The sequence below is a fragment of the Lagopus leucura genome, unplaced genomic scaffold, assembly GCF_019238085.1.
Source record: "Lagopus leucura isolate 7727_CA_CO unplaced genomic scaffold, USGS_WTPT01 Super-Scaffold_100004, whole genome shotgun sequence".
Taxonomy (NCBI): Eukaryota; Metazoa; Chordata; class Aves; order Galliformes; family Phasianidae; genus Lagopus; species Lagopus leucura.
The window spans coordinates 46,518,401-46,590,489 of record NW_024962264.1 but is presented as its reverse complement, the minus strand read 5'-3'; the positions used below and the strand labels follow the sequence as shown (position 1 = coordinate 46,590,489).

At 35.5% G+C, this 72,089-nt stretch overlaps 1 protein-coding gene across 3 annotated transcripts; it reads right to left on the bottom strand.

The window, feature by feature from the left end:
- Window positions 1-12,873: 12,873 nt before the first annotated feature.
- On the bottom strand, window positions 12,874-64,521 carry GABRA2 (gamma-aminobutyric acid type A receptor subunit alpha2). 3 transcript variants are annotated; one of them, XM_042871690.1, is made up of 9 exons: window positions 64,436-64,521; window positions 61,823-61,938; window positions 40,235-40,302; window positions 33,165-33,385; window positions 30,298-30,380; window positions 27,216-27,359; window positions 26,287-26,439; window positions 18,726-18,928; window positions 12,874-15,086 (listed from the first exon to the last, which is right to left on the bottom strand). In XM_042871690.1, the coding sequence occupies exons 1-9, from the start codon at window positions 64,504-64,506 to the stop codon at window positions 14,778-14,780; spliced, it is 1,368 nt and encodes a 455-aa protein (XP_042727624.1). In that variant the 5' UTR covers window positions 64,507-64,521; the 3' UTR covers window positions 12,874-14,777. The 3 variants fall into 3 exon arrangements, with proteins under 3 accessions (XP_042727624.1, XP_042727622.1, XP_042727623.1); XM_042871688.1 differs by lacking the exons at window positions 61,823-61,938; window positions 64,436-64,521 and adding an exon at window positions 52,242-52,295; XM_042871689.1 differs by lacking the exons at window positions 12,874-15,086; window positions 18,726-18,928 and adding an exon at window positions 26,130-26,180 and having other exon boundaries at window positions 64,436-64,506.
- Between the last annotated feature and the right edge of the window lie 7,568 nt (window positions 64,522-72,089).

The window sequence follows — 72,089 nt, the reverse complement described above, 5'->3', positions numbered from 1 at the left end:
CTTTTCTGCATTGGACAAAAGAATGCTGTATATCACCACAAAAGCACAGTGCAGACGCAGTTTTAGTCAGTGTCCCACCATGGGGAATGGTCCTTATTAAAGTGTTTGTATTATTGGTAAGATCTATTGGTTTTGTAGCAACTTTTAAATAAGTTCTTCCTTTATCTTACAATCTGCACTTTTTAGTTGTTTGGTTCATTATATTGTTACAATGCATAATTTCTTTTTTTTTCTTCTTCTTTTATAATTTCCTCCTTCTCATCTCCTAAGCACCATAGAGAGTGAAAAGCATGAATTTATAGCCTAGCAGAGGAAACAAAATTCTTCCTTACCCAAATTACTTAAATTATCCTAATTGGAGCACCAATTAAATGATTAACTGATTAGTCCACAGCACACTAAAATGATACTTCTCACAAGTGATCCATTGAGTCAGACTGTCTGCAGATACAATGGCTGCTGTCACTTTCAAGCTCTACTTACAGCTCAGAGATTTTCTTTAAAACTATTAGGAATTCCAACTATTGTTCTAAGGAAAATTTGAACATCAGCACATTAGGTAAGAAAAAATGAGAAACAGGATCACCTACTGCGTTGACTGTCATGTGAATGCAAGACATCCAGCTAATATTTCCTAAATTCCTTTAATGGAGGAGAAATTTTCTACAGAATTAGTAAAAAAAAAATCCTACCCACCCCAATGATATTGTTCTGCTGCATGCCCCTAATGCTGGAAAAGTTGCAGTCCTTGCAGCTCTTGAATGAGTAACGTCCCACCCACACTGTCCTAGGATCTGGGCAAATCTGGGAGAGAGAATTTCCTCATCTCTGTGTGGGTTATGGTAATAGAGAGCAGACTGCTTTTCTGGCTACCTACTGACAGACTCTAGAAGCGTACTGGTGAATATGAGGAAAACTTGGGTCAATAAAGAAACTGCTGACAGACAGAAGAGGTGCCTCCTGTGAAAACTATTATATGCGTTTAAAATACTTGTCAAAAAGCTAAACTACAGACAAAAGAATTCGCTAGTAATGTGGTGGGGGTCAACTGCTGGAGACAAAGGGAACTTCACAACATACAGGAATCAAGCAAGGATTTGATTCAAGAATTCCAACTGCAATAGAGCAAGGAAAGCTGGAAGATATGGGTACTAAGCCCTTACCTCCACTTTGGTTGCTCATTTCCCTTGCTTCATTTTGGCCAACGCTTGCCCTCTATTGTAGCTCAACCGGCCAAATCAAAGAGCTAATCCAGCCTAAATAAATGTATAAATAAATAAAATCAGCATTTATTTTCACAAATTGATTTTAGGCCAGATCACTTCCCAACTCACCACCATTTTATCACCAGGCATTATAATGCATAGCTTATAAGTGAGGTGAGGCAAAGGCAAAGTTTCTGCCGTTCTCTTGGTTTGGTATCATCTTGTATATAACATGAAAGCACAGCCTGAGAGGGATACATGTCAGCCTAGATTTGTAATTGTACTAATATTTTAACATTATGTAATATTATATCAAGCCAGATTAAGAAACTTCCTTACTGATATAATTATTTGGTTCAATCAGCATTAGTTGTTCTACTCTAGATTTTTGTAAATGTGATCCAAGCAACAGTTTTAGACATTCACAAGTTATAATACAAATATACTTTACATTAAGCAACGTCTTTGGCCTGTTTCTTAAGCAGAGAATTTCTCTAATAATGCATGGTGCATTAAAATCAAGTATAACTTATAAATTTTTTGGGTGCACCAGGTTTTTGGTTGTTGCAATTCGTTTTGCCATGACACTGTACTCATGACGTGCATAAAAGTGTAAACTTGAGTAACAAAATTTAAGCTGCATCATATTTATAAAATATGAGTATTGCTTTGATAAAACACACATGGATCAATACTGAATTACAGTGTGGCAAAGTATATTAAATTCTTGGTTTTGTGCCAGTTGACATTATATACGTTTGCTTTCAATGGGATGTGTGATCTGAAAGCAGGCACTAACCAAAGAGATGTGAAAGACTTGTAATTTGATCAGGTTTAGCAAAATGGAAAGGTGCATGTTAGCTCAAGCTGTGCTGAATCCTTTCCCTTCATTCACAGTCAGCACTCCCTTCATGTCAGGTTCCTCACGTCCTAAAGGAGAAAGTAAATCACTCAGGAGTGTAACAATCTATGTTTATTCCCTTACACGAATATATTTCTTCTGATGTGTACAGCAATGTTATTCAGTGCTTTAGAATTCAAAGATGGGAATTTATGCATTTGTATATAGTCAATACACCTTCCTACTTTTAACTGTGTGGTGCTTTTTATTTTCTAAATTTAGTTTTAATTTAGTTTGTTCATTTGTTTTGTTTATTTTAATCAATGCTATTTTTAGCTTACCATTTATATGTGACAATATATAAATATATTTATTCATTTATTTATTATGATAAAATTTCCAACAAGAAAATCCTGATTGTTTCAGATTGGCTAGGTCACACAGAGGGTGACAGAAAGCAAGACGAGTCATATCCTGCCTCAGACTTAGTTGTAAGGCTCGATATATCCTCAGGAATATAGTGAATTAAGCTCTCAGTGTGGCTTTTAAAAAGGCAGGTATTCCTTTCTTTTTGCAATAGATTTATATTCAAGTCAATCTACTTCCTGAGTTATCACTGTGACTTCCAGCTTATTCACTCTTTCATTATATAATTGTGTTTGTAGTGGGATCTGAAGAAAACCTGCTTACAATTCCTACAGATTTTGAAAGTGAAGAAGGGAAGAACATATACATTTGCAGCCATGTGTTATGAGGAATACCATTGTTGGTCCCAATATTCACCGCAGAAAACAGCCTTCAGTGGAGATGCATGATCTGCGGGGCTGAAGTTATTTCCTCTGGCCAGGAGAAAAGATCTGCAGTGCTGGAAATCACTCATTTTGTGGACTTGTATAGCTCAAATTTAACACAGAATTTGCAGTTGGCAAATTCCAAGGCAGAAAGCTGGGAAAGTCAAAAATGCACTGAGAAGAGGAAATAAGACTGAACCTAGAGCTTGTTTAGTTTTGTGCCACAAGAGACAAAGTGATTTGGTCGGCTCTTTCAAAAGATAATTAAAGCTTACAAATTCAGCTTTCTTTCTAGCATTATCTTTGACAGTTTTTGCACAGACTGAAGGTGAACAGAACTTCTGAAATTGACCTGTTTCAACTCTCCTTCTCCGTACAGGCACAGCCAGCACAGGCTGCTCACAGTCATGCCCAATCGAGTTCCCAGTGTTTCTGAGGAGATATTCATAACCTCTCAGGGCAACATGTGCCAATCGCTGCTTAATCACTCATACAGTAAAACAGGGATTTTCTATGTATAAGCAGAATAATCTGCATTTCAATCTCTTCCACTAGCCCTTTCACTGGATATCACTGAGAACAATCTAGCTTGATCTACTGTACTTCCTCCCATCAGATGCCTATCTACTTTTATAAGGTACCCCCTGCACCTTTTCCATGCTTATCTGTTCCAGTTTTACTGACCTCTCAGATTTCAGAATTCCTAGATCTTCAACATGTCAAGATTCCCCTTAAACATCAACACAGCCCTCAGGTGTATCAGCCACTCCCTCTGGTTCTGTATTGTCTAAGAATTTATTGAGGGCACTCTGTTCCTTCAAACAAGTCATATTTCAAGATTGTATACAGTATTGGCCTCAGTATCAACCCCTAGTGATTTGCCTTCAACTGGACATAGAGATCACAGCTCTCTGAGCCCAGCAGTTCAGTCAGCTTTCAGCCCACCTGGCCCGTAATTCACCAGTTTGTCTATGATGATGCTTTAGGAGACAGTGTCAAGAGACTTAATGAAACCAAAATAAACAAGTCCAGCAGTACATCTTCCCTCTCTGGCCAGTCCATCACCTGTTTGAGGAAGTTCTCATCAAGGCATTACAGAAACCTCCTGCATTGCTTCATTTTTTCCTCACTATTTTGTTTTAAGGTGTCTCTTGATGAGAAGCATGAAATATGCTCACCTTTGGTAAATGGCAGCTTGACAGGTGTTTGGTCTTTGATATTCCCAGTACCACCTGGCCACTGGCTCATCCCTGGGCACTTGTTTTAGTGTATTGATTCTGTCAGAACTTGTTTTTAAAAGACAGAAACATTGCTGTGCACAGCCCACAGTCAGTTAAAGCAGTTGAACTGTAATGCAGTATGAAGCACGGTTTTACTTCAAACTCTTGTTTAAAATCACTGTCATTACTGCAAACGATAGACTGGTGTGAGGTGGCTGTAATAGAAAGGAAGAAGAGAAAGGGATCTTGAAGGAAAGTGCGTTTCATTAAAAACATTGAACAGCAACATGCAAGGACAAACTGAGGAGAATTTCATTGCCAGTTCTGACTGTCTTGAAATATTAACAATGAATATTGGAGAGCAGCACTTAAACAAGTTGTTCAGCACAAACCAGTTATCTTCAAACTCAGACATATATTTTCATTTGCCACGGAGGTACTATATTAAAAAATATATATACATGTATGCTAGTTATTGGAAAGTAGAAAAGACATCAAATTCCTTCCTCTTAGTGATTTATACAGTCTCAAAATATCTGCAAGGAAATTTAAGGCAGAGTTGCCTTCAGTATTTAAAATGCTATGGATATTCATCCGTCACTTTCACTATTGCTCCTATCCACTACAATTAAAAAGGACAACTCTTCAAAATATTTTAAACACTATGTCTAGTTAAACACTTCTCCCATATGATTTGCAGTCTGCAAACCTTCTCAGGCCCCCTGTTTACTTTTTATATGTACATAAGCCATACTGTTTAAAAAATCCTTACTCATCAGAATCTGATTTTTGGTATAAAAATTTTCTGAAAAAATTATAACCTGTGTAATAGACAGCTTTCTTCATGGCTATTTATCTCTCAGCATTTAATCAGAACATTAAAATACTCTTTTATTTCTATAAAACGTTCAGGGAATAAAAAAATCTAACTAAAGAAAAACACCTTCCAGTGGAACAACAGCTATTTTGGGCAGCTGCTAATAAGAAAGTATTACAAGTATATTTTGCCCTCCAAGCATATTTTGTCTCCATACATTTTTGCAACCACAAAGAAGGAAATGTACAAATAGACAAGCAGAACCAAACATATCCTCACCAATAACTTCATCCTTATTTTTATCTCGGCATTAGGATGTTGCCTTGCTTTATGTTATGGTATCGTCTCTGCAGGGGAAGAAATGAAGAGGAAGTCAAATTCATCCTGTGGCTCCAGGAGGTGTTATCTGTAACGTCCTAATAAATCAGTAAATCTCTTAATAAGAAAATGCCATGAATAGATACATAAGAAATGCACTAGTCATGCAACTGAGATTGGTCCCTTTCTTTGCAGACACAAAGGGCTTTACAGATCTATGGAAAAGCAGGGAGCAGGGCAGAAATGGCAGAGATACCCATCTACCAGTGTGTTTTATCGGCCTTTTTTTGGCTTCACCCTATTGTGAATCTGATGTTTCCTGGGATCAGCAAAACTCTCAGCACGACTCCAGTTTTGGAGCACTGGAAGAAATGCCAGCCTAAGAAGTGATCAAGTATGAGCCTCACACATTGCCCTGTGTATTGCCTAATATACGTTGTGTGTGTCCTGCTCACAGACTTTTCCTTGAAATTTGTTTTTGGCAGTGTTGAGCAAGGACTGAAACTCACTGAGATCATAAAGGCTATTCTCAGGAAACCAGACAGCAGTTCTGGTGTTATCCAGACATCAGAACACATGGATGGAAGGAAGCAAAGAATAACAAACTCAGTTTATCAGCAAAATTGAATAAGTATAAGAATATAGTGAACTAATATACCATTTAGGAGTGAGAACATACTGGAGTCACTAGCTGACCCAGCAGAGAAATGCCTGCCCTCCTGCAAGCATCTGGTGATTTTATTGGCCATGCCCATGACTGAGTGGTATTCTACCTGGAGAAGTAACCCCTGTGAATAGCTGTTATGTGGCTGAGAAATGATGGAGAATTATATATTGTCTCTCCACAATCTTGCACTTCTACTTCAATCTCTAAAAAAGGTTCTTTGCAACCTATGCAAAGTGCAGCACCAAACTAACCAACCAACATGTCGAAAGGAACCCACTCCAGAAACAAACAAATAAAACCACTTTTGAGCAATCCCAAAGCAATCTAGCAGAGAGCTAGTCCATTAACAAAAAGGCAATGCCCTCACTCAGCATGCACCTATCAACAGATAGAGTATGCATCCCAGTGCAAATACAGTTAAAGACATGCTGCAAATAATATTTTGATCTGAAAGACCAGTTACTTTTATCGACATTTGTTTACTCTTCACATTTTGTTTCTCCTTTCAAATCTAGCAGACTGAGAAGACAGTTAGAAGTAGACTATATTCCCTGACAGACAGCTACAATTGCATGATTGCATGTGCTTGTTGGTAAATTTCCCACTCAGCCACCAGCCACCATGAAGTGGTATCTTTTTATCTTCCACGGGCTGTATTAGAAATGCAGTCCCCATCATCAAGTACCTACATGCATTTGAAATTAAAAAAAATAGTTATAACCTCTACCTCATGAATGGAAGTCAGAGCATAAAAGGGAGATTTTTCCTCACCTGATATAATGTGTATTTCTTAGCACCTTAGTACATGAAAAGTGACTGTCCTAAAGCAAGTGTAAAATCATCTAGTGTGACTATGCAGGAATATGTGGTAGGAAGTCTCTTCCACTCAATCACTTTGATTGACCATCCATCAGACACACACGGAGGGTACTGTACTAAGTCACAATGCAATGTATGGCTATAGCTTGGACTATATACATATAGACACTTGTCTCAGAAGTCCAAAGTGATAGAATGAGTGGCGACTCATGCAAATTGCAACCTGGGAAATTAAAAAATAATAATAAAAAGAATAAATGTGGGTTTTTTCGGTTTGTCTGTTTGTTTGTTTTTTGTTATGAGGGCGGTGACAGAGGAACATAGACCCAGAGATGTTGTGGGATCTCTATCCTTGGAGATACTCAACAAACGAATGAATGAGGTCTCATAAAACTTTATTTGGAGTAGCTGCATTTCCTGCAGGAAATTTTACAGGATACTCTGCAGAGATTCTTTCCAGTGTAAGATACTAAAACTACTACATTTATGCATTTTCAGTGTAGATTGCTCACACACTGATCTAGCATTCCCAGGTATTCCATGAGATCACTGCATAACTCCAGCCCTGATACAGGAGAGTCCCCCACCCCTGCTTATCAGCCAAGTCACTTCCATCTTCCATGAAGACCATTTATGCGCCTGTCATCTGATACTGCAGCTGTTCAGGAAAAGTATTCAGACTATCCTGAAATACCCATTTTACTGAAAGACTTGGAACGCAGAAGATTTAAAAACATAGCAGAACACCTTGCTGTCACAGAAGATCTTAAAATATGCAACAAGATAACTGCACATATCTTTTAATTTTCTACGTATATACTATTTATATTCATGAACATATATATATATATATAGTCTATATTGAGCTATGTGTATACTGCTTTTTAAAAAAGAATAAAAAGGAAGGTATAGATTTTGAGTGAAACATATATGGCAATCTCCCATTAGAGCAGAGCAACAGGCTGCTAATAGCCTGTGGTAGCTGGCAAACTAAGCTGTTTCCTGGTAAGCTTGATTACCCCCTATCTAGTCCCATTGATTAACTAAATTCTGTGCAAGGAGGTTTCTTACATTCCTCATCAGCTGGTATTCATTGTGTACCCTACAGCATTAGATTTTATAAGGTTTTGAAATCATGAAACATTGTTACGTGTCATGTGAATACATGAGGACATTCTCATTTTATAAATAGTAAAGCCTGTTAAATGCTAATGAAGCCAAGGAGCTTTTTACTTCCAAACTACTGTTTTCTTTCCCTGGGAAATTTTATCTGTAATAAAAAAGCACCTTTGCAGAGGCTGTAATGGGTTGTTTAAAAGCAAAGAAACAAACAAAAAAAAACAAACAAGAAAACCCCCATACAAATCCTGAGAGAAAAGCCATGAGAAGAATTAAATGTTTGTGCCATCAGGGCATTAAAAACAAAAATACAAAGTGTGCTATATTTAAATTAACTTTAATAGGAAGTACAAAAAGATAATGTTAAGCAATATTTTGCATGTGATTAATAAATATTCTTCAATAGCAAGCAAAGTGACACATTCAAACATAAATCCAGTTATTTCTTTTACATTTTAGAAAAGTAACAAGTTTTTCCAGTTAAAACAAGGTCACAAATTACAGAATATTATCATCGTCTTTAATTATTTGTAACTATGAAACCTACTAAATAAGTGATCTTTCACCCAGAAGTTTTTATATGACATTGATGTTCAAGGTTAAGAATACTTACATTTATCATGCAGTTTCTTATTTGTATATTTGGTGTTCAGTTTTCTTTAGAATTATTGGCTCCATTCTTCCTTTTTCTGTTATCTCTTGTTAATACACTGGAAACACGTATTTTCATACTCCCATACATTTTCACATCTAAGTGACTCACTAAAATAAATTTGTTATTCAATATATAAATGTTTTTCTGACCACAGTCCAGCTGAGAAATTGTTAATGTCTGAATCAGACTCCACAATATTTTTATTATTTTTCTTTAATCAAGATTTATTCTAATCACTTTCATTAAAATTAAAGTGCTTTTAAAGTTTTCCTAATAAAGTGACTATGCTGGAAGGTAGAGGGTGAAGGAATGCTTATGAACTCATTTTTTAACAGTTTATAGAGACGGTGAATATTGTATGTGTGTATTCGAATAGATGTAAAGTACAAGATTGCATTCCATGCTAATGCTAAGCTATATTAGCCTATAAACTGATAAATTCAGCAAAAAATGAATACCTACTAAAGAATATCAAAAGCAATTGATCAAAGCTATCTCTTGTTCCATACTCTCCATACCCAACAGAATAAATAGATGGATGAAACACTGGAAAAGAAATACACTTCAACTTGTTGAATCTTACCTCTTTGTGCATCAGATGAATGCAAGTACTCAGAGCAATCATTAAACATCTTGAATGCATAAACACATGCTCCAGGCAACTTGATCAAGTGAAGAATTCTTATATAAGGATTTTAAATTTGAAAACAGAATAATTTAAATAATACAACAATATAAATATATTCATATATATTTATGTAGACACCAACACTAGAGGAAGAGTGTACATAATCTTGCATATTTTAAAACATCCTCCAAATTCATTTTTGAGAGCGTTAGCACCCACTTCTAACTCACAGCACTTTCAAAATACTCTTAAAAGGCATTAAAATGTGCCATGGCTAAAACTGACATCAATTCTCATATTTTAGTATGGTTGGCTCCTCTAAAATTTTTCTTGGGTTAAAGAACTCTCTATCCAAACAAGGGCCCAAGTGTACTCCAAGGCGTATTGGCCTTCTGGAAAAACAACTTAGTGACTGCAGTGATATAAAGGAATATGCTTGGAATCCTAATCAGTTTCCTTTAAATTCAGCCCAAGTTTTGCTCTGATCTCATTCAAAGAGATCAAACCCTCAAAGCTTAGCCTCCCCCAGCAAGACCTGATTAGGTCTTACTGAGTACAAGAATTCACCTAGAGAGATCTAAACCTAGAAGAAGGAAAATTAAATGGAGTAGAGGAAAATAACCTTTTCTATACTTAACGTATGCCATTCAATGAAAAAAACTTTTGAGACTTTAACTTGAATTTAACTACTGAAGTTCTAAAGTGAAGACGACATGGATTTTCAGAAGGCTGGAACTAATATTAGAATTCATAATAGCAGAATTAAAAGTTCTGGTTGGTAGGGAGTTTGGGTTACCTACAGAAATGAAGTAAGGAAGGATCCCAGGACTAGAAAAAAGTATAAAAGAAGGAAATGTTAAAGGGATGCTTAAGGTTATATTGCAAATTGACAGCATTCTAGCTAAAGATATATTGTCATTTTGAAGGGGTGGTAGGAATCACGAAAATCTACTTTCTAAAAAACCACCCACTTTATTGGAGGCTGTAGTGTGACATGCCTTTTTTTTTTTTTTTTTTCTTATTTTAATGTTTCAAGGTAAATTTTACCACTTTCAGAGATTCTATTTAGATTTGTTCAGACAATTGCATTTTTATCACACTCTGCTTTTGTTTTGTTTTGATTTTTGTTTTAATGAAACCATTTAACTTTTGTGGTTCATTTTTTGAATGTTATCTTACTCTGTTTCAAAACTCACTGTATTTCCCTACTTACTTTAGCATTCTGTGTTTGCACGTAATGAGCTGACCTGTTCACGTCCATACTGAAGTTCGCTTTCATTTAAATCTACCAGGAATGGACAGAAGTATAAATTTTATTTGTTTTATAAAAAGCAAAAACAAGAACTTGTGCCCTACTGACTTTTCAGAATAGGAATGAGAAGTGTGGAGAATAAATATTGGCTATCTGTGCATAAGTGAGTCACACCACTTAAGCAAATAAAGCCTGGTATTAACAAATTTCTACTTTACTCCAGAAGCTTCTTTCCTCCTTCTGCCTTAGTTCTCAGAAATTGCAGAAAACACACAAGATTTTGCATGTTTTTCAAGCAGTCAGTAGAAGCCTCTCCATTTCAAAGGCACAAATCATTTCCCTCAAGTTCAGCAGAATTATATGTGAAGTATTTCAATTTTATGCTCTAAAAGTTACTTTCTCTTAATTCACATGTAACAATGAAAGCTGAGAACTGAACCTGAATAAAAATATACATTACCTTCTTCAATAATTTCTTCATCAATCATCTTACAATCCACAGACACAGTAACACTGCCATTTTCTTCTCTTTAACCCTTTCCTCCTCAATATATCCATACCTTCCTCCAGCTGCTGCTGGTTGTTTTCACACAGGTAAAAGTCAGCCCACTTTAAGCCTCACCACCCCATGTTATCTATAACCACAGGGAAGAGAAGGTGATTTGGTAACGTTCCTGTCTGGTGACTATTGAAGCTCTTTTGTTCTCTCTCCCATGACTATAAAGGCAGACCAGCTCCTTAATTTAGTATAATATTCAGTGGTATGAGTAGTCTCCCAAGCTAAAGCTCCTATCTCACAGCACCTACTGTAACACCTTTTTAAGATATTCAGTAATGCAGCAGTTAAGAGTTGATTTGCCCAGATATAGAAAGTAAACTTCATTGGCTACAACACGATCAAAAATTCTGGAAGCTCCTGTTTTAAAAGCAATCTGTTAGGAAGCCTCCAGCAGACAACCCTGGCTGATAAACCCTGCTGATCTCTATATTCTTCATGCTGACATATAAATTACTGTTAAATTACTGACCGCATGCATCCAGAATTACTTCCAGTACTACACTAGAAATTTATTCTATTAACCTTGTTCAGATTTAAGATAATTCCAATCCGCGTTTACTGCAATATTGTACCATTTCATTTATCTATTTTTTCCTTAAGTTACATTAAAAAAATGATATGACACTGATCCAAGAATAACAGGAAAAATAAACTAGCATGTTAATCAGAATTTCACAGGTAGATTCCATGTGCAAGTCTCGGGTACTAGTGACCTGCATTTATTCACTCATGCCCTCTAAGTATTTAATATCAGCAAGTCTTATTTGAAATAAAAGAAGATTTCATGTGATTGGCACATGCATTTCTGAAACAAGCTTTAAATTCACATACACAGAAGTTATACCATTAAATGGAAAGAAGGCCTATATTCACTGTTCCCTGCATGATGCCTACATTCACTTAGCCGGCTGTTAGTCCTACAAGATTGCAATTTATGTGTAATCAATTTACTTATTTTCAATAATTCAGTAGTGAAATAATAAAGCAGACTCTTCTCCCACATGATACTGCTTGAATGCAAACCAACTAAACTAAATGTGAAAATGAACCTTTTATGTAGTTTATACACTCTAAAACCACGCTGAAGCCCACAGGAACTGCATGTGGCTATTTAACATGGTTAACTGAGTGAATTTATATAATCAGCCTGTTTTTCTATATTAGTGTGTGAAGTAAAAGTATTTTCAGTATATGATAAATGCCTCTTCTTTTACTTGATTGTCTCTAGATATAAGACAGAGAGAAAACGGTCAGTGAATGAAGAAACAATTGTACCGAATAGAAGCAGTGGTAGCAGAGCTGGCTGATATGAGACAGCACCAGGCTTCTTGTGCAAACTGAAGAAATGCTTTTTACATGCAGCTGAAAATTACACAGATGTTATTTATCAGAAAAAAAAAAAAAAAGGACTTGTACAGGTAAAAGCATTTGAGGGTATCTGTTCTAAGAACACAAAATCCTTCCAAAATCCTTCCTTATTAGGTAACCCAACATGTGACTGAGTACAGGCATGTTTGCAGTGGGGAGAGTTTTGACTACATGGTATCATCCACAGAGAAATGCAGATTATTTGAACACTGTGAAGGGTGAAACACAAACTTCTCTTTCTCAAAGCCCAGTCAGTGAGGTTCAGAGAGTCCTTACATCTTGCTGGCATGAACTGAAGGTAAGAACTCTCACTAGGTCACAGAAAGACCTCAGCTACAGAAAACATAATCTAGCTACTCAAGTCCAAGAGCAGTTAAGCATGGGCCTCCATTAAACTATACAGTCAGAGCCCTTTGCCAAAAACAGAGTTAAAAGTGAAGGGGATTTTATACAGTTCTAATATTTACAATTATTTGTACATATGTACATATTTATATATTTATTCATACCTGGACAATGTGACAATAAAGGGATAATTAATAATTACAAATAAAACATTTTAAAAATGTATAGCTATATCATGAAAGAAACCTCTTTTATTGCTTGCCTTCCAGCCTTATGCTTATAATCACACTATTGCACACATCTCCATATTACATGGAAGATCTACATTTATATATAGATATATGAAAATAAGGATATTTTTATTTTAATGAGTAAAGTGCTCTTTAACTACTGTTGATGAAAAAGGCTTAATCTGAAAGTTTAATCAGAGGGACTTAAAGGGGTACACACCTTGTCCATAATTCTCCCTTTATTTTGCTGACTTCTTTATTTTGCTGATGTTAACTCTCTTAACTATTCATTCTATTCATAAAATGCATCTGTGACCTTGGCATCTATACAGTCACACAAAGTACAAAACAGAATCACATTAAAAGCAAAGAAAATGCAAGAAAATAAAACAACAAATAAAAGCAGTGTTTCTTTTTGTTGTTTTTAGCACATTTCCATGTCTTAAGATACTCTTTTATTTGATTTTAGAAATATTTTTACAACTTTATTAAACTCTGAACATACCTATTTTATGCACTATACTCAAGTACTGTACAAAACTGCAATAAATGACACTATACGACTACATATGTCTACTAGAAGACATCATCATAAAGGTGTATCTTTTTCTAACGGTCAACTAATAACTGCTAACGTATGTGTGAATCAAAATATTTTTGATTGGCTACATATACTAAATTCTAAATGGAGTACACGATTACTACTTACGTCATGATTTACCAGGCCTTTAGGGGCATAAAGAATCTTTGCAAAGGCTCAGATGAAAAACAATTTACTGATCAGTATTAAATGTTCATATAAAATTGCAAGTGGCAGATCCAATTCTGTTATATTCATATATATGAAATACAGGTGATACCTACTGATGATGCATGACCTTTTATTAGAAAAATAACATTCAAATCTTAGCAAAACCATTTCTAGTATACAAAGTTGTTGTAAATTTATGTCAGCGAAATGTAAATTTGCAATTTACAAAAGCAGCAGTAAATTTTATTCATATGGACAGTTTCCTGAACTTAAATCATGAATTTTTGTTTCCTGCGAAAACATTGCTTCCTGGGAAAAATGCAGGCAAATCCTTTAATGGCAGATTTTTTAATAACACTGAGCAAGGAAAAGAATGTATTATGTTACTGATATACTTAACCTTGAAAAATTTCTGAGTGCTTTTATGAAACTGACAATAATCTGACTAAGAATAAAGTCAAGAAGCAGAAAAATCAAGAAACAGAAAAATCCAACTTTGCTAAACCAGGTTGTCTGGCTCAACAACGTCAAATTAAGAAAACAGTAAAGAGTGAAAGTTGATTAATATTAGAAATCTGATCAACGCTTCTCTGTGAAATAAACTGTAGTAGTTTATTAACAACTTCAAACAGGACAGAAGTAAGAAACTTGTGGCTTTTGCAATATAGTAGCCTTTACTACCTCCTCAGCCTATGTAGTATCCAGAATTATTGTGAACAGAACTGTACGACCTCCGTACTCTTATGTACATGGGTACTGCTATTGTATGAAACAATTACACTCTTAAAAAAATCATTTTTAAATGACAATTCATTTCATTAAAGTAGAATTAGTTATTTATAGAAAAATATTTTAACTTTAAATTAAAAAAATACTGTTCCTAAATAATTATGTAGGATCATATCTTTATTTCTTTGTACGGAGAGAATATAATTCTGTATATTTGAATCCTAGTTTAACAGAGCTCCCCTGGGTATAACTTTTAAAGAGTTGGCTATTTTTGCCATGGGTGCTATCTGTTTACAAACCCATGAATTAACACTGTGTCCCTCCTTTGGAGATACACAGATAAGACATCTATATACACTCTGTACATAATGGTTCACATATTAGCAGTTATTAGTCGTACTGTACATAGAGGACAACCTATCTGATTAGAATGATGTTTTAAGTCCTTAGTGCAATTCAGGTTTTAGGTTGATGGTGCAAAGCCAAGTAAGACAGGCTCTCTGTTTAAATAGGTAGCCCAGTACACTAAATTGAAAGTACCAAATAAGACTGGAAACACTATTCTAGACATTCTGTCAATTTTACTAACACTGTTGAATGTCTTCTTTGCTTCCTGTGGCTTTGCTTCTGGTTTTGCCTTGTTGGGTTCTGCAGTTGTAGCGCTCTTGGAGATGGTTGGTAGAACTGAGTCCTTGGTAATATTTGGAGCATAGTTGGCAACAGCCACTGCATAGGCATTGTTTTTCTTAATGACAGATGCTTTTTCTTTTTTCTATTAGAGACAGCACGAAATTAAATAGTTAATGTGTATTTGCCATATCAGACTTATCATAATAAAAATTGCAAACGCAAAACAAACAACAAATATATTAAAATAAATGTCAGAAATAACAGTGGTAAATTCAAATTTAAAGAAAAACATATCCTACCTGAAAAGAAGGTTATAATATGTCACCCCCAATAATTTCACTAACAGTCTACATTTTTAAGCTATTATGTATTGTTCTTCATGCATTCAAAATACTGAGAAACCATTAGTAAATTAAACTTCACCTGTACTGCTATAATTTGAGAAGCAAAAAATTAGTATATCCTAATTTTAGGATACAAGTAAGAGTACTCTTTGTCAAAAGAATTGCTTTTCCTTTAGTAGCATTAGGGATTGGGATAGGACAAAATTATTTAATCAATCAGAACAGTCTGCTTTAACATTTTTTTTCCTGTGACACTAAAGTGATAAACTATAAATTTGACAAAATATAAATACAAATTTAGGAGTATTACCAGTTAATTTTATTCAGCAAGTAAGAAGTTATGTCTGCTTAAAATTTCTACATGTTGTCACATCCACCTTACTATCAATACCAGAAAATTAAGGCATGTCTGTGATTCCGTGCACTCTTTATAATGAAGTGATCAAAATTTTGTAGAACAGCTGTTTAAATTAAAAGTTAATGTTTATATAACATTAGGGATAAATTTCAGAATTCTGAAAAACTTCCAATCTTCTAGATAAATTAGATGTTATTAATAGTTTTTATGTGTAGTTGTATTCAGCTGCTTTTCTGATCCTTACTGACAAGGAAAATTAATATACATAATATCTTCCTCTAATATTCTTCTCTTCTTCAAATCAACTGGATTAAATAATAATAAAGTTGTCAACTAATATCATATGGATTAAATTTTCTGAATAACTGGAGAAAGAGTTTTATCTGAGGAGTCATTCAATAAATTAGATAGCTCCCAATATAAAAAAAACAAACAAACATGTATGAGATAACTAAATCTGGATTATTGACACCAAACAACATTAGCTATACTTAGTGCAGGTATGGGCTAAATCTTAAATTTGTAATAGGACAAAAATCCTGTTGCCTTCAACAGGAGTTTTGCTCGCTAGTAAAGATTTTTCAGGCTTAATGTGATATAAAGTCATAGTTCAAAGACAAAAATGATCATATAGATGCCTCTTAAATAAAAGATAATACAGTGTAACTGCCTCCGAAGAAAATACTTTTATGGTTTAATGATTCTCAGTTTCAACTTTATGTTCTTGATATAGTATAAATATCTCCTTTTATTTTTGCTGATATACTATGTTGATAACAGTAATAATAAAATGCTCTATCAAGTCAACTTCTTTGTGAAGCATAACAATAAAGTATGCTTCTCAAAGTCAGCTAAAATCTCCAAACTGGTTTACACTGTTGAAGGTTAAAAGGTTAAAAGATCTGCAGCACATTTCAGCATAGCAGAGATACAGGAGCATAAGATTACTTTTTCAACAGTGAGTACGCAAAGCAGGTAGGCACACAAAACATGTCTTATTCCTTCTATGCATAGGAGGCTAGCCATACTTTGATTTTCTGCATGCACCTTCAAAGCCAATTCTTGAAAGTTGTTCCAAGGTATAAAAGGAAAAATTAAGGCTTAAGTTTTCACAAAAAAAAAAAAAAAAAAGAAAGAAAATAACCTACAGTTATAATTCATCTTGCAGCTCAAATATAGTTTGAGACCCCTGGCTTGCACATCCAGATAAAAAACTTTTCACTGCCCTGTCCAAACACTTTCTCTTACTACATAAAATAGGAATAGACTATTTTCTTAATCATAAAATGTTGCTTCCTAGGAGTTCTTCTGGACTTTAATATTCTACTAAGGTTCATATATTGCTGAAGCTTGCATCACATCTCTAAAAGCAGAGATAGTAGTTACAATTAATAGAGATCACAATAACACTCTTGCATTTTCTGTGGAATAAAATTATACTCCCATAACCTATTTCCTGAAAAAAATAAGGAATACAAAATAAATAGGTTGCTCTGAAAGTAATGTTTCTATTTATATCTATGGAAACTACAACAGATACAAAGAGCACAACAGGACTGTTCGAGCAAATTCTCAGCTGCAGAACACTGTTTTTCAACATAGTAACCACCATTAACTATGCATTTTCACCTGCAATGAACAAAAACTTTTGTGCTGCACTCATACAAATCTGAACTAGTGGAAATGACTCACTGTTGCTGTTGCCACTGCTGAAATACATCACCCACCACCTCACTAAACTCACATTATTTGATCTCCATAAACATTTAGCAAGTGTCCCTGAATGTCAGCGGGTGCCATTTTTTTAACATAAGGAGGAATTCAGTGACGTAACTTTGCTTCATGCATACTTCCATGTCAGACATCATTTTGTTAGGCTGCCCCACTGCTGCCACTTTCACATGGCAAGAAAACTTAACAGGATATTGATGGGAAGAATTGAACCTCTACACTGCCATTCTGCCAACATGGTCCTTTAATGTCATGGGCCATAGTAATAATATAGGAGGCACTACTTTCAGAGCAAGCCTTGTGTGTTGAATTTAGATTCTTAGCAGACAGTGTTTGGTACAGTGCAGGGAAGCTTGTCTCAAAGTGAAAACACAACTGAACAAGCTTTTGCCCAGATGCTTCACAACATCAGATTTTACAAAATATTTATAAAATTAAATAAATATAAGCAAAGAATATAGAGTTCCTAGGGTTTGTTTGTTTGTTTGTTTGATGATTTCCTTTACTCTGGTTTAAAGCATGCATTTAAGACTCGCCCTGAAAGAAATTAGCAGGCAACCCAGACAAGGGCCAGTCATTTAATGAAATTCATTCTGTATTTGTATTGTGTACAGCTAGATGGCTAGGAACTTGTGACACAGTATGGACACAAGCTACTGGATAATAATCCTGTCACCTCACCAGGCTTTCTTGTTAACTGCTGTGAATTTCCTCCACTTTCCTCAGAAACATTATCAAAAGGTTACTGTCACAAGAATAAGCTATTATAAGCTGATAATGGGGAAGAAAATATATTAAACACTGCTAAAAATTGAAGTAGCCTCATTTTGACAAAGAAAAATTCTTATATAGCTTTTCCTCACATATTAAATGATATGGATTGAAGAAATGACCAATTGATAACTATGGCATGAAAATGATGCAGATACATACACACGTATACATACATGTATATTGCATATATTCAGGAAGCCCAGATAAAACTTTTTTTCATGTCATTAATGACACTACTCACCTCAAACGCAATGATTAGTGAATGATCTGATTGTACAGTAGGACCGGATATTTTTGGTTAGCAACTTCTCAGAATTTATGTATGATTTATGTTTCAAAGTGATTCAAAGCTAAAGGTGCTAGTTAAGCTCCAGTATGATGAAGAAAATTACTTCTAGAAGTTCTAAATAGTATTCTCAGTCCTACCTTATTCATCCTTTATTTTCCCTCACCTATCAGTGTCTTTTCTTATGATTTAAAGATCATGTGTTTTCTAGTAATAGCCAACTTAAAAAAAGTATTATAGTTGTTTACTACTCTTGATTAGAAATAGAGCTATTTCTTTGGGACTTACCTTATCATTCACTACACTTTTTCCATCCCAGGCCCATCCTCGTTTTGTGAAATAATTTACAGTTGCAAATTCAATTAGTGCAGAAAATACAAATGCATAACAAACAGCAATAAACCAATCCATAGCTGTTGCATATGCTACTTTGGGGAGTGAATTTCGAGCACTGATGCTCAGTGTTGTCATTGTCAACACAGTAGTAACTCCTGTAAGGGGATAAAAAAAAAAAAAAAAAAAAAAAAAAACCAACAATTTTACTTGGATTTTGAATGTTAAAATACAAAACAAAACAAAGTGGAAATTTGCTTATCTAAGGTGGCGTCGTATTAAAGGCAGTGTCTGGAGTTGTTTTGAAGAATTTAAGTCCATGATCATTATTTAAAAGTCAGTGTTAAATTAAATTTAAAACTGTTTACAGATCTCTTTATTTACAGATACTCTTTTACACCCTTTTTTCTTAGGTATTTTAATAAGAAAAGTTTTATACAGCTGCCTACCAAATACCTGTTTTTACTGCAATGGCTACAAGTCTGGCATTCATCTTTCCAACAGTATATAAAATCTGACACTCTTTTTAGTAGAGATAATTAAATACATATGTTTTCAATTCAATTTCTTACCAATCAACCAACGACACAGTTGAAGACCTAAAGAGGTTAACTTTTCATTCAGATTTTCAGACAAGGTTTTTTTCCTAGAAAACAGCATACTGATTTTAAGAGATTTTTACAACTGTATATGATATGTGAGAAAATAAGACTTGATCCACGAGTGCTCTTCTTCATTGTAACAGTTGTTAAAAACACTTTACAATGCTTAATGAGAACCCAGCAGGAAGCCAGAAATTCTACAAGAAAAAAAAAAAATCAGAAAAGGGATACTTCTGAAGGAAAGATTAGACTGTTATTCTGAATATTTTAGCATGAAGAAACTCATAGCCAGAAATGAAATCTTCATTCCTTAGGCAAATCAGTTCTTACACCCAAGGCTGAATCACACTTAGACAAACTAAACTATTCCCTTTGTGGCACACCATTACTTATGTTTCCAGAAAAAAAAGCAAGACAAAGTGAAATACTTAGCATAGATCAGCAAACTTGTACTTGATTGACAGGCTAAGGAGTTTCCACAGCAGTGAAATTAGTAACAGCTTCAACAACTGCAAACTCATAAAATTGTTGTCACAGGAATCCCTACAGAAAAGTCACACTCCCTAAGTCAGATCCTCTGCTGTTAGCAATCTTTTACCTAGGTTCTGCAGGATCAACCTAGATGAGATTTTTCTTCTGCTAGAAGATAAACACTTTAACTTCCATGGAAGAGGGAAGAGAAGCAGCAGCTATACCTACTCAGACCTTTTCAGGCGTTGCAATTTCTATCATTCCTGTGAAGAATTTTCACCTCTGTGGTTGTTACAGAGGATGACAGAGCAAAGCTAAGTGGACTCAACCTGTGCTTTTCTCTCAATAAGTGCTTCCAGAGGTCATAATTCCAAAAGGAAGACAAGGCACAGAAACATCTGCTGATTCACTCAGTATCCACAAGTTTAAGCAGACATAGTTCATTAATTGCTATTTTTTGGCCTGCACATATTAAAGAAGGGGATTTAGTCTGGAGTCAGTTGTGCTGTTGTTATCTAAAGCCTGTACAATGACAAGGAAGCACATTTTGTTGTATGGAAATGGGCAGACAATGTATTTTGTGAAGAATTTTTTCTCCTTTGACACACAACATATGGCTTAATTATTTTCTGCACTTCAGGGAAAATGTAGTCTATCTATTCAAAATTATCACATGCAAATTTTAACACAGGTCTTGAGCTAGAGAGAAATAATTTTAATTACACAGAAGTATCAGTGAAGTGATTGTTTCTCAGAAATACAATGACCTTATCCATATGCAAATATATGCGGTTGATAAGGTAGCCTCCTGTTTAAGACCTACATTTTAGAATAAACTAAGCTTCTTGAAGATCCATTGTCTTCTTCAGAAATCTTATTTAAGATTAACTGTTGACCTTTTCTAGTCTCAATTAAAACAACATGAATTTACATTGTGCATCTTGCTACCAGCTGACAATTTCTCTGCAAAGTTCAACAAGCCAAGCAACTTTGTGACTGTGTTTCAGTATATTGTCAGACAGCTGCCAATGTATTTTAATTTATTCCTTCATTCTCTAAATTCAAGCTATCACATTCATTTAACCTGAATTGAATGGGAAAAAAAAATATGGAAAGTTTAGTCTGTGATACTCTGATCTTAGAAAACTCCAGCAATTTTCATTTCCTATTCTTCAGTCAAACAACAGATGATTTTGCATACTAGGTAACTTGAAACAACAGTAACTTCAAGCCATCTTTAAGAAAAAGGAATAAATGAAAATAACCTTTTCCCTATTGCTGCTTAGCAATAACACTTATGAACTAAAGTTTTAATATAAAGCATTCTCCCTACAATAAGAGGCAGTCAAAATATTAGAGGGAAACAATCTCCTACACTAAATCATATATTACTCTGAACAGTCTAAATAATTTCAAAGGCTATGTAGTGATGGAATCTTACCTCACTACGATGAAGAAAGACTACACTTTATGTACAGGTCAAGAACTATCTTCTATAATTCCTCTTGTCCACACTGCCATCATATGATGGCACTGTGTCAGAAAAACAGGGGCAATCACTGTCTTATAAGATGCAACAAACACTCATCAGTTTGCTTTTAAAAAAGGTCAAGAAATGAAACCTTTAATAGATCATTTTGATAACATTTCTCTTCTCTTAATAAGATCAATCATTCTGTACTTGATGGCAAATATACTGTTGAGAAGGAAAGTTGTAGTAACACGAAGGTATATGCCTATGAATGCTAAAAAAAAAATCTTTTAGCACTTCAGATTTATCCATTCAAGCTAAGAATGGAGCTATCTGATTGCCTAGGATTTACAGTGGAGCTTTTGAAACCGCATCTGCTCACTGAATACAAGATATACATCTACAGGACTGTAAAACTGAACATCTCTCACTGACATTAAATTTGCATCTGTGAAAAATACTGGCTTTGACATATTCTGGATCCCAGAATGCACAGATATTATTCAAGAATTGTTTAAAACTAGGCAGCTTCCTTTCAGCAAACAATGTCTGTTGCTAAACAGTATAGGTAACAGCCAGACAATGACTGAAAAAGGAAACCCAAAATATACCTAACTGAAAACACAGTGAAATTGAAGGAGCTGGCACGTACATAATGAAGTTAAATTCAGTGATGACGACTAGGCTCATGCCGATGTATGTGTTCAAATTCAGCCTATTCCTTAGCAAGGACAGGTTCTTTCAGATCTTAATTCTACTTCTCGTGTAACAAATTCATTTTCTAATTTGAACAGACTTAGTTGTCTAAATTATATCCTATCTGTATTGTATTGGAATGTAAACATCTCCTTTGAAAATGAATCCTACAAATCACGAAAAGGATATTCTGTAACAAAATAAGTACTTCAGCTTTTCAAATAATCTGCACAAAATCCTTAAGTTGTGTTTCAGGTCTTAAAATACGCTGCTCTTTTCACAACTTCATCTTTTATCACACTTGTTATATATAACAAAAAAAGATTGTTTTTTTTTTTTTTTTAAGGTTAATTAGATCACTTAACCTGGTAAAAAAAAAACTGAATAGGTTAATAAATACAAGAGAAAGTAATGTCTGATCTCTCTTTTATGAAAATAACTACTAATAAATTTTACTACAGTTTAAAAGGTTGGGGCACTAAACAAATGCAGATAAGCTCTGGAAATAGTGTGATATTAGAGTAATTTGACTACACACCGTACTGTTTATGTGCATATGCATTACATGAGAATACAATACAAAACCAACAACCTACAAGCCAATTCCCAAAGCTGAATGGCAAGAGCAGTCTACTCCAGCTCCCACACAAGTCTCACATGATTATGCTTCCATTAACACACAAGCTACAGTCTTGGGATAGCACTGAGCTGGGAAGGCATTAGTTTGTTGGCAGCCAGCTCTGTCTCTAACCAAGTGCTACTGCTTATCATATATGCTTCCCATTGAATACCTCGAGTGTTATGTCTACGTTAACAGAACTCCCCTACTAAGCAGCTATAGGATGAAAGTTGAGTGGAAGGTTATCTCTAAGGACACAAGATAAACTGTGGCCTCTGAAAGAAAGAAAGACAGTTGAGGCTTTTTTTTTTTTTTTTTTTTTTTAAGAAAATAGGACAAAGATACATGTATATACAGAACTGTTCAAAAGGCAGGGTCTACCTCATTCAATTCTCTTGTAAAAATAACCACATAAGCAATCTGAACTTGTCTAAGGATCCTATTTCTGTATTTGCAGAATCAAAAAGCCTGTCTATTTAAGGTTAAATAAATACCTCTTTGTTTCAAAATGTGTATTGATATAGATTCAGAAAAGTTAAACCAAGAACAAACAGGGAAAGGGTTGTAGCATAAGAATAAAACGAGAATAAAGTTTGAGTTTAGAACACTGCATATTGGAAGTGTACTAACAAAATAACACAGCTGTTATTTCAGTTCTTGCCTTGCTCACTTTGGGGATCATAGAATACACATCTTACTACATCTATTCTAATATCCTCATTCCTACCCTGAAGGAGTTAAAACAATATCTACTGTTCTAAGAAAGATGATTTCTTATTTTTCTGTGGCTTGCCTCAAATCTTGCAATTCAAATACATGTGATGTTTTTAAATGTTATGACCCATTGAAAATGGAGTGAAAATTCAATAACCTGCGCAAGATTTGCTTTGCTAATATTGTTGATAATAAATGCAGAACAATAAAAACATTACTAAATGAAATAGATAGTAATCTTGCACTAAATGTAGAAATTATAAACCAGGCTTATTCCCTTTCATTAAAAAGGCAAATACTTTTCAAATTTGTCTGTTAGAGAAAATACATTCAATACTTATTTACTTAACAGTGATAAATTCTTTTTCTTCCAATAATTTAAAGATGAAACAATAGAGCATTAAGCCACTGTTCTTTTTGGACAGCTTAGGTCAAATATATTGAATAGATGCCATAAAGGAAAGGGATTAAGGAGCTCAACTATAAAAAGAATACTCATTATATCAAGTCCTTAATGTTAAACTACAGCTTGAAAGTACATCACAAGAGAAAATAAAGGATAGTATCTTCTCTCAAAATACCAAGTGATACATGAAGCTTTGAATAACTAGAGGTTACATTTCTTTGAAAGAACAGTACTCAAACACTTAATCCTTCCCAGAACTTGGTAACTCTTAAGACACTTGAAAAAAATCTCATCCATTCTTATAAATGCTTTATCAAAACTAACGCTTTCATCTTAATCATACTTTTAGTATCTTTATGGTCAATGCAAAGATGAGTATCTTGTAAGAAACCACTTAATATAAAAATATTAAATATGATCAGTACAAATGTATAGTAAGCTCTCTTGCAAGTTTACACTTCATGCTGGAAGCACCTGATTTTACTATCTTAGCAGGATTTCTGTATAACTGGGTAGTGTCTAGCTGAAAGCAACACCCAAACAAACAACACCCTGAATGAATCCATGCAGCTCTGTCAGGATTAATTCAATGAACCAGAAAGCTTTAAGAAGCAACAGAGGAACTTTGTTATACAAGTGTGGATAACTTCACATTTTTGTAACATATTTAGGCTGGAGACAAGAGGGCAATAGAAATCCCTGTGACAACTGCTGCCAGTAGGTATGGAGAAAGACTGGGAGATTCACCTGGGGCTACATGATTAGAGCAACCATTAGCAGCTTACGCTGACAATCTCATTTGAAACATAAAAAAATTAGAAAATAGCTCTTGCAGCGACATCCAACCCTGTGCAGAAGGCTAAGCATGTGGTACAACTGCTGCTCCATCAGGCAGAGATCAGACTCATCAGATGCTCAGTGCAAGTATCCAGGGTTTAAAGTGTCAGTCCAGGCTGGTCTCAGGTGGGGAATGAGGCTATAACTATTGCTGAGATGTATGCATGTTTGAAAGAAATAAAATACTAGGATAGAAACTGCTACCTGCTCCCTATACCCATTTTGCTTAGTCAATATATTTTGGATTTTATGTCATGGGTGGCCTGGTTCTGCTCTTGTAGACATTCCACTCAGTTTTTCCAAGACATCCTGATATAGGCAAAATGATTACATCACATTGTTCATTAGTACATATTGTTCATTATCCAGAATACACTTAAGTCTGATCCAATTAAATTTGCAGGCTGTTACGCAGATATTATTTCTTTCCCCCAAATACAAGTTAAATAAAAAATAAAGACAGAACAAGAAAGATATATGTAGGAAGGGAGGTAAGGCTGCAGGAAAATTATCTTAGTGACTTGTTGCTGGTGATACTATAACACTACATTTTAGGGAAAGAAGATGGAAGCTGTTTATAGACAAACCAGCTACAGTGTCCTAAACGTATAGGAAATGGTACAGAAAAGAACAAGGATGGAGGTATAGTATTTGCCATTGTACAAGGAAAGTGTAGGAAAAAATTCATTAAAAAGTGTGTTTTGATAAACAGAAGTGTACAAATTGACAGAAGAATTTGAAGAAAAATATTGTAACTCTCTGTTAAATGACTAGGAAAACATGGTAGAATTCTAGTGCCTCTAAAACTGCTGACCCGTTTCATTTGACTTCAATAAGGTTCATATTCAAACCTGCAATTTTCATGATATGTTTTGTGGCATTTCCTCTACCAAGAGAGACTGTGAGTGCTTCATTGTGCATGACTTATTTGAGTTTGGCGTATTTTTTGAAGACTGTGTGGTGTTTACTAATGATTAACCATAAGATTTTATACAGTATCTTTGATAGCTGATTATAAATAGGCATTGTTTTTGTTGCACTTTTATCTTATTCTTTAAAAATCAAACAGATTAGAAGAATTCTAAGTTGTACGTATTTAAAAAGACATTTGTTGCTTTGCTTTAATAAGGAAAAGAACAAAATCTTAATTTATGAAAAATGCTATCATGCTTCACTACTAAAGCTATTCACTATCCTAAGGTACATTCCAGTTTGAATAAGTGAGAAAGATTTACTAGGCTCACAGAAAAAGATTTACTTTGAAGAACTGCAGTTTGCAAGTTTTAATGCATTCAAATAATTCAGGTCCTTAATTTGCTTAATTTACAAGCATACTTAGAAATGTACATATCTATTATGTGTCAAAATGATTGAGTAATATCAGTGGAAGAAAGACATTTCAGAAAACAATGTAAATTAAATTTTAAATGGGAATATCACAATTACATTCTATTTAGTGGAAAATATTTTCACAGAAGAGAGGAAAGAATATAGGAACAGTTCTCACTTGCGCTGATTTCTGAAAGATTTGGTATTCCCTGGAGTTCTGTAAGATGCTGCTGAAAGTTATTTCAACTGAAAATAACGCCATGTTCTACAAAGTAAATTAAACAAAAAAAGGGCTCTACCAAGCACACTTCAAAAACGCTTCCTAACAGCTTCAGCTATTGCAAATAACACATGCCACTCAATGTACTCACCAAAAACTGTCCTGGCCGGTACAGATTCTCTGTTCAGCCAGAATGAGACTTGAGAGAGAATGACAGTCATGATACATGGGAGGTACGTCTGAATGACAAAATAACCAATTTTTCTCTTCAAGTGAAAATGGGCTGTCATTACTGTATATTCACCTAATGTGCCACAAAAAAAAAAAAGTTTATAGTCTTCAGAAAGTCAGATTCTATAGTAAAATAAAGTTTGGCACATTTATGCAAACCAAATGTACTGTAATTAAATTGAACAAAATGTACTGTGTAGTAGGAGGCATCCTACAGTATACAAGAAAATTTAAATTTGGGTAAAATTACATCTTATTCCTACTAAGATCCATGAAAGATCAGTATTCAGGAACTTACATGAACTGTTCTATGTCTTGACAAGAATTTCGGTGCTGCAGGCTTCTTAATATAAGCAACCCTCTGCATTCACACAAAGCACCCTAAGAACTCTGTCTACAGTCATAGAATCATCGCCTGACATATGTAGGATCATAGTTTAGAGCCAAGTAGAATAATCCATTATTAAATATATATCTTATTAAATATTATATTATTATAAATGTTTTTAAGAAAAAAATATGCTGACAGATAAAAAATGTTTGAAAATAGAATACTTTACCGTTTAGTAGACAAAAAGCATTATTTACCATATGAAATTGCACAACCATCCAAGCCTTGGATTACAATTGTTATTATTCAAGACTGAGTATTAAAAAAAAATGTCACTGGGGAGCAGTTCACTTCTATTATTATTTGCTACTTTTTGACTTGAAAGAACTCACTGCTTTGAGTTATATGTAATAAACTACGGCTAATAACATTTTTCAGTAGCTTACCATTACTATAAGCCTACACTCATTACACCGAAGTGAGTGCTTTTTCTTAAAACTTTTTTTTTTTTTACTAACCTGTACTTGATTTAACTGTCTCTTTTCCAATTGTTTGGCCCAAAAGATCATACTGATTCAATCTTGAACCATCTGGTGCCACCTGTACAGAATCTGAAGCGTTATAAGTCCAAATATATGTCACTTCTGATGTTGTGTATGCATCTGTGGAAATAAGATATGATATTTTATCAGTTATTTTAACCAAACAAGTTACATCCAAATTCATCTACTTCGAAGAGCTACTTAATTACCTTTCAAAAGGAAACTTCAGAGAACTAAAATGTCTAGCAAAAACACCTGTATATTTTAAATAACTTTACTAGGGTTAATGCTTATGGCTGCATGGGATCAGGGCATGCATTTGTGTATTTATTAATCATGATCTATTTGTATAAATTGCAAACAATAATTCTTCCATACTGTCACAGATCCACTATGTATGAATCCTAAAAGTCACAAAAAGTCAGGTCAGATGAAAAGAACAGTGATTTTTGACATTTAGAGTACACAATCTTTTTTTAAATTCATTTCTATACTGTTCTCACCTTCTATTTCCCTACTCTCCCTTTGGCAGTGTATCACAAATGTTTTGTTATTCATACCTGAGTATGGGGAAACAGGTTCTGTGACAATGCTCTTAAAATACCTGCAGAAGGTCGGTACCTTAACCTCTTAGATCTATCTTTGGGGCATAATGACATTAAGCAATCTGCTTCCTCATTACACTCATCAGAAAACATACATTTAATCCTAGTCAGTCAAAATAAACTAAAAAGGAAGCAAATCAGCACTGTATTTTAGATAGCATTAATGTCTCTTCAACAAGTAAAAAGAAAATAATGAATATATCTCACAAGTTTTTCCAATCTAATACCCTCATAAACAAATAGAGTATGAAAGGAAAAGGGTAAAACACTAACGGAAGAAATTGTGTGCTCATTTGATTGACTGAGACAAGTATATTTGAAACCTTACCCATATCTGCAGTGAGGTAAAAATAATAAAAAAAAAGCAACATTTTTGCTGGACTGTAAACATTTTCACTTGAGAAATCCCTGCAGGCCTTGAAAGATGCTTATTCATTCAACTTGCCATAAACTGTAGGACTAACATAGCAGGCAGGCAGCACGCAGAGATGTTTAATACTTCCCTTCGAACTACCCATATTCCCACAAGAAGCCCTCTACTTTAACGCAAATCATTAACCTTGCCAACTTCCAATTTGCCCCTATGCTCTCCACTGTTGGTTAGACTTTTTGATAAAGATGAAGAATGGCAATTTATTAAGCTACAGCTTCTTCAGTACATCCAGCTCAGCTTTTCTCTTGAGCACAAGAAAGAAACTGAGACAATCTTGCAGGCTGATGATCCTCTTAGCAATGTAAGATTAGCAGCATACACGAGGAGATATGACAAACATATACCACTGGCAGACTTCCTTCAGCTAAACCAAATCCTCAGGATTTTGGCTTATTTCTTTAACCACTGTTTATCATTTAAATTCAGTCCCAGAATGAAAGATGAAAAATGAAAGCCTAGAAATGAGTTCTAGTTAAAGAAGTGAGTGCTAAGCCTTTCAAAATGAACAGAAATAAGCCTTCACTGTGTGCCAACTGGCTGGAGCACAAGTGACTACAAAGAGAAAAGACAGCTTCCCTAAAATCACTTTTCTCACAGTTACACTTTCAAACCTGCTTTTTACTGGAAATGCAGAAACCACAGGAATAGAACAAAGAACAAATTAGTAGTGAAAACAAATAGAAAAGAAAAACAAGAAGCAAATCTCACACAAAGTCCAATATACCTATTCAGAAGGTTGTTTTTTTTTTTTTTTTTTTTTTTAACCTTAGCAGCGCAGATCAAGTCATGCTATGAAGTAACTGCATAGCCTAAGTATCAGTTTCGTTATTATAGGTATTTTTGTTTTATATCAGTTGTTTTGAGGCTACATTGAGTCTTTTTCTCCCTCATTCATGTATCTTACTGTGCACATATATATAAATATTATTCATCAGTAGCTGGTTTTGGCCAACATTTCTTGTGTTATTTAGTTAAGTTGCATTATGTACTATAAATGTAATAAAATATTTAGTGGAAAAAAGGCTCCATGGCAAAACTATTATTAGTTTGCTATCTTTTATCTCAACAGTTAAGGCCTCCCTTTAGAGTGGCAGCATAATCAGAAACATAGACTTGATTAAATTTGCTTTTTTTCCCCTCCAAACTCCATAGAAATGGTACACACCAGTGCTATGGAAAGAATGTGCATAGTGCTCTGACAGCATTCATTTTGTGAATATCTTCTTAATGGTGGCCTATCACCTGTTTCACAACCTGTGGGGGCTACAGTAAAAATTAAAAGAGCCAGAATGTATTGGTATTACATAGTTTCCTTGAAAAAAGGATGCCATTTCCTGGGCCTGAAACAGAATATACACTGCAGAAAAAAAAATAATAATTGCAATGAAAAAAAAACAGGAAATACATACAGCGCAATCCTAATTCACAAGGAAGAAGGATTGCTAATACAGGTGAATGAATTTATATTGCTGTTAAAATAACAATACTGAGATCAAAGTCCACCTATCTAACTAGCCAATATGATAATGAATGATTTTTTTTTTTAAATCAAAAGAAGCCATATGTTTTTGCCTTAACTAAAGAATGAAAAAGAAAACATGATTAAAAATAAGGAGGAAGAAAACATTTCAATAAATGAAGACACTCTTCCAAGTCTTTACTTGCTCTTTATTAATACAATATGTACATTCTACACAGTTTATGGGCTCCTAGGCTTGTATTCATCAGTATGGTTAGCATTCTGGAATAAAAGCAGATCAGCACAGTGCTGAATTAGGTGCACAGTATTTACTGTCAAATTGTACCAAGAAAGTTTTAAAATACACTAAAAGACAATAGCATAGATAAAAACAATTGCAATGTGTCAAGTTACAATTTCATTAAAAAAAAAAAAAAAAAAAAAAAAAGCACAACCTTGTGTTTTAAACCTCCCTTTAACAACTTATTTTTAACTAAAATGAAGGTTGAGCAATATTAGGTTTTCACTAATCAAAGACCGTAATTCTGGTTATACACTTACAGCTGCCAAATTTCAGTGGGCATGAATGAGCATCCATAGGGAAGTCTTCCAAGTGCATTGGACATTCGGCTTGGACTGTAAGCCTAAAAGGCAAAAAGACCACTATGCATTTAAGTCAGTTAGCAGGACAAGAAAATCAATTCCACAAAAATGAACAGTTCATATATATACATACATATTTAGGAGATGAAACTGAAATGTTATATTAAACTAATTTAAATTTAGATCAGCTCTTGCTTCCTCCCTTGTATGTGTTCCTTTGGAAAGCACTGACATACTACATCAAAAAATTAAAAGAGACAACCTCAAAACTATGAGGACAGGACATTTAAATGAAAATACAAATTATGTAACTGAAGGTTTTTAAGAACTGTCATTTTCTTCTCATAATATTCTAAGGTACATATGTGATTATATGGCTCTGAAAATCTCATTACAAAACCACATAAAATGCAGTTGACTTAGCAAAAGACTGTGTGCCACATTTCTTTTATCCTTTTTTAAGAGTCTGAATGTGAAAATGTAGGGGAAAAAAGTGTACTGTTTTAAAAAGCTGCTGCTATTCATCCTGTTACTTGTAATTAGCATTTGTGTTTGTTTATAGGCATGACAACGTGTTAACAGTGCTCATCTGTTGTTACAAGATGTTACGTTTGCTCATCTGGTGATAAACTCCCAGTAATATTGTATTAAATATGTGGATTAATACAGTAAAACAACTTCAAACAGCTCAAACAAGTTTTGACATTTTTATTTTCCACTATTTTTAGCTCAGTGAGTTAACTCAGCTTTAATTAATCAAAATTCTGCTTCTCCTTCCTATCTTGTAGGTTCCCTTTGGGTTGAAATTTTTCCTGCTCTTTATGTTGCTCTTCATCCATCCATCCATCCATCCTCAAATATCAACTACATTTTCCTGCACTCCCAATGGTTCACGGTCATTGTATCCCCAATCAGATTTTCCAGTTTTTCCAACATGAACTTAAAACAAATAGAAAGTGTTCAGTGATTCTACTTGGCTTGATCTACTTTCTTGTTATTAAAGAGAAGAATGGTTTCAAACACTGCTGTTTACTTTCATAGAATGTAACTAGAGTATATTCTGAAGGAAGTGAATTTTAGTCATTTCGTAGAGAAACAATTAGAAATATTTGAGATCAATTGTATAAATGGAGGTCACAGTTTACTTCTTGAATACCATATAGTATGATTAGCAGCCTACCCTTCAACATTCACTACAAGGGCTTATTGGTTATGCCTATACATACATACCATTTATAACACTTATAAATTATTTTTCTGACCAAATGTACTACATTTTACCAGCCAAGTGCTAGTCATTTCCAGAAGCAAAAATGAAAACTTTAAATAAAATCCTGTCATTAGATATATTAAAAAATAGTTATTGAAGTGTAAAGTACATTTTCTGCATAGTTCTTGTTAGGAAGAATTTAAGGACACAATGCAGAGTGATAGGGAAGAGACAAATTCACTTTTCTTTTAATTTTTTTTTATTTTTTTTTTTAAATGTCACTTTAGGAAGTGACTGGAAATCCTCAGATTTTTCCCCACAGGAATTTGGTAGGGCTTATCCATGAAGATAATGAGGCCAATAATCCAGCCAGAATACCTCTGCACCAATGCGCAAGCATAGGAAATAAGCAGAAAGAAATGGAAACCATGGAGCAGTTAGAAAACTATGACCTAACTGATATCACAGAAACCTGGCAGGACAAATCTCACAACTGGAATACTATAATTACAGGCTTTAATTATGAGTTTTAAAATACACTAAAATATACAACAGAATAGATAAAAATCAGTCGCAATGCATCAAGTTACAATTAAAAAAAAATTTTTTTAAATGGGCTGCAATATTTCAGAAGATGTAGGCAGGGCAACTGGGGATGAGGAGTTGTTTTTTGTGTTAAGGAGTGGATAGATTCCAAAGATATGTCTCTGAAAAAGAGCCATGACTATATTGAGAGCTTGTGGATTAAAATTCAGGATAAGACCAATTAAGGATGTCTGGTGGTCAGGATCTACTAAAGGCTGCCTGGCCTGTTTAGCCTGTTTTACGAAGCCTTCTTGCTTCAGTTTGACCTCACTGGGGACTTCCAGTACCTGAAGAGAGTTTATTGAAAAGCATAGTATCAACTTTCTCCGTGGTTGGATAGTGATAGGACAAGGAAGAACTTTACAAGAACGAGATTTAAACTAAAAGTGAGGAGATTTAGGATGCAGGCTAGGAAGACATTATTTACTGAGAAAGTGATAAGGTACCCGTACAGGCTGCTCAGAGATGTTAAATGTCCCCTCCCTGGAAATTTCTGAAGCCAGGTTGGATGGAGGGGTGGGGCAGCCTGATCTAGTGTTTGGCAACCCAATCCACGGCAGGAGGGCTGGAGCAAGGTGACCTTTGAGGTTCCTTCCATCCTAAGACGTTCTGTGATTATGATTTATTTTCTTGTTTCCAGTGATCTCAGTAATAAATCTGCCTAATGATTCAAGCGGTCTACTGTTGTGTGCTGCAACAGACCAAAGTTATATGCTAGTCTAATTGTTCTGAGACAGAGCATAAACGCTTGAGTATCCTTAGTAGTTCTAAAACAATTCCCAACTACAGGCTTTAAAGTGTTTTATGCAGACTGTATCTTTTAATATGTTACGTGTTCGTGAGAACTGAGGAACACATAGAAAACACTGATCTATTTGAATAGATTTGTAACAGAATCAGAGAAGAAGTTCTCTTGGTGTTGGGTTACAAACTAAAAGAAATAAGAATCTTCATGGAGCCTTACATAATTGATAACTGGAAAAATTGCATCAAGAAATAGCATGAGCAGAGAAAAAATAAAAATACATACCTCATGGTGTACAAAAGAGTTCCATCATCTTGGATTCGTAGAAGCTTGTTAGGCATTGTCATGTTATGAGCAACCGACTTCTTCCCATTGTGAAAAAACGTATCTGGGGTCCAGATTTTGCTGGCCATTAAATTGTTCAATCGAAGAATATTCATTGGGCCCTTAAATTTTAACCGCTCATCTTTCCATCTCTGACGGAAGAAGACATCTATTGTGTATTCCTATAATGGAATAAAGATGTGTGGTTTTTTTGTTTTTTTTTTTAACTATGAAAAATTAATCTGCATTTGAGAAACAAGTCAGAGAAACACTGGTTGTAAAATTCCTTCAGCAAAATTTTGTCAAGGCAGAGTAAATATCACAAAATTTGATGGCTGTGTCAAACCTTTTCAGTACTTAGATTTCTGTACGTGAAACATATAGCACACATGACAAAGGTAATTTCAATTAAATTAATTTAAAATAAGAAATAAAAAATAGGAGAATATGATGTTCATGCAGCAGATGCACCTGCAGGAGAGTGATGGAGCATTTTAAGTGCATGGAAAATACCAAAAAATGAAAGGAAGAAAAGCAAGGTTATTAACGTATGGCACAATATATGCCAGTAGATTGATATAAAGAACAGTGTTCCAAAAAGAGAAGCAAGGTCTGTAAATGTGTACATTTTATTAGCAAAAGTACACATAAGGAGCAAATGAATTACAGGTGGCCTACACTCTGTCTGCTTAACTCTAGTGCCTAATCTTGAGAAGGAAAGAGAAAAGGATGCAAGCAAAACAGACTGGTGACCCGGATCAAATGATTGCACTTAGGTAGTCCATTTGCTGTTTTTTCTTGCTCTTCTAAAGAAAAGAGCAAAAGACACCACACTGATGATATAGGTTCACAAACTTTAAATTGGAACTGTAAATGGCTTTGTTTGCTAGTGTCAGCACAGCATATAAATTGGAATTCAAAGATCTTAAGCTTTGTTGAAGTTTAACTGTGTTCTGGGTTCTGGCAAGTGTCACTTTGGAACAATTTCAATTTTATTGGACAAGTGCAAAACGGACACATTTTCAAAACATGATTATATTCCAACAGCCTGTACCACTGCAATGAGTCACAAGTTCTGACAAATTTTTATCAATATCAAATTTTCAAGTTACTTCAAAGCAGAAGTCTTCAAGGAACTTATCAAGTTCATACCACCTTTTTCTGTCTCCCTTGTGTGCTGATTAACAAAGCTTAAGTTCTTTCTCAATCAATCATATTGTTTTGCAAACAAGTGCTAAGCAGAGAGCAAGAAGCAAAAGCTTTTCTCATCTTTTCCTCTGTGAGCCCAGAAACAAGGACTTTTTCCAAGACAGGGACAGAATCTAAGAAAAGCACATGGAATAAAGGAAGTTCAGCTATCTGAAAGATCATAGCAAGGGAAGGAGAGAAAGTAATTGTAGTTAAAAAAAACTGTATTAGGTTCATGGAAAGATCCTTTGAGAACGATATAATGGGATGCTTATAAAGTCACCTGAAAAAACTCTCAAACAATTTATATCTATATCTAGAGGCCTTCCATTACTGTAATACAATTTTGCGTTTTTCTAATTCAAATTGTTACTCAGATATTAAACAAACCTAACACCACAATACACCAAAAATAATTTCTTTGTATTAACATAAATGGCAGTTGTTGTCTACACTAGTATTCTAGTAAACATATTGTAAACAGGTACTACTTCATGACAAATAATTTCCTTCTCCACTGTATACCACATTTAATTGTCCTGTACTATTTGCTAATTTGTTGTTTTATTTGCTAACAATCCTGTGACCTGAAATCCCATTTACAGATTCCAAATAATCTAACAGTTCAATTACATATCAAGGAAAGTTACTAATCATCTGAAATCTTGGAGGATAAGGAGCAGCAGAAACTGCATACTTGAAGCAACAGACAATATATGGAATCTGGCTAGAAATCTGTTATTTCAAGTAAAAAAAAAAAAATTGCCCTAAAATCTTCCTTATCATATCTATCTGAGAGGCTTTACCAGTGAAATCATTGCTATGCATGAGAAGATTGATGTTGGAGGTATACAGAAGAGGAAAGAAGAGCCTGAGGGAGCAAAGCTTTGAAATTCCACTAAAATTCAAGAGAATTGAGTAATAAGTCCTAAAAGATCCTTTGAAAAATAGCCCCTGCACATAAATGTTTAGAATATAAATTTTTATAATGTCTCCAATAAAGAATTTTAAAGGTTACACTTCCTCACTGTCTTCCACCATATATAAAAAGAATTACTCAAAGATAAAAAAGCAGACATGAAATGCCACTAAATCAAAACAGCAACATTTCAAGAAAGCACATCTGTATAGCCATAGCTTAGAAAGCAGAACAAACAGGAGAAAATATGTTCTGTGGCCTTGGAAGATTCCAGTTATAAATCCTAACTCATCTACAGGTAATTCTGCTCTCTGAGAATTTTTCTTCTTATCCATGGTGGAAAACATTATTTGACAGAACCTGTGTTGTTCTGAGAAGATGGAAAAAGAGTTATCCAGTGTTTTGTATGAATCATCAAAAACATCAGCAATAAAATCTCATTTTTCTTTCTATAGATCTCAATGCATTTTGTAAAGAAAGTTGCAAATAGGAAGAAAAATCGAGGCAATGAAATGAAATTAAATGGTCCCTGTCCATTTACACTACGATTACAAAAAACAAAACACATACATTTCGCATCCTAGCGCTATATTGACTGATCCCTATTCTGTTCTACTTATCTCATGAATACCTCTATAATAATTACCACGCAAAAAAAAAAAAAACGGGGGGGGGGGGAAACAACAAAACTCGTAAATATTTTGAATCTAATCAATATAAATATCAATATTTACCAAAAGATACATACTTAAAGGTTTTCTAACCCTTTCCTGTCCCACTTATGTATCTCTTTTTGGTAAATGCTGCATTGAGCAACATTTGAAACTGCATGGTTTTTTCGTAGTTCTTTTTCATTTTAACCCATAACAGCCCTGTTAAAAACATAAGTGATGTCCTAACTGACATTGCATTTCAAAGATACCTATATTCATTTTTAAATAAGTTTAAATACTGTCTGCCAGATATATACAACCTTTAATACTATTTATAGTGTCATATTTCTAGGGAATTGTAGCACGATCTTCCTCAATTTGAAGAACTCAATTCATGCCTTTGATTTCTGCTCTGTCGGCCAACTACAGTCTTTTTTGTCTAAGCATTTAAACTAAATGAAGTATTAGAAATTCTGTGGAGAAAAAAAAAAAAAACAAAAAACTTTTAACCAGTTTAAATCATAACACTGAGGAAAGATAATGTCTTCCTCTTCAAATCCATTTGTGAAAACATGCTTCTCTGAACAGCTTGCTCTCAATTTCCATAGACCTGATACAGAACAAACTCTGAGTATAAAATAAGCATTGTGGAGGGATAAGACTAATGGGAAAGATACAGATTGAGATAACTTGAAGTCTGCAACTTATTATTCACAGTACTGAAAATACAAAGATTTCATATTACTCTATTTTTGTTGTTCAGATATGGAGAAAGGGCAACCCTGAAACACAATGAATGCCTGGTGCCAGGGGCAGAAATTCAAACTGGAGTTACACTAGGAACTAATATCACTAGCTGGGCACAGTATCAGACAAATAAATCTCCAATACTGGTCTACTCAACAAAATACTGCACAAGAAAACAGTCTTTCCCAGTTGGAAAAGGTAGAAATTATGCAAGCCATCATGTGAGATATCCTCCTCAAAATTACCTATGGCTTTAACTTGCAAAGGCCACAGTCTTCGTCTATAATAAAAAGGAATAGAGCTATCCATTTACTGATTAATTAAAAGACAAATTAGAGGCGCTTGATAGCATAGAAAACCAAAGGTATTTCCTGTTTTGGCCTTTCATTTAGTCTTTTTTTTTTTTTTTTTCTCTCCTTCTGGTACTGAACTAAAGTATCTACAGTAAAAATGATTTCAATATTTTTTTTTAAACCTTTGGGAAAATATTTCACTTAGAAACAGCTAAAACTTCAAGTTCTATAGAAAAAAGATCTGAAAAACAAAACAGAATAAGGAAATCAGGAAAATGTGGTCTGGAGTTCAACCACCTCTCTGAAGTACTGTCCTCAATAGTAGTGAAATGTTATAACAAACCTGGTCATTTCTGGCTTTGATCTTCAGCTTTCATTAAAATTTATGTGCTGACTATAATTGAAAAGCAAAAAACATCCACTGAAATTTTAATTGCAAGCTGACAACACTACATTTTGTACTCAATATAACCATCTCTTTGAATGGAGTGAAAACTGAACAAAAATTATGAAGTGAAAAACTAGATGTCTATCAGCAAGACATTTAGGAAAAAAAATTGTGTAGAAATACTTAATGATCTTCGTGGGTCCCTTCCAACTTAGGATATTCTATGAAAAAGGGAAAAATACAGACATAACTGCAATAAATAAAGCTTTCCTAATACAACAAAATGCTGAGGTTAAAAATTGAAATATAGTACTGTAAGAAAGCCTGTTAATTTTAACACTCAGACAAAACTGACTTAGGTCCTGTCTACTAACTCTGTACCATAGAAGTAGGAAAGACAGTTCCCAGCGACAATTAGAAAGGCTGCTATGAAACAGTACTTTAAAAAAAGTTCACACAGCATTCTGCAAATCTCACATAAAGACTCTCAGTGGCTGTATGCTCTCATACAGCAAGTATGGTTTGAGGAGCAAACATTTTAATTTATATTTTATTCTCTCAAAGAGATCAGCACTTGTATGGCTATATTGGAAATTTTAGAAGCTAAAATTTGAGGTGAGTCTGGAAGGAAAGTAATTCTAAGAAAAAGCTGTAGAAGTAATATGATTGCAGTGCTAAAGTCATAGCTATAAAGCTATGCCAATCTACCAGATTGGATCTAAAATTATTTACTAAGTTCGGGGAAAAAAAAGAGAAACTATTAGTTTTAATTGCTTAAATTATTAACATTTTGTCATCCTGAAAACCATATTCCAACTAAAATTACCCTTCAGTTCAGAATTTTCAAAAATGAAAGATTTTAATTTAATTGTAGATGCTTTAATTAGCCACTTCAATCATAATTTAACCTTAGAACTCTTAGAAAATTCAGAGAAGCTTTGTTTTTTATATGTTTATTTTTTTGTGTGTGTTTTTATATAATGCAGCTTTCCTTCTCTCAGGCTAATGTCAAAGTAAATTTATAACACTGATCTGGTTGGAAGCCTATAAGACATAGCATCATAATTCTGAAATATTTTAGAGAAATAACAGCTCAAGACGATAGAACAGTGAAAATTAAACTTGCTAAATCATGCTTAATTTCTTTGCCTTCCTTAATTCCCTTTAGTCCTCAAAATGAAGTCAAAAATTCCTGATGTATATTGAAATTTTCTTCAATATTACATACTGTAATTAATATACGATCGCATTTTTTCTAATACAGTTATTGTAGTTACAACCATATATTAGCTGTAGCAGCTAATTTGAAGTGCAGTTTGCAAAAGAGTCCTGGCCAAGACTCAACAGATTTGGCAGCTGAGTAGCTTGGGGAGAACAGAATGTAGCATATTTTTTCCCCCCTTTAGACAACATGTTAACCCATGATGAGGATCTTTTTTTCCTTTTTTTTTTTTTCTCTCCAAACCTCTAAACGCATTTGCTGAATAATCTCAGCTTCAGACTTTACCTCCTGAATTTATCAACCACAACATCAGCTAGTCTAAAAACAGTCAGAGGTCAAATTTATCTAGACTTAACTACTTTATGGACTGGAAAAATACAGATAATTTGAATGAAATCCTACTTATTTTTCCATTGAACAATTTAGGAGGAAGCCTTAAAAATTAAAATAGCATTCCCAACATTTACAGAAGAAAAATATCTATAATGTTAACTACTATAGAGAACATTTATCAATTCAGTAAAGCAATATTTAAATGAAAGAGTAATCATTGTACCAACATTACCTTCACATCTGACAGCATGTAATAGCTTGGAAGTTATTATTTCAAAACTTGACTGCCCACACATTTCAAAGTGGTTTAATGATTATCAACTTAACAAGTTAAACTAACCCTGAAACTTTTAGTAGTAGATATTAAACTGCTTTTACTTACCTATCAACAAGAAAGGCAAGAGCAGATAAGTGAACTTTCTGTTAACACTGTCCCTCCCTTCTTTCCTATGAGAGGTGTTATATTCATGAAGATCTTCCTCACTAGTGCAACACATTCTCCTAATCTATGACTTGCAGTGAGTTACAACAAACCCCTTGCCTCAGAGCCTTTTCTCTATTGCTGTTTTCACGAGAAATCTTGATCCAGAGAAATATTTTGACAGTTTATTCCTTTATAATTTCATAAACTTCATTTCATTGGCCCTGCTGACACTGCTAGACCTAAATGACTATGAAAAGCCTAAATACTCAACAAAAAATAATACACACTTGGTTTGAGGCTGTTGAGTTCAGGAACACAAGTTTATCTGGCTTAGTATTCGCATGTATTGTCATCACAAATTTCTGCTTAAATTCTGGATTCATGAAGTGAAACACTGATAACTAAATTTATATGAATTCCACTGTTTTGGTTGATTTTTTTCATACCACTAGGTTACTAATGTTGCAGATCAGATCTGTAAAACTGAGCTGATGAGCCAACTTTCAAGCATTATTTTGAGAAAACTTATTACAAACTATCTTCAGTCGGGTCATACAGTAAGCGTACAGTTTAGTTTCATCCAAGAGGAATTTATTTCAACTGCATCGAGATTGTCCCAGAACATGAACCAAAGTACAGCCAATTAGAAAATTCATTGATCCAAAACTAAATAGTTAATAACAATGTATCATATAAGGCCTATAAACCAAGTTTCAGCTTTAGAACTTCTGGAATCTGGCACTTCTGGGCTTCAGAAAAATTATTCCCAATTTGCCCACAATTAGTGAAAGTCAAATATAAGTTTGAAAGCAATTTTATAGTATATTTAATTTTACCACGGATACAAAAGATTCAGAAACTCACCATGTCTGTGTCTGAAACAGGTCCAAAACTGGTGACATATATGTTGGTGAAGACTTCAGTAATACTATCTAATATAAAAAGAAAAAACAATTCAATCACTTTTAATCTATAGTAATTCAAACTCTCTATACAAAATTTTCAGACATTTTGAGAAAGTTTCTGTCCTTATTTTCTTCTTTTAGCCAGTATCTTGTGACAAACACTGGGGGTCTCTACCCCATGAAGTTATACTGCAGTTACAAAGAGGTTATAAGAGAAGAATTCGTACACCAGAGCAGTATATTTCAATGAAATTGAAATATAAGCTATCAGAAACCACACACATTTCTCATTTTTCTAGCAGCAAAAGTAACTACACTGTCTTGGACTTAAGAAGGTAGTACAGTTCTAAACAAAGCGCCTTTGTTGCAAAGGTATTATCTCTCTCGTTGCATATCATTCATATTAAAGTCTTCCTGATTCAAAGTTGTTTTCTTCGTCCTGAACAGTCTTTTCAAAGCTAAAGTGTAAAACTCAGCAGTGTCCTACATTTTAATTGGGTACATGTTTAACTGGTATGTTTTAACATAATAATTATTTCCCTTGATACATTATGCTCCTCAGACATTGTTATGATGCTCTAAATACTATAAATAAATAAGTGTGCTTCCCAATCATTGGAGCCAGACAGCCATGAAATCAAAATATTAAATATTGTACTGCAGGGAAAAAATAATTGCTGAGCTTTCTGTCTTCAGTTTTCAATTAGACTCAAAATTGAATGGTATTCACTAAGAGGGACAGCACACACTTGCAGGAAGTTTCTCACAGCCATTGCCAGCTACTGTCTGTATTCAAGAGGGTCAAGACAAGAAATTCTCTGCCTTAAAGCCAGTTACTAGTTGGATAAGGAATATTCAAATTCATTTGGACTTTGACAAATTCGCAAATGAGAATTTCCCATTCCTAAAAACAATGTAGCTGCCTATTATCTGATCTTGCTATTTTTTCTTTTCCTTCCCCAAATAACCTATCTTGCAGGATCCCTTCTGCTTTTTAAGCATATAAATAAAGACTGACTCTTACCGTGTATAATTCACACACTCTGAAAGTTCAAAATGCACAATTCTCCTTCACACCTGCAAGATGCCTACTTGTGTGACGGAGACCTCAGTAACACCATACATGGCATCCATACAGAAACTGAGTTGATTTCTACTCCAAAAAACTTAAAAAATAATTTGAAGTCAATGAACAACAGGAAGTGCTGGGTCTGCACTGTTTTTAATATTCAACAAGGATAAGGAAAATATCTGAAATATAATAGCAAAACCACAGGTTTAGTTCAGAAGACTAGTGACCATATGATGCCAGTGGGACAGTCTCCAGAAAAAGGATCATTCTCTCCAAATGGTTACTTGGCACAGGCAGACAAAATAGAAAAGTGACAAGATAAACTACTCTTCAGGGGGTAAACCAGTGCTGCAGACACTAGCTGTGAAATTTGGCCTGTACTGTAATGACAACACTATCCTAATTACAGTTCCACGAAAAACACTTATGTTACAAATATATCATCAACAATCAAGTATCCCAGCAGTAAATAACCAAAACTAAATTCAATTACGCTCATAAAGTAGTAAGGAACTTTACCAAAGGCTTTAAATGCATTTGGCAAATCTGAATCTGCCTCCCTCCCTGAAAAAGAGTTATGGCTGGAAGCATGGTCCTCTCGCAATCCTGCTCTAATGCAAGATGTTGTTGCTTGCATCTGGCATATTATGTCTTTACAATTGGTATATAGTATATTAAAGGACATAGGATCTTCATGTTGGCCCTGCATTTTAAGTTTTAATTAAAAAACAATAAAACACCAACATTCCATATTCTCACACATAACACACATTACTTCTAAACACTTCTGGATCGATCCTCCCATCAGAATTAGGCAAAGACAACAGAGTTAAGAACAAACAAATTGACTGCAGTTGTTGAATTGCTATTACAACAGCCTGCAGACTCCTCTCGTTGGTATGCATTAACCACTTTAAATCAGGGATCTTAACTATCTTTGGATTCAAGGACGTATGACTGGGAGAGTGGAAGAGAAATGGATTGGGGGAAAGAGGAGACATTATCCAGAGATTCTTAGTTATAAGAACTTCATTTGGAGTTATCATAATTAAGATAAGCACTTCAATGCATATAAAAAGAACTGGGGCAAATTCATCCATGATAGCCTCATAAATTAGAATTAATGCAAATTAATCATAGCCGTTTTTCCTTTCCCCAATAACTGCCTTAAGTCAGCATAGCTCCAGGTAGTGGTGACAGCAATAAGTTCTAGTGCAACCAAACGTTCTCCCCTGAAGTGAGTATTTATCCTAACTGCAGGTACTTCACCAGGCCACCTTCTGTCAGGGGCAAGAGAAGCTGAGAAATTAGAACAGGTGGGAAGATGGAAAACAAAGTATATAAAGAAAACAGAATAAAGGAAGGCACAAGAAAAGAAAGGACTAAAGAACAGAAAAGAACTGGCTGATTTTTATTTCTTCCTTTTCTCTCTCTTCAGATTCTGCATATTTCATGTTTCTATTCATATCTTCCACATACAAGGAAACTGTTTCTTAAAGATGGAATAAACAGAAGTATAACTATTAATGAATAACTCCATTTATGATCTGTTAATATTAGCAATCTGAGCCTTGTTTCTTCATTGTTAGTTTCCTTACTGTTACAATAGATTCATTTGAATTATAAACACAAGCTCATTGTTTCATAATCATTCTCTTTGAAGAAAAAAGTGAATCCTTTTCTGCAACAGATATTCTAGATTTCACTTTGAAAAAAAATGAAGTCTGTACTAAAGCATACCATTTGTCACATCAGTAACTTACTGAAAATAATTCCCAGAAAGAAAGCACTGTTTCAAAAGAACTTAAGGTTGAGAATTCATCCAGTAGGCAACACAGCTACAGGCTTTTTATAACTCCTATTCTGTTAAGAACAATTAAAGTCATCACAGTCCCTAGTGATCAAACAGTTCTGGATCAAGATTATTTCTACAAAAGTCAAAGGAATGTACTAAGCTAACAATCATTCAGTGCAACATGCATTTGTGAACAAGTCTATTTTTGCGAGAAAAATTAAGGACAAGCTCTGTTCACAATAATTTTTTTCTTTAATCGATATGTTAACACATCAGTAAAAGCTTGGTTTCCAAGAGCTTGTAAATCGATGGAACCTTAGTGCTTTTGAAAAACAGCCCAGCTTTTGAAGACAAACTTTTTTCGGAAGAAGGGGTGGATAACTCATTTATACTTGTGATCTCTTAAGTTACTCTGAATTGTTTCCTTTGAAGGCTAAACAAAGAACAAGGAACAGGATTGGGTAAGAACAGAGTTTTCACATCTGATTTTTCCATTAAGGAAAAAACTATCAGAATAAGACATATAGATACTTTTGTCACATGGAGTGCTCTGAAATTCAGAAAATATAGCTTGGCTACAGTACGGATGTTTTTACCAAAGGTAAAAGGTTATAACTGTTGAAGGAGAAATATAGCTTAGTTTAGGCCAGTTTCTCAGAAGATAAGAGCCAAAAATAAGCAAGCTGTTTCAGATGGTTCTCAAGAACTGTTTTTGGCTGATTCTCTTTACTTACTTGATCTGTCACGCTACCAATATTAAAACAAATGAAAGAATAAGAAAAGTATTAAATACACCAAACTACAGATTTATAGATCCTTGTCTCCATTTAGCTAGTAGGTTTGTGTGTTTGAATGACATTTAGTATTTTATAAATATTGAATTATCATAACCTCTCTCTGAAGATGGTAATTCTATTCTCTGCATTTTCTATATTCACTTTGGAAATTGAAGCAGAAAGATTAAGCAATGCATAAATAATACGACATAGAGGATTTTACCAAATCTGAAGTCAGTTGGTCCACATTAAATATCCACACTGGAAAACACCAGCATCATTGACTTGTCAAAAATTCAGAGCTTAGCTGGAGTTGGTATCAGTACCTTTGTCCACTCCACTTTGCCAGATCTCCATCTGTTGGGATACCCTTTCTCATGGAATGATTTGTTACTCAGCAGATGAACTGAAGTAGACCACCTGGCATCAAATTTGCCATGGTTATATGGAGATAGTCAGAAAAGTCATATGAAAAGATTCCTCATCAGCATTTACTGATCTCTAAAAATTAGAAGTTTCCACAGAGGCAAATCTGTTATGAATTAGTTCCTTTGGAGCACCACTTACCAGGCAATTTTCAAAACTTTTCTGCTTTCTTCCCAATGTTCCCTCTCAGCTTGCTTTCATCACAGATAAACAGTGTGATGAGGGGTAGTTATTTAGGATTAGATAGACCTCAGCTTTCCCATTCATGAAGAACTCTAAAGACAGAATTACTTTTCTTGAAACAAGTTTTCTAAATATTTCTCACATTTGGGAATAATCTGTGCTTTTCTCATTCGTATTCTCTTAGACACCAAAATAATTTTCCACAGGATCAAAATATGTTTAAAATATCAGAGTGTGTTCATCTTGAAGCCTTCAAACTGAATCATCAGCAACGTCCCAGTGTTCCTTCGCAAGAAATTGCATTATCTATTAATACGTAGAATTTATCTTCACAGGAAAGCAGGCTAGTAGATTCAGCTGGAATTTTTTATGTATTCAAACTTTTAGTCAGTAGAACTAAAACCTTAAGTCCAAGGTTTGGACAGCTAAAATAAAAGCCAAACTCCTCGTAGTAATCAAAAATTATCAAAAGTACTTTTTGGTGGGACTCATCTTTTATAATGCGCATATGCAGTTCTAATGCATAGCATGAAAACATTTCTCTCTTTAAAACATTATTTTAAATTTAGAATAAGTAATACCCAGGAGAACACTGAAAGACTGTAATTGAAGGGCTGCTATAGCATGTGAAATGAAACAGTTCTTTAATTATGTCGACAAAAAAAAAAAAAAAAAAAAAAGAGGTCAAGTTGGAGTGCTATGGGAACCTTAACTGAGGATTTCTGAGTTTTTGTGGAAATGCTGCCAAAAGGTTGATATTACTTTAATTATTTTGCTATTAAAAATATTTAACTAGAATTGACATTGTTCTGACATTGTAATATGATCTCCAAGGACATGGTTGGCAGTGTTGCCCAAAGGCTTTGAAATTGTCATTCATAATACAAATCAGGAATTGTACAGGTGAAACAGATAGAGTCTTAATTCATCAAACTCTGCTTGAACTCAATGAACTGCCGTTATCTGACAAGCTCTTTAGTGTGTCTGTTGACAGCTGAAGTCACTCTCTGGCTGGCAGAGAATAAGGGGGTCAGAGAAGGTCATGCAACACAAAGCTATGAAAGCAGCAGCAAATTCCTCTGGATTGTAGATATTTTAAAACACTGTTCTGCCAGTTCTTGTTTTTGTGGGTGGTTTTTCTGAGTTTTTTTTCTTGGGGGGGGAGGGGTATTTCTATGGCAGTTTTTTCTATCCCACTACTCAGCATCTCCATTCATTATCCAATGTTAAATTACAGTTTCAAAGCTGCACAGACATACATAAATACAGCTGCAATTTGAAAACTGAAGTAGATTTTGTAAAAGGAGCAACTTCACTTCTCTCCTTGATAAGACCACTTCCAAGATCCTCACTCTATCCTTGATTTACTGGAAAGACAATTTCTTAACCTGAAATAAACTTCTCTTTCAAATCTCATCATTAACAGTGCTTACCAGCAAGACTGAACAATACCTCTAAGAGCTACTGTTATAACAGGTACATATAAGTTACTCATGAAATGCACACAGAATGAAAAGAAGGCATATCTGATATTCATATAATGTGCTATTATCTCCACAGTCAGGTAACTTTTCAAATTTGTCCTATCTGTGAGATACCAGTGTAAGTTACATGAGCACTGTTTCTACCTATCAAAACAAGAACTTCTATGAATAGAAAACTTAGATCTAAAACAATATTTGAGGCAAAGTTTTAACTTCCTCTACAGTATTAAGTTTTAACATTATAGGATTCTAACTCAAATTTTAGAAAATCACTTGTGCATAGGGTTGAAGACATACCTTAGGCACCTGTTTATCTCTTTAAGCATATTGGACAAGTTTTTCAAAGCTGTTTAAGCTACAAGTTCCCACTGAAATCAATAAAAGTTAACCCGAATGTCCCTCTGTGGTCCAAATCATAATGACTAAATTCTGGACTTAAGTTTGTTTGAATCTCACTTAGTCCCAAAGTCCAGTCTAGCACTGACAGTACCTAAAACTCCCTGGCTGCTTATATTACCACCTTAAGGCAAAAATATCCTGATACTGCCAAGCAGCTTAAATAACTGTCTTTCAACCAAGTCCCAGTGAATTCCTTAAACTATGCAAAATTACAGATTTACTAGGCCAAAGAGACAGAGATAAAGCCAGAAAACAAACAAAAGAGTGATTCCACAGCTTAGCAGTACTCACGGGATGTGGCAGACATAAATCGAAGTCTCTGCTAAATATCTGATTATTTATACAAAGCAGAACAATTCCTCCCAAAGGCTGAGAGAACATGTCCTGTCTTAGAAATTTCACCTTTGTGGTCACGCCAGATACACAGTAACCCGAGTTCATGAATCTAATTTAAATCATGCACTTGACAAGAGGTGCTATCACTCTTACAGGTTATCACCATATCAGGCTATCAGCTCATCTTAGCACTCATGTTTCAGGAGAGCAGGAATAGCAAGAGGAGGGGAAAAACCACTGTGAAAAGAAAGCATGGAAACATAATATTTTCCAGCCCAGACTTAGATGCTTTCCCTGTGTGAGCAAGAAATAGCTTCTGCTGCATGCCTCTGTTTAGCGATATTAAATGCTTAGCTGGATAGAACCCACTTACTTTACTAGCTTTATGAGCTCTCTCTGCAGATTGTTAAGGATACGTCCAAACAATTTCCAAGGTTTATCAACACACTTATCTTTCCCCACCTTCCACAAAGGAGACATGACACCATAAAGACTAGACACTGCTGAATATAAGTCTGTATGGGACAAGTTGGAGAAGACTGTGAATGGTTCTACAGTCTAGTAGTACAAAATACAGGTCTCAGTCCACACTCTGATATGTACATAGACGCTTAATAGAAACTAAAACATCCCCAGTGGAAAAGGCAACTCTCTCAGAGTGACTAAAAGTCCTGCGTCTAGTTGGAAAACAGGAGACATAGATTCAGATAAATTTTCCAAATCAAGTAGAGAATAAATAATATTTAAGCAAAAATGCAATGCATTCCTGACAAGAAAGCCACTGTGACTGGTGCAGCTCATATCACATCAGGACAATTAATCTCTAGCTTGAATTCTGCTGGTACTTAAACACAAGAGACAGATCAAAGCAATTCAGAAGCACAAAAACAAATGCCATTATTGCTGAATTTCACAGTCTTTTGGCACCTCAAGCAATATTTTTTTCTTTTTTTTTCAGTCCTAGAGGTATGAATTGCTAAGTGATTAAAATAGCAGTTAATTGCCTAGACATATTTCTGGATTTTTTCTTCATCTTTTGAACAGTATTCCTACAATTCACAGGTTCATTGTAAAGACATTATTATAACTTGAATGATTTGTATGTATAAAAACAAGACAGTTGGGTAATTATAAACTGTAGTCTTGACTATGTTACAAAGGGAGAAACAATATAAAAATAGGGATAAGAAGTAAAGGAAGAGCAACCTAAACATATGGATTATAGGAAATCTATTCTCATAAACCCAGACTTCCTCAAAATCCATTAAATTTCCATTTGTTCCATTTTAATTAAAAAAAAAAAAAAGTGCTCTAAGAAAACAAGTATGAGGCATTTTAATTTGAGTAATAAAGTTCAGCAGAAACATGAAAGTGAAAATATAGTGAAGTTTGGCTGGAGTAAATGTGGTCTTACTGAGATAGGCTACTTGAAAGACTGAAGTACAAAAGTAAAAAGAACTTAGCTAATAGACAAGACATTTGGCAGGAAATCAGAAGTACATAGCATTCATATGAAAGATGAAAAATCAGCATTAAGCTGCATCCCTTTAGACAGTACAGCTTCTACTAGGCTGCAAAGAGATTGCATATAATAACCAAGTTGAGTAATAAATGGGACAACTGCATTGTTTAGATCAACTGGATGAACATGACAAAGAAAATGAAACCTCAACACTGTGTGAAGAATGAGATAAAGATAAAAAGATCAAGAACAGAAATGGAAGGGAACACACTTTGACAAACTGAAGCAGTAATGATTTGGACTAGGTTGAATATATGTTGTCTCAGAAGCAGGGATTGCAAAGTTATTATTTCTATAAAAACATTTCAATAGAAGTTTGTCTTATTAGAAAGGACACTGTAACACATAGGTAAGGCAGAACAAATTTGTTAATTATTTCAGATTTTAGAAATTTATATGCAGATTTTTTTTTCGCCCCTCTTCTTAAAGTGCTTGAATTTGGTGACCTTGATAGTTAAAGTTGTGGACATCCTGTCAAATACTTTCAGGATGATTTCAGGTTTAATCTCTGCTATATTCCAAGTCACAGCATTTCCAAATCACCACATTTGACATACTCACACTGCCAGCCCCTTTCTATACTCCAAATCACATCTACTCATAAAATTAATATTATTTTAAAACAGCAGAATCTCTCAAATTTCTCTCTCTCATGAAGTGGCTGAGTCTGGACTTTTTAAGGTACAACTTCACTGTACAACAACTCCTGACCTGACTCACTTGATTTTAGCTGCTAGTTAATTGCAAATCAAAGCTACACAGAATTCAAATGAGACATAAAACATCAACGTTAAACCATATTGTATACAGGCCCAATTGTTTTTCTAAACGAGGTCACTCAATATAGATTTTTCACAGGTTAGATTTCAGGACTCGCTTTGGTTTATGCTGTTAACTTGTCAGCTTCACAGTAAAAGCATTAATTATAAGAAGCAGCTCTCCTTCATCTTTCAGCGAAAGTAGATTTTTATAATTCCCTGAAAGAGGTCCCATCTGTAGCAGAAGTTGTGAGATGGCTGCAAAACTCATAGCAACACACTAGAGAGAGTCACCAAAAAACTGTGGTAACACACACAATACGTACAAGATTGCACCCTTTGGACCACATAATTTTTTCTAGGCTGAAACATTCAAGTGTTTATCATGCTTTTAGTTATTTAATTAACATGTGAGTGGCGTGTCATAGCTCACTGACGTCAGCTAAAAAAAAAAAAAAAAGTCTTCCTATGATGATTGCATGCTTCAGGTGGAGTCTCTGGAGAATAACTACCTCTGTAGTCAGCCACAAAAAAAAAAAAAAAAAAAAAAGAGCTGGAACCATGGAGATAAAAGATATTGGGATACAATTTGAGAAGAAAAGTCCTATGTTCTGGTGGTAAGCACTCATTGTCACCAGTAATCAGCATCTTCCCAAGGCTTGCTGCTATCGGAACAAGGCATGAAATTCACATGCTCCTATGGGGATCAACAGACTTAAGAAAGCATGGAAATGAAGATCCTTTCAGATCCAGTAGTACATGGTTATAAATTGTACAGTCATTAAAAATAGATCTACAGTTCTTTTTTCATTTGCTAGATTTGTGCTTTGCATTCAAGCATGACAAGAATCAATGGTAGAAAATGGTTCTGCCTTTATTTAATGCAGCTGTATACTAGTAGGCACTCTTAGTGCATCTCCTTGCTGCAGGAGCTTTGAACATATTTTTAATAGATAATATTGCTCTTTCTTTTCCATTCTTAGCTGTCTTGAAACAGCATTCTTCAGACCACTTCTGTCAGGAGACTGGGAGCCATTACTGCCTTCTCTTTCCATTCTCTCTAGTGTATGAAACTTTCTGCACAACATCAGAGAGCAAGAGAAGAAAGGACTCTGTTATAATACCATTTCAGAAGACTGTTGCATGCAGTCAAAAATAATAGACACCACTCTAATCCATCTATCATCTACTCAGCAGATCCTACTTTAAGATATCTGAAATAACAATAAAACACAGGAGATTAATATTTACCTAGTCTACTCTAACATTCTCAAAAAAATTAGTGTGGACTTTCTCAAGTCAGCTGAATGCAATTTGTATGTTAACACGTCGAAGCAGACAGGTTTCGTGAGAACTGAGAAACATTCTTTACACTTTCTTGATCCCTGCAATTGCTGATACACAGAGAAAGGAAGAAGAGAGATATGGTCTTTGAGAGACAGCACTAATCAGTCTGGCTGCTGATGCAAGATGTCTTTTTTTTTTTTTAAAAAAAAAAAAAGAAACCTTTTAACATATTTGGTTTAGCAAGAAAATTCATGGGATGACCATGGATATTAAGCTTTTTTCTAAACAGGAGAAGCAACGAGTTCATGCTTTGATCCAACAGAGATTCATATTAGTAGTTTAATGAAACAAACAATCCACAAGCGAACTAAAAATATCAACACATTTATGAGGGCAATCTTTTTTAAAACCCACTTCAACATGTTACAGAATTGTCAGTTGCTCTTTTGCTACCTAGTTAATAATAAAAATGTTCCTACTAGAAGATCGTGTAATGCACACCACAAAACTACCATAGCTGACTCACTTGAATGTCTCCAAGTTGCTTCATAGATATCAGCATTCCCCAGAACGTTCTCTAAAATATGCTCCCACAATACTCCGGAGTTTGTATTAAGCAGCCTCAAATTTGTCTTTTATGGTTGCTGTGACAAAAGAATCTCCCTCTAGCCGTCCATGAAACTTTCAAAACCTGTTCAGGCTTACACACATAGATATGTTTTTTATTATTTTATCTTAAAACAGTAGGTTAGTTTAAGTTTAGTTATGCTATGCAGTAGCAAAAGAGATTATCTATTAATTTTTCTTCTGATCAGCTGAAGGCAAAATACCTGGTAAAAAGAGCAAAGAACTCTATGATAGCATGTAACACCCCACAGACTGAAAGGTATTATTTGGGATGAATTCACTGCCTTATCTCAGGCATTTATACTTCACCCTCTCATCTTTATTTATTAATTTTTCCTGGAGGAAAACTGCTGTTCAGAAACTGAAGGTGGCAATGTACAAACAAGTTCACGTTTAAAGATCTTGTAGTTAATTGTTTTTTACTCAGTTAACATTGTGGACACTGATAAGGACCTACAGTGAAATGCCACAGCATGCCTTCAGGATGACAGAAGGGTTTTTACAAACACAGCACCGAATCTAAGACTGAAACTTCTGTTTCTGCTTAATTATATATTCCAGACTATGTTTGTTCCCCAGCCTCTTCTCATCCAAAGGAATTTTATTCCTCATTCAATGAGCCTATAAACTATGGAAAAATTTAAGTGACTTCAAGTACTAAGAATAAAAAGGCATCTACAGTAAACATTATACTGTCAGTCAGAAAGAAATATCTAGACAATTAAGCTGATGTATTCAGGGCAGGAATTTTCTACTCAGCCTACCTCTAAATTCTCAAAGACAAACACAGACTCTCTCTTTTTGCTCTCTGATGTGCTGAATGACTCAGACTAAAGGGTTAACAAAAATGGATCCCAATCTCCTGGCAGAAGAATCTGTTATATCAGAACAATTCAAAATGGATGCAAAAAAGAAAAATTGGGGAATGTGCTGGTAGATAATTATCCCCTCAGATGAGAGAATTAGAATGAAGAAATGGAGACTAACAAGGAAATGAGGTATTCCTAATTACAGTACAATTTTCCAGTCACAACACATTGTTTTTTCACCAGTCAGGTATTTAAGGGATCAAGAAGGTATAATTTTCAAAGCTAACACAAAAGACATGATAAATACAAATGGGTAAATCAAGGAAACTACATTCACAGGAAAGATGCCAAATGCAATCAACTCTGTACACATCAAGGAAAAATAATCTGACTGTATAATCCATGAATATACAGATGTTGTAATTAAGAAATATACAGGAAAGCGAGACTAAACAGGTTATCATACCAAAGAAGAATGGATGGAAAGCTTACCCTTATCCTGGGCTTGCTAAGAGTCCAAAAGGAACAATCACCAAAAGAGATCCTTCCCTACTGTAGTCAGCTCTTAAACAGGTCTAGGAGAGGTTTCTTCTAGAGCCAGGAGCCAGGCTTCACCCCTTCCAGAAGCGCAAGTGAATTGCCTTCACCTGTGCTCTCAGGGCTCACTCATTGCTAACCTCAGGTGGTCAATCAGAGGTTCAGACCCTGGTTCAGCAGTTCCCATACACTGACAAAAAGCAGTGCATGTAGAAGTCAACTTTCCTGTTGGAACATATTTTCTATATAAACCTCTCCATCCAAAGTGACCAAGTTGATCCTAGATTTGATCAATCAATTGGTCAATGATTCTTTCAAGTCAAACCAGTATTAGAAATTATGTGGCCCACTGAAGTACCCAGCATGATATATGGGCTTAAAGACATGTATTTTTTCCATCACTAAATGGTAGATTATACTTCCCAGTTACTTCATCCTATAATGGTTGTACATTCTGCAAAATAATCTGAGTTTTCCGATGCATTTGCAGTGTCATCGCTGTGGGAAAAGCTGCTATAGATGTATAAAGAACATGTACATTTTATAGCATACATCAGTTTTTGACTGATTCTTACTGAACTGTATATTTGAACAAAATGATAGCACTGAATTTGGATTGTAATCAATTCTATTATCATAACATTATAAGACTGTGAGACAAAGTTTATACAAAAAAAAAAAAACCAAAAAACCAAAAACAATAGAGTAAGCAGACAGCATATTCATGCTTTTCCTGAGTGAATTGCAGATTAGGACTTTCGATGCAGGATCCCTACTAATTCAATAAGAAATGCATGCACAGGACAACAACACATGTACGTACAGGCAAACCACTGTCAGATGAAAATAAATTCTATCTGTAGCTCCTCAACTTTACTGAAATGTTTCATGTCCTTTGATGTGTATAATAATCTCAGCTAAGAGGGAAATCGATTTATGCTACTTGCACTGAGTTAAGTGCTCTAATTATTAAATAGCTCTCAACATATGGCAAGGAATTATGGAATTTAGATCAAGAGTTATATGCTACAAAGTAATCATACAAATGGTTCTAAAATAGCAAAACCACTTTCAGAAGATTAGCAGAATCATGCTTTCCTAAGGTACAGACAATTTCAGAAAACTAGTGCTAACATATCTTGCACTATAAAGCAAATTATTACTAGGATAATAGTGATAAACAAAACTTGCTTCAGCCTGTAATTAATTTAATTCATGCATTAACCTGATAGAACAGACATAAAAATGTATTTAAAGATTAATCTTGACATATTAAAGTGTTTTGATTCTTATCGTTAAAATATATTAGACTTTTGATAATATTAATTCAAAATCTTCTGTTGATGCTTTAATTTAGTAGGCTGTTGAACTGTACAGCAGCCCAAAACTGTATCTGAAATACCTTGTACAGTTGTTTTTGAGACGGATGACTCATAACTGAAAAATATTTATGTCAGAAATTTAAATACATGAGTACACTGTAATGGTGAAACTGATTATTTTATTCCACTTCCAATTTTCCAGTGGGTATTTGAAAAAAATATCGTTCCGCTATCTTAATCTGCCAGTTGTTTAGAAGTGGCCAATATTTAATGTCACCACTTTCTCTCTCTCCCCCACTCTCCATCTCTTTTAGCCCGACATCCTGCCCTTTTCCCTGTTCCTTGCTCACAGTGTTTTTTCACCTTGTCATGTGCTAAAATAATACTAACTTGTTAAAAAGTAGTGTTATGTTCTGTCTCATATCCGTTTGTTCCTAGAGACTTTGAAGCTACTATTAAAACCTAACAGTAGCCATTAGAATGAGCTACCATGAGATACCAACAATTAATACAGAGATACTGCAAAAAACAAAGTAGCTGCAGCCTTAATGTATAGGCAATCTGAGTATTCTGCTGCATGTTGATGAAATACCTCTCTCTCTACATGCTACTAATTCTAGAAATTGAATGAACTAGTTTGTGCATTGAGAAGATTATTGTTATAAGTTGTCATGAAATGATGGTTCTTCAGGAAAACAGAAGTAGTAATACATAATCAGGAATACTACCAAAAGCAATAGACCTATAACAGACCACTAGACAAGGTTAACAAAATTGTACTGGCAGAAAAAGAAGGCCATACAATTTGTGGGTAGAGAAGGACCTTTCTTTTTTTTTATTTAGCCAGAAGGTTACCTTTGCACCATTATCAACCTTTCCAGTCAGGTTTTATTAGATATTAAATGATCCAATGAAATGCAGCGCTTCTCCTTTGAGATATGCTTTCCCATACTGAAACCTCCTCAGGACTCCAGATTATGGTGATGGTGGGAAAACAGGTGGACAGCCATTTTAAGACTGTTAGCCAAGTCCCAGTTTCTGCTGAATTTGGGGAAATCAAAACACATATGTACTCTGCATTTCTCCTGAGCCTTCCTGTTTGCTCCAAAACTACTCACCACAGTAGATGGTTTATGAATAATAAACTGTTGTATAACAGTGTGTGTTCATCTGTCCATGCGAATTTTCAGTCTCTCATCAACGCATATACTTCCATTCTGCTATGTCTTCCAGAGTTCATGTTCTAAAATTTGTTTTTTCACACTTGCCAATTAAGATGGCAAACTTCAGCCATTCTTTCAATGTCTTGATGGCTATAAGTCACAGAATCTTAGAACAACTCAGTTTGAAAAGGACATATGAAGATCCAAAGAAGAGCCAACTCTGGGGATAGGTCAGGTTGGCCAGATCATATTTTATCTATTCATTTTTTTCTGCGTTTCAAAAGATGGGAGATTTTAAGACTTCTATGACCAACCGTCATTTCTGGGACTGTGATGAAAATCACCACCTTTGGCCCAGTAGTAATGAGCTTACTTATTAAAGCTAAGGTGAAAAGAAGTCAGATTTCTTCTCTTTTTTATAACATTTTATATTATGACTCATAAGTATAGTATTTTTACATTATTTTAAGTCACAATCAGGCTTAGTATGGAGCAGAAGACTGTTATATCATGCAGACTATAAACACATAGTAAGCAGTACATCTCATGGCTTCTTTTACTCCTGAGGTGCTAAAATCCAGCAAATAGAATTAAATAGATATTTGCCATTAGAGGCTGTAAGAACTAGGTTTAAAAAAAAAAAAAAAAAAAAAAAAACCACCTAAATTCATTCTATGCAAGGAAGCTGAAGATCTTCTGATATCTATTTAATCCCATGTACTTTGTTTTGATTGAAAATAAAATGTCAATACTTTTGACAAAAACTCATCTTAAAAGAAATAGTTATGGCTTGCTTAAAGATTGGTCACTGTTGCATGAGCATAAATTAACACAACTAAAACAATGATGTTGACTGATATAAAGTGAAATTTAATTATCATTTTTCCTGAAATTTAACATAGTTGTAAGATCCATCTTACCAACTTCCTGAAGGACAGGAAGGACATCCTTCTTCTTCAGATAGCACTCTATTTTGGTGTAAAATATAAGATTTGAAATAGAACCTTCTGTATGTGTCCTATATGAAGAATAAACAAAACAGAATACTCCAAGACTGCTCATTTAACAATAAGCATTAAAGTATTTCCTGATATTGTTTATAAGTACATTTTTAGTGCAAACCATAGTACTACTTTTTCATTATGAAATTTATTATTTGTTGCTATAGAGCAACTTTTTTTCCACTGTAAGCGACATACTTACACATTTTAAATTCACTTTACATTTAGATCAAATCCACTACTAAAAAATACAGAAAATCCACTAATATCAACCAAACATCTCCTGGATGAATTTCTAATATACTTAAACATTCCTGAAAACGTGTCAGAGTTCAATTATCGAGACAATACTGATGATTCCAATTCAGGTGCCTTTCAAACATGGTATCATTTCAGAAGTGTTATAAAAATTTTGGAACTCTAGTATTGCAGTTATTTTCTCCTTGTCTACCAACACAAGTCAACCTGAGTGAAAAACAAATCCTTATTATGGATAGCAAACTGTCAGTAAGATTTCTACAATATGGTAGGAAGTCTTAGTGGCAAGCAGTAAACACCTTGGAGATCAGCAAGGCCACTCGACTGCACAAATTCCTTGGTAACCTAAAATGAATCTATCACTGAAGAAAAGTATTGTTTGTCTTAGCCTACAAAATCTGGCTGAACAGCTAAACAATCCTGTCTATCTGATTTATAATGAGTTACAATGATCTCTGCAGGAGTTTGCAAATACCATAGCACATTCTTTCATGCCTTCTTAATACCATTTATACAGTCTTGGTGTCATCAGCATAATTCCTAGTATTAGAAGCAAGTTCTGATACTCTGCCAGGAACAAAAATTACAGAATACACATGGTTAGTGAACTGGGAGATCCTCTAAACAAGATCGCTTATAGGTATATAGACATCACAGTAAAGTATGTAGATTTTTATTAAGCATTGTGAAGCATAACATTTTGCTATGTTGCACTGTGTAGCACTTTCTACAGTCACAATATTTTTCACAGTCGTAATAAATTTATTTTTCACATCTTCACTGCTGATTTATCCACCAACTTTCACCTTAAAGAAAAGTTCCTCAGTCAGTACTCCATTGTATAATATTTTCACTGATTTGTTTTTTAGTAAGGCTGAGGGTTGGTTGTTTTTTTTTTTTCAGTCATTCCACTTCCATAATGATTCATTCCCTAGAATGCTTACATCTACTGAGTTAGTTCTGTTCCTGGATTTTAGCACTGCTTGCATGTCCTAGATAACCAGTTAAACGCAATTTTCTTATCTTCCTCCTTATTGCTTTTCCATCTGTTTACAAAGCAATCTTTTTTGTTGATATACGTTACCTGCAACTCTAACATAAATAAATCTGAGTCTCTCTTGGACTCCTCTAAAAGCATTATGGTAAGATTCCATATAATCCTTAAAGAAAAGCATACACAGAAGGTCTAAGGTAGCAGTTAGACTGTGCAAGTGAACAGTACTCATTTTCTTTTACAAACAGTAGCAAAAGCTTTCCTTTAAAATCAGTAGTGAAAGCTTCCCTGTAGTGTTCTGCAGTAAAAATAGTCCAGGAGTCCAAGAGCTTCTTTTAAGCTGCTCTGAATGTGTATGAAGCACAATGAGATTATCAAATACATCTAAAATTTTAATCTCCAGCTGGAGAACTGCTAAAGCAGTTACAAAAGTTTCTGAAACTGATTCAAAACACTCTGAATCACAGCAACATATAAATATACTGCCCTAAACTTAGCATGTTCCATATTATCAGCATGTGATGATGGCCTTGTTTCCTGGCAACTGAAGACATACAACTCTTTTATACACACGTATATACACGGCTTTCTTGCTTTGGGGAAAAAAAGAAATATCCCCTTTTAGTTCATTTAGTGAGCACACTACACAACTTTTAATCAGTGAGTTTCATTCCTTACACTGTTACAACACTTCAGTGCAATAATAGATATCTAGTATTGCAAAAATGGACGATCATACCCTTGTGTTCACTTTGTTCTTCTCTGTTCTCTTTGTTTTTCCTGTTCCTGTTTATTTATAAAATGTGGAAAAAGATCTCAGTATGTTTATAAGTGAAATGCAATGGAGATTCTTGATAAAGCAATCCAAACAGATAGCTAAGATGGATACTCCAAAATGGAATCACAGTGTCATTTAGTCTTCACCTACCTAGTGTCTTATTTTCTTCAATTTTTTTACAACCAACATTGATCTTAGTTACAACAATGTTGTTCCTGAAGTTGATGGAACTGATTTGTTCATGGAAAGATTCTCCAGTGATACAAATTTGTGTATCTCCTTTCTATGTCAATATTATCATAGTACATCTTGGGTTGAAAGGGACCTTAAACCTCACTTGGTCCTTGTCGTGGGCAGGTTTGGCATGCATGAGATCGGATAGGGATAGCTGCTGAAAATCATGTATCCAAGCTACAAAGCTCAGTTCTCTGTTCTTTCATCATCCAAATGCTATTTAATACTTTAAAACATTTTATTTTTTAATTAATTCATGTATTCAATCATATTTTATAATTTGGGAGAGGGGAATCAACAAAAACTCTATGGCTGTTGCAATAGAGCAAATTCAAATGTCAGAAAGGAAACCAGTCTGACTAGATGTGGTAAGATTACTGAAGTATCCAACACAGTATCAAAATCCCATCAACATTTCCATCCTCTCTCCTTTACTTCCTTCTTTTCATACTTAGTTTAATATAGTTTAAACAAAAAGGTGTGTTATTGCTACTATGCTTAATGCACATATCAAAAGAGGGGACTGTCTTATTCTATGGCCCTGTTTATTTTAATCATGGCTGATCAAATGACAAAGGAAAGAAGAGAGAGCATACAGATGATTTGAATGTAGCTCTATCTGAGAAATTACAGAAATTACATGGAATATTCAGGTAAAATAGATCATATCAAAAATATCAAGGTTGTCAAGGCTGCTCCAGATGTAATCCAGTGCTTAGCATAATATGAGTACAGAGAAAATCTTATCTCCCCTTGAATACCCCCACATATATACATCCATGCAGTACATCTGGATATTATTTCAGTAATATGAGATGTCTCTGACTTCAAGAGACAATGCAGTGCCTACTTTTCCCAGCCCACACCCATTTTGCAGGTTACTGCATCGCTACAGTGATCATACATCACTCAAGAATCCCAGACGTTAGGCAGTTTCCAACAGACATAACTTGGTTTTACAAGAGTCCTGCAACAACAGTGAAAGTTAAAGCTGCCCTAATAGCGCATACCAAATAATTCAGTTCTGAGGTGTATCTGTGTATCAGTAAAGCATCAAGATACTACTGTAAACACCCACACAAAGTCTCTCAGTAAAAACATTTATAAACCTACCTCTGTAAACATCTATAAACATAATCAAGAACAAATTTTCAAACAACTACTGAGTTTTTATACAGCCTTTCAAAGAGCCTGTACATTTCTATTTTAATGTCAACAATTAGCTAAAATAACTAGCTAGCACTTGTTATTAAAAATATTTGTGAGCTGAATAATTCTTTATCGTGAGCTAAATTTTGCTGTAAGACGGGTCTGAAAATGTCCTTCACAACAAGTGAAAGTGGGCTGGTGAACAACACTTGCTTTCACAAAAGACTTTAAAAGAATCCATCTCAGGCCATGGACAATTTTGTTTTACTACATTGTGATCTCAGTGTTAGCAGTGAAGCTGCTATGGCAATGTAAATGTTCCACTGTTTCAACTAAATTATTCCAGACTCATATGAATGCAACTGGAACAGAACTGAACCTAAGTTGTATTAAATTAATGACATACAGCATGATCAAAATATTGCTGTCTATGCAAAAGCACTTTCAGAAACTATTAGTACTCACTAAGCACACAGAGTCTTTAAAAAAAAAAAAAAAAAAAAAGGAATAATAATATTCATTTTTCTTTTTTGGAATACAAATTAATAAAGAAAAGGGAATTAAATGTTACAAAATTCCTGAAATAGGTTACTCCATAATTACTAAGCATTACCAATAACATTGTTTGGCATATTTAGTATCATGGATTATCTGAGCTGATTTTTACAAGTGTTCTTTTAAACTTTCAGAATCCACCAATCCACAGCTGAAGTATTCCTGTAGATTAACATTAATGCATCATGAATCATCACGGTTTAATATGCATTACACTGTTTCATTTCACACATGTTCTGCATGGGTTGATTGCTGTGTATGCCAATACCAAACAGATGTTAATTCTTTAATTTTTATGCTCCCAAAGCATATTTTAATTAACTAGGAGGCCTGACAGAGAAAAAGAGGGAGGTATTTTGAAGTTGATGTGATGAAAAAATATAAAATAAAAATGTGAGAAAAGTAGTTTTTAGATTTCATGCTATCAACAATCTAATTTTTAATATTCAAATGAATACATGATATGCAAAGGAACTGTCAACTGCTCTCATAAAATGGCATATCATTTTCTGTAAACAGTAAAATAATTTTTCAATATTTTCTTAATAAAATTATAATTTTAAAAGCCCTACAAATTAAACTCAAACTTTGTTATATTAAATATTTCTATAAATTAGCTGCAAGGCACTGTATATTCATACCATATCTAGTTCTTAAAATCAAGTATTCTGCAAAGAAATTGAATCTCCATGTAAATATCATTATACAGACTCCCATACATTTACAGTTGTAAGTCTCATTTTATAGATTATGTAAATTATGAAGTCCTGAATGTAGACTATTTCACAGGCCTCCACTGTACCGGAGGCCAGAAGTGAAAATGAGAAGATACTTCAGGTATAGATATATAACGAGGAAGCTGTTGCCAGCCAGTTGCAGTGCCAGATGCAAGCCAAGGTTCTCCAGAACAGCAGCAGAGCCACAGATCAGGATGGAAGTGTGTTAAAAACTGTGAGCTTTAACTAACCCCTAATTTGGCCAAGTTGAGTTGTTTGTGTAATTTATAATAATAATAATAATAATAATAAAGTCAGAGCAGATCTCTAGTTTTGATCCTGATCTTACTGAAATCAACGGGAGCAGAAATGGCTCCCAGGAATTTTGTACCAGAATTAGTTTTAGCAAGCTGAAACAGCCTCCAGGATGAAAATTTCCATTATCAAAGCTGTTATGAATAATAACAGTAGTGTTGTTATTGATACATAAATATTTCTGTTACTGGGTACAATTGACATATAAATAATAATAGTAGACAACATAGTATCAAAATCAAAACATTATACCCCTCCCCATACCATGTAGATCATTCTGCACAGCAGCACTTCCCAGACCAAACAAATTATTTAAATTCCTTGTTTGCATACTTACACAAGCTGGTATACAGCTTAACTGACATTTTGGAAAAGGAAGAAAAAACCCAACCCAAACTGACAGCCATGGCACAATACAGCGAACTTTGTCCTCCAGCATTCCTTCCCCCACACACAAACACATCCTCTTTTTTTCTTCAAATGCCCAAATGCATGCAAGGTGTCTGGGAAAAAAAGCAAATTATCCATCATACCCTAATTTCAAGGAAGTGAAAAACACATAATTCCCACTGGATTTACTGGGACAAGGAGTTAATCTAAAATGTAAATTTTACACACAGTTAAAAAAAAAAACAACAAAAACAAACAAACCAAAAAACAACAAACAACAAACACTTATTCAGATTTCTAAAACATACACTCATCACACTGCAGGGAATCATGCCTGCATTTCTTCCTCAGCCAAAATTCCCTGACTGGAATAACATATTCAGATGTTATTTCTGTTCTCATTCCATTTCACTATGTTAAATCTCCAGATTTTTTTCCTCTTTACTTAACACGTATGTATGAAAGTGCCTCCTTTCCATTCATAGATGTTATCTTCCTCAAACTTCAAATGATTCATGGGTGAATATAGAGTTATAAATAATTTATTGAAATACATAGCAGTGGTTAGGGGAAAAAGAAATCCTAAAGGAAGAAAATCACTGCATAAAATCTGAACATTAAAACTGACTTTTCAAAATCAATCTTTAATTGTTTTTATTACCTCCTAATCCAGGTCTAAGACGATTATCATAGCCATCCAGAAGTCTGTCTAGAATTCTTGTAAAGATGGTGATGTTATTCTTAGCTTCATCTTCCAGGGAGTCAGCCAGCACTGATCTAAACGGACATTTTACAATTTAGAAGATGCTAGGTAAGTTTTAATGTACATTCAACATACAGTTTTTAAAGGCTGGCCTTAAATATTTACCTTTTTGAAGGGTGTAATTAAAAATCTATAAATGCATGATATAGGTATAACACATTCAAAAACATAACGATCTATGGCATACCACTTAAAATTTCCAGCTAGTCATTTTTCAGTAGTCTAATTTCAGTCAATGCTGTAATGCAAGGAGGACCACTACAAGCTCCACTGACACGTTTGGCTGGCCAGGTACAAAGGCCTGAGATCCCCAGGTCCCCCCGACATGTCGCTTCCACACTACTAAGTGATAACCCCATTTCTCACACATAAAACTGTCTCCTTTCAGCTCGGTCTTGTCTTCACTTAAGCGTACCCTATCTTCAGATAAATCCTGTGGATATGCCTCCACCCAATGGTCATGTTAAGTACATGACCAGAGGAACTAACGAGGGAAAACTCCAGCAATCATGCTCAGGGAGTCCTCTGATGTCAGTGTTTGGTGGGTGGGAACAACGATGCTGACTAGCAAGCTGCAGGATAGCTGCAGATAGCCTTCCTGTTTTTAAAATACTGTCTTGATACAGAAAGCTCTACCTGATATTCCACTGGGTGCAGGCAAATCTTATAGAACTTTGATAGAAAAAAAAAAAAATCAGAAATGAAGCATTAAGAAGAATCTACAAATCACCAATTGGATCAAAATTTCCCAGCAAATAGATATTCTAGCCTTTCAGGAGCATGTATTTATGGAAAACACTAGGTGTTCCAGCAGGAACCTGCTGCTCAGCCCAAAGCAGTCCTCCCAGACCTGGGCACGCAAATAAGAGGGTTCAAGTACTAGGGAAACTCTCCACGCAGAAACCCTTAGACATGCAAATTTTAAGCACTTTGGATGTGAAATGCGTGAGCTGAGCTCATCTGTCTCACCTACTTAAAACCAGAGTATTAAAATCAAGGAAGCAGGGGATCATACGCTACATGCATAGTGCCACATTTGTACTCTTTGCAGCCATCTACTTGTTTATGCTGAAATTTTGAGTATTTGTTATCTCTAAATAAGCTACTGAATAGGGCATTCTGGATGAATAATTATGTCATAAAGACAAGCACGTTTTCCTACTCTAAACAGGTATGTATACGTGATGCTTTCTTTCAAGTAAAGTATAAAATGATTAAAAACACGGCATTATTCTGGTCCCTGATTCAACAGCATGGAGGAAGTATTTAAATGTAAATCATCGCAGACTGTTTTTCCATTACACAGACCACACAGGTAACCATAGTCAGATAACTTAAAAAACAAATACCAAAATATCAGTCAAACGACTGTTCTGTGAGTTGATTCCTAATTAGTGGATAGTTACATTTCTAAATTGCATTTCTGTGTTCTGTGCATCTGCCATTTTTAAGCTTATTTTTGAGAGGTAACTGTTTTTTGAAGTCAGGATGCCATGATAAAATTGGTTCATTCAATTATATCCAATTAGGGTCAGATCCTGCAAACTTTACTCTGGCATAAACTCCTTCATTACGCATGCAGCCTCTCTGACGTCAGTGCGATTACTCACTTGAGTAGGGTTTGCAGGATCTGGCCCACTGTGACTCAACTAATATTGCACCATAGTTAGGCACAAAGTGAAATAGGAAATACAGTTTTAAGAATTCATTTTGTTCTCTAGAAAGTAGGGAAAAAAACCGAATGCAGAGGGAAACTGCATTATTTATGACATGTACCATTCTAGGGCAAGACCTGCTGCAGTGAGAACCAGAGTAAGTAAACCAAAGTTATAAACTACAATCAGCTGTATGTTTAGGGACCGTGGGAACCACAAAACTAATTATTTGATTAAAATTATCTTCTGCTGTGTTGTCACTCTAAAAATGAGAACTTAAAACAAAATTTAAAAGTTGATTATTAAATGAAGGCATTGTTTTATTGTAAGCGATTGTGAAGTTGTATGCTACCTCCACCTAGAGGTGTAAAGCTTAAGTGTCATCTGAAATTCTGTTATTTTGACCAAAAAAAGACACCAAAAAATAGACGTGCCCTAACTAAAAATAATAATAATTAAAAAGGGAAAGAAAAATCGCCATTACTGTAGAGACTACAAGTCGCTATTTGATTTCAGAATCATCTGTTCTCCATCTTAACTGCTCTGCATGGCACAGTATCGCTGTGATAGGGTAACTCCAATAAAGCTTTAAGCTCTTAATTTACAACGAGGCACTTAAAACTCGGTTCTTCCTTGGCACAATGAAATCAAACACAGGTTCACAATCTGCTTCAGGACAAGACGTTAGAGCCCACCTTTTCCCACAGCATTAGCTCTGGAAACTATGTAACATTGCATGCAAACAGCTAAGAGAGGGCTTTTATTACGTTACTCCGCACTCTACTTTTATGCAAGCCTATCCTTAGGAGTCCACAGTGTATATAGCTGCACAGAAAGACACGCCGAGCATCCTCACCTTGTGGGCAGCCACGCCAGCAGGGCGAGGAGCACCAGGCGCGTCCCGCGGGGTGCCGGCTGCCTCTTCATCGCCGCGCTCCGCACCACCTACAAGCCGCGGAGAGAAACACAGAGCCGCGCTCAGCCGCCGCGGCGCTCCAACTTCACCCGGGAGCGGTGTCACTTCACGGGGAGCGGAGCGGAGCGGAGCGGAGCGGAGCGGAGCGGCGGGTCCTGCAGCACTTCGCGCTACGGGCAACTTAGTGCGTCTCCATCTTCCCCGGCGATCGTGCCCTGTGCAAAGAGGCAACGGATGATCAGAAGTGGCATGTGAGCAGACGCATCAGATGCTTTCCTCTTCCGTAAGCTGAAAGCCCCAAGATGAGGGGGGGAAAAAATGAAAAAAAAAAAAAAAAAAAAAAAGAGAGAGAGAGAGATGCGTGTCTCAGAGCGCGGGGTTTCACCATCGCTAGCCTCAGCGGGGGACACGCCGGGGGGACCGCAGGCCGCTGGGGGCCACAGCGTGTCCGCTAGAGAGCCACTGGGCCCCTCGCTCCCCGCCGCGGGCGGCGACCCCTGGGGACCCTACCTGGGAGCAGGCGGGGAGGGGAGGGGGCAGGCGGAAGGAGGGCGGCGGCGAGCGCCGGGCGGCCGGGACGGAGCGGCGGCTGCGGGAGCGGCGGGAGCGCGCGCGTGCGGGGGGCGGCGGGCAGCGCGCGTGCCGCTGCGCGGGGCGGGAGGGGCGGCGGGCGGGGCGCGTGCCCGTGAGCGCGCGCGGTGGCTGCGCGGAGTGCGGAGGGGTTGAGTGGAAACGCGGAGCTGTGGGCGCTGCCCCCAGGGCCGGGGAAGATGCAAGTCACCGCGCTGGGGGCTTCACGCAGAACCCCTCCCCAGAACCGACGGGCAGTGCTCTGAGGGGGAGGGGTGGGGGGGCTTGCGGGCGGAAAGCACCCCCGGAGGAGGACGGGGCCGCACTTCTCTTGCTACGCGGTAGGTACGGAGCCTCTCCCAGGCCGTACCATTAATATTCCTTTTCCCGCTTGCCCATTGGCACAGTCATTGAAATGCAGAGAGAAGAAAAGTCTGTCGGTTCCAGCGAGCCGGGGGTGCGGGCGGCCAAGAAAACAATCCCGGCTGCTTTCTAGCTCAGACAGCAGCACTTCTGTTGGATTCTCGTCCACATGACGCCGACCTCGTCTGAGCCCTATGGGCGCACTGCGAGCATCCGTCCCCATTACTGCGGGTTTTCCAGTGCAAATGGATCAGAGCAGTGCTGACACAGAAAAGGGTTTTGTGCAGGCTACCCTTATTTTGCATTAACTTGAAAGCAAGCAGCACCAGTAGTAGTAATACTGTACCTTTTTTGATTGTTTTAAACCAATCTCTATCTCCCTTCAAACTGTTAATCGCGGAACACGCAGCCCTCAGCTCTTCCGTCAGCATCCCAGCCCACCTGTCTGTTGCGCTTTGAGGGTATTTTAATTCAGAATCTGACCTGATCAGCTACAACAATCGGGAGAGTCCTTTTTCTTGCTCTCTGCTACTCTCTCTGGATTTCTTGCTTCCTAATTGTTGCACAGATTGCAGCTGAAGATCCCCCTGCTTTCCTTCTCCTCTGGTGGCTTAAGGACTCCACAACAAAGTGTGAGGCAAAAGAGGGAAGGAGAATGCTTGGGCTGTCAGACTGATCTGCTTCTTCCAGCTCTGAGCTTTTTCATAACCTCACTGGAACAAGAGAGGGAACAAGCCAGGTTACTTGTTACTAAATAATGAGTAAAGTGACAGCCCAGACTGTGGAGAATGACAATGATAAGGACACAAATGCAAAAGTTGCAGTCTGAAGAATGCTCATTCAGCAGCCATCTCACCCTGTGTGTGCCTGAGATACCACAGCCTCAACTTTCCTGATAGAGGAATGCTTTCCTACTCACAAATGTTCATCAGCTGGTCAGCTGAACATCAAGTCAACCCCAAGATTTCCTTGGGTCTGCCTGCAAGTCCCCACATATTGGGAAAAAGAACAGCAAAACCTGACTGCAATCCTTCTGCAGAATTAGAAGCTGATGCAAGAGGCAATGTCAGCCCTTGCTGTATCATTAATTACTTTCCCTCAGATAGAGTGACTTCACAAATGTCAATATGCATAAAAAAACATTATTAGAAGTGAAGGGACTTTCTGATCTATTCCAATTTGAAATATATAATAACGGCAGACTTATTTTTCCATAGGTATTCATGGCATTCCTTTTCAAAAGTCACTTTAATTAACAATAATACAGAAATTAGATTCTAGTTTTTGTATGTGATATGCACAAAAACAAACAAACAAAAAACACCTTTATTGAGGAAAGCAGTGTCTTCTCGTAGCTGCAATAGCATATTATTACTCTCCAAAAGCCACATGGGTTAAGATATGTATTTATAAAGAGGCTGTGCTCAAAACCTTCTTCAGAATCACGTGCTATTGTTTAGACACTAACCACAGTTATTTACAGTGATACTACTTGAGATTTAAACATAGCTTCATGCATTGAAGTTGCACCCCAGGTAAACTGCATACCTTAAAAGTATCAGCAAATTGGAAACAACTGCTCATTCCTGTTCTCAGACAATTTGGGCAGACCAATGGGGCTTCCCCAGTAGCAGTGAAGTTGAGCATAGGCGCAGATAGTTGAGGCAGCAAATATCAGAGGCAACACAATCACTGCCAGAGAGAAAGACCTTTATGATAACCCCACATGCTTATAATCCACAATGCTTATGAACTAGGAAGTATTTGAGAAGAAAAATAGCAGCACCGCTGGGTTTTAGCACTTTGTTGGATTACATGTGTGCCCACCTTGGGTTTCACAACCACCAGGTATGTTAGAACTTACAGGTCAGAAATGGTACACTTGAGCCCCCTCAGGTCCACAGTCAACAGGGGAATTTTCTTTATTGCTTCTTGAGTGGTATTAAAAGCTATCACCTCAATACTGGATTTCAGTTTTTCTGATTCATATGCAGCAACCAGCACATCCCCAGCATTGGTGAGATGAGGTGAGCCTCTGAGCCAAGATACAAATACCCAGGGAGGCTCAGAGTAGTACCACTGGCCTAAATAGACCTGAATCAGACCTACTGTCTTCCAGTAGCCTACAAATTTATTGTCAGAGTTCACTTTAAATTTTTAATTATTTGTATACTGTTAATTATTTTACCTAAAATATTCTACTTTATTTGCTGAAACATAAAACTAGAATTTAATCCCTATCTTGATGTTCAAGAATATCTTAAAATAGCATCTTACAATCCCATTATTCTCTCTCACCAAGGATTTCAAAACTGCATATGCTGATAAACTGTGTTTCACAATACCTCCATGAGGTTGGAAAGACTTCCCCTGTGAGGACAAATTGAATAGCAGGCAGGTATGTGACATTTCATAACCACTTCTTCCAGCTCGGAGCTAGTAGAAGCAGAAGGGAGGTGAAGCCCAGGCTAGTCATTTTCTGGATTGCAAAGTGCTAACTTGAATATTTCCTCACATGTTTTGCTTGAAAGAATCATTTAGATGACACAGTTACTCTATCCTTTGGGCAGAATGAATTTCACAAAAATAGTACCTCACTTTTGTAGCTGTTAGGAAGGTGGCAGTAAACATCTTCTAGTGCAGACAAAATCAAGTAATGCCAAGCAGAACTTAACAGGAGTCTGTTAAGGAGTATACCACCTCCAGATAAAATTTATGGCAGATTGAGGTAATCATCACATAAGTGTTTTTGTGTTGGTTGAACAAGGATAATCTTCACCCTTAGATCTAGGCCAGCAACAGTCTTACCTGTAAGGATAAAACAACCACCCTTGAGATACAATAAAAGTGAGACACATATCTGAAACCTGAAATGACACATCAAAAATTTTTGTGCGATATAGCAGCCGATTTTTTAGTATGAAGTATGCTTCATGCAAATGCTTTAATCCCCAAGAAGCAATAATACACATCCATCAATTAGATATCCATAACTGGAAAGATTGTTTTCTATAGCCTTCTTAAATATGTATTTATATAAATTTAAGTAGCAAAGCAATCCTGTATAATTTCAAGTGCTTGACATATGTAACCAATACACGTATTAGCAATTTAGACATGTTATTTAATTTTATTTATGTGAATAATGACAAAATATAAAATCAAAATGGGGAATTAGTTTTTGAACAACTCAGTCCATATACATTTGTCCACCACATAGCTACATGGATGCCAATCAAAGCAAAAAAAGACTTCCCTTCATTCCCTTCCTTCCAGGAGCAGCTCCACATTATGCCTCATTGAATTGATGTTGGAAAGATTTTCGCAGGAAAAGATGATCCAGGTATCTGAAACCTCTTTAGTCACTGCCTTTCTGCAAGATAGAGCCACAAACCCTCAGAGAAGATGAAATCATTCAGATATATATGTTGATATAACAAGCAAGGAAGAAAGCAAGCTCTTACAGCTCTGTATGGTACCCCCTTTCGTACCTGAACAACTTTTAATATTTAAGGTATTCTTCTTACATGTGCCAATACAAGACTGGGAAAAGCTATTGAGCTCATTCTGAAGCCTTAACTATCATACAGACTTCAGCTAGTGTACTGATGGAAGAGCCAAAGGAAATGGTCAGTGTCAGCTGTAGTTCAACTGCCTTAAATTGCTTGGAAAAGTGTACTGAGGAGTTTATAAGACCAGGAAATTTTGCTGAGCTTTCCCTAATTCTCATCTTGCATATCAATGCATGTTTTGTTTTTTCCTTTCCAGGACTATATATCCCCTAAATATGTACCTTAAAATCCACATCAGAATTTTCAGTCTTCAAATACACAGAAATGAGCAGAGAGTCTTTGCCATCTATCAGAAGAAAGACCCAATTCATCTATTTAGAGTAGATCTTCCTTGACAGGACAGACATAAAGCAAGCAGCAGAGCGCAAGGCAACACATGCACCCACTGGGACTGAAACATTCTGATGTATAAATTGTCTCATAACTCTTAGTCTGAGTGAGTGGATGGGGAGGTCTGTTTCTATAAGGTATTATAGCTTTCTTCAACTACAAATTCCTGCTTTTTTTTTTTTACATCTTTGGGGACCTCACATATCACAGCTGGCTGAAAGAAGTGACTTAACAGCAAAATGCAAGCTTAACTCTGGGTAGCCAACATAGAATGCAGAAAATGCAAATATATTTTAAATTATTTCCTAAATGTCTTTACATTTGCATTACTTGTACTATACTACTTTAGTTGTGCTATTTTATTTTTCACTTCTTCACTCAAATGTTCACTGGACTCCAAAGGTGTTTTTCATATAAAATAAAGCAAATTCATTATGTTTCATGTTCCTCGTGTCCATCTTGGGGAAGTAAACTTGTTTATTAATGACACAGAAATACTCAATGTTTTTAAAAACCAGCATGGCCATACAGGACTATTTAGCACTTCATCTTTCTTAAAAATATTTTGAAGCTCAAAGGAAATACTCTTCTACTGCTACAATTAAATTGATCTACAGAGAATTTTACAGACACAGGAACAGCTGTGATTGATATTTTTTCTAGACATAGAAAGAAAGGGGAGACACTAGATCTCTACCACATTTTGTTGGCACACAATCTCCATGTGGTGACTTCTCAGTCTGGAAATATCAGGAATCATTCTTCAGTGGCTGTTTGTGTTTTGCAAAGGTATCATCACAACCCCTCTTCACTGACTAAAACTGAGCATCCTAAGTGCTGCTCAATACATACAAGCATGACTTTATCAGTGACCAATGGATTTGACTAGATCTCAAGTTCTCTGACAAACTGCAAGAGGACATGCATCTGCATACCTTTTTCTCCCCCACAATAATACAAGATCTTAAGCAGAAAAACTGAAAGTAATAAATAAATGAAACCCCAGTCATATTCTTCTTATAACTACTGAGATGGAATTGAAATTTTTAATAAGAAAAAATAAAAAGATGCTTTTTTGCAATCCCGATAAAGAATACAGCCCTTGCCCTAATTTCTCTGGCACATAAAAAAAATGGCCAGAATTCATTTAGCAGCCCAATAGTTGGTCCTATTTTCATTTGTCAGTGATCCGAGGTTACCTTATCTTGGGTGGTAAAAAAAAAAATCTGCATTTAAAAAGTGATTCTGCCTCCAAGAACTTCAAAGAATTTCCTCCTGTCTGTGACTAATGTTAGCTAAAACACTGATGAAGGTGTTTTTCTATCACTAACAATAAATAATCCTAAGACAACTCTGACATGAAATGTATTGCCCAGATTCAACAACAGAAAATATTGCTCCATACTACACAAATGTAGTTTCTCAGTCTGTGGAGTTTAGGTGGTAAGATTTAGAGAGGATTCAGGAAGAAGAAAAAATGCTGTGCCCCATGTTTGTTAAAGAAAAAAAAAGCCATAAACCACAATTTCTTGTGGATGTTGCTGTAGCTTGTGACAGCTTGCTCAAAAACATTGAGCTATATATAAAATATCTGGGTTAACTAATTGCCATTATAGTATTTTTATGCAAATAAAATAAAAATTTAGCTTTTCTGTATGCTGCAGATAACGTTACTTAGGATGAAAATTAAATGTTAGTAAAGGCAGCTGCATGAACAAACTGCTTGATTTCAATACCTGTTAACGTACTGTAGTTTCCTAGAGTGCCACTCACTGCTCCAACAGATGAAGAGACGAGGAATCTCCCTAGGAGACTGAGACTCACCCCAACGTTTGAGAGGCGATTGATTGGGTTCTCAGTAATCCCTGTGGGAGGAGGTTCAAGTACCCAATAATGCAGAAATCCAAAATGCTTTTAGCATGCACCCAAGCTGGCAGAATGGATCCTCCCTTCCTTCCCCCCCCCCCCCACACACACTCCTTTTATGCTTCAGTGGAAGAGAGCTTCATGTGAATAAGGATTCACCATTTTATCTCAGTTCCATACTGCACAGGTACAACTCTAGAAAAAAGCAGCTTCACCAGCCCTCAGCCCAGCAGCTTTCCTGCAGTTGCATGCTTTGAAAGTGCCCTGGGCTAAAATAAACAAACAGAAAGATAAATAGATGGCACTTGGTGTCAGCCGGCCAGATTTTTGTTCCTCTCTTTTCAAGAAGTGAATCACCAGTGAAATAGAGATGACTCACTAAGGGAATCCAAAGCATGCTTTCTTTAATACATGCAAGTTCATGCCCTAAATGGAAAGAAACAAAGGCTACATTTTAATATTATTTTCCTCAATATTGAGTCAAAAATGCCAGCAAGTGCAAAGGGATTTTTTTAGGAAAGGGAAGCTGCCATCATATCTTTCTAATGCAGCAAGAATGTATAAATAGTTGCACATGGCAGATAATTAGGTTGTGTTAACACAGCATTGTACTTGTGAGCATCTGGGTAGCAGACAGGAGAGAACAGCTGAGTGGCTGCTGGCAAGTTCTGGGCTGCTGCCTACAGAGCAAGTGCTGTGTTGCCCAAAAGCTCTGGGCAGTGTTATTCAAGCCCACCACATAAAACATGTGACATGGGCAAGATCTTATGAAACATCAAGACTATTTGAAAAGAGGGAACTTGTGTTCTTAATTGAGATTGAGTGCTCTGCAGTCACAGCTGGTGGATCTTGCTGGTGAAGACATCGCCTCAGCTCAACCCCTAGTGTCAGGG

Bases quoted from the DNA above. Each gene is read 5' to 3' on its own strand.
- GABRA2 (XM_042871690.1), bottom strand. From the start codon at position 64,506: ATGAAGAGGCAGCCGGCACCCCGCGGGACGCGCCTGGTGCTCCTCGCC. The intron at 33,386-40,234 runs GTGAGTTTCTGA...ATTCCATTATAG, and splicing joins CTGTTTCAGACACAGACATG to GAATACACAATAGATGTCTT. The intron at 27,360-30,297 runs GTAAGTGTATAA...TTATTTCCACAG, and splicing joins CCCACTGAAATTTGGCAGCT to ATGCATACACAACATCAGAA.